At 36.6% G+C, this 60,703-nt stretch overlaps 11 protein-coding genes and 2 long non-coding RNA genes across 21 annotated transcripts; 5 read left to right on the top strand and 8 right to left on the bottom strand.

The window, feature by feature from the left end:
• The first annotated feature begins 9,859 nt into the window (after nucleotides 1–9,859).
• Nucleotides 9,860–12,255, top strand: LOC130995695 (LEAF RUST 10 DISEASE-RESISTANCE LOCUS RECEPTOR-LIKE PROTEIN KINASE-like 1.5). The gene has a single exon (XM_057921083.1). The coding sequence runs from the start codon at nucleotides 10,249–10,251 to the stop codon at nucleotides 12,160–12,162; it is 1,914 nt and encodes a 637-aa protein (XP_057777066.1). The 5' UTR covers nucleotides 9,860–10,248; the 3' UTR covers nucleotides 12,163–12,255.
• A 206-nt stretch (nucleotides 12,256–12,461) lies between these two features.
• On the bottom strand, nucleotides 12,462–17,458 carry LOC130995697 (uncharacterized). 3 transcript variants are annotated; one of them, XM_057921084.1, is made up of 14 exons: nucleotides 17,146–17,458; nucleotides 16,629–16,781; nucleotides 16,427–16,525; nucleotides 15,788–15,889; nucleotides 15,059–15,202; nucleotides 14,699–14,793; nucleotides 14,499–14,628; nucleotides 14,312–14,416; nucleotides 13,834–13,940; nucleotides 13,704–13,755; nucleotides 13,098–13,187; nucleotides 12,931–13,015; nucleotides 12,791–12,855; nucleotides 12,462–12,715 (listed from the first exon to the last, which is right to left on the bottom strand). In XM_057921084.1, exons 1-14 carry the CDS (start codon nucleotides 17,245–17,247, stop codon nucleotides 12,629–12,631), a joined length of 1,416 nt encoding a protein of 471 aa, XP_057777067.1. In that variant the 5' UTR covers nucleotides 17,248–17,458; the 3' UTR covers nucleotides 12,462–12,628. The 3 variants fall into 3 exon arrangements, 2 of the variants coding, with proteins under 2 accessions (XP_057777067.1, XP_057777068.1); XM_057921085.1 differs by having other exon boundaries at nucleotides 16,629–16,773; nucleotides 17,146–17,437; XR_009092245.1 differs by lacking the exon at nucleotides 12,462–12,715 and having other exon boundaries at nucleotides 13,098–13,180; nucleotides 17,146–17,449.
• Nucleotides 17,459–17,674: 216 nt separating this feature from the next.
• Nucleotides 17,675–19,304, bottom strand: LOC130995698 (glutathione S-transferase U17-like). 2 transcript variants are annotated; one of them, XM_057921088.1, is made up of 3 exons: nucleotides 19,166–19,304; nucleotides 18,291–18,696; nucleotides 17,675–18,208 (listed from the first exon to the last, which is right to left on the bottom strand). In XM_057921088.1, exons 2-3 carry the CDS (start codon nucleotides 18,624–18,626, stop codon nucleotides 17,828–17,830), a joined length of 717 nt encoding a protein of 238 aa, XP_057777071.1. In that variant the 5' UTR covers nucleotides 18,627–18,696; nucleotides 19,166–19,304; the 3' UTR covers nucleotides 17,675–17,827. The 2 variants fall into 2 exon arrangements, with proteins under 2 accessions (XP_057777071.1, XP_057777069.1); XM_057921086.1 differs by lacking the exon at nucleotides 19,166–19,304 and having other exon boundaries at nucleotides 18,291–18,947.
• On the bottom strand, nucleotides 19,087–20,483 carry LOC130995701 (glutathione S-transferase U17-like). The gene is made up of 2 exons (XM_057921092.1): nucleotides 19,677–20,483; nucleotides 19,087–19,587 (listed from the first exon to the last, which is right to left on the bottom strand). The coding sequence occupies exons 1-2, from the start codon at nucleotides 19,992–19,994 to the stop codon at nucleotides 19,216–19,218; spliced, it is 690 nt and encodes a 229-aa protein (XP_057777075.1). The 5' UTR covers nucleotides 19,995–20,483; the 3' UTR covers nucleotides 19,087–19,215.
• A 136-nt stretch (nucleotides 20,484–20,619) lies between these two features.
• LOC130995700 (glutathione S-transferase U17-like) lies at nucleotides 20,620–22,534 on the bottom strand. Of its 2 annotated transcripts, none has more exons than XM_057921090.1 (2): nucleotides 21,206–22,534; nucleotides 20,620–21,124 (listed from the first exon to the last, which is right to left on the bottom strand). In XM_057921090.1, exons 1-2 carry the CDS (start codon nucleotides 21,521–21,523, stop codon nucleotides 20,750–20,752), a joined length of 693 nt encoding a protein of 230 aa, XP_057777073.1. In that variant the 5' UTR covers nucleotides 21,524–22,534; the 3' UTR covers nucleotides 20,620–20,749. The 2 variants fall into 2 exon arrangements, with proteins under 2 accessions (XP_057777073.1, XP_057777074.1); XM_057921091.1 differs by having other exon boundaries at nucleotides 20,620–21,103; nucleotides 21,206–21,720.
• On the bottom strand, nucleotides 21,944–23,306 carry LOC130995699 (glutathione S-transferase U17-like). Its single transcript, XM_057921089.1, has 2 exons — nucleotides 22,598–23,306; nucleotides 21,944–22,534 (listed from the first exon to the last, which is right to left on the bottom strand). Exons 1-2 carry the CDS (start codon nucleotides 22,934–22,936, stop codon nucleotides 22,160–22,162), a joined length of 714 nt encoding a protein of 237 aa, XP_057777072.1. The 5' UTR covers nucleotides 22,937–23,306; the 3' UTR covers nucleotides 21,944–22,159.
• On the top strand, nucleotides 22,937–24,280 carry LOC130995705 (uncharacterized). The gene is made up of 2 exons (XR_009092246.1): nucleotides 22,937–23,079; nucleotides 23,715–24,280. It is a non-coding gene; the product is annotated as an uncharacterized LOC130995705 (long non-coding RNA).
• LOC130995702 (glutathione S-transferase U17-like) lies at nucleotides 23,422–24,900 on the bottom strand. The gene is made up of 2 exons (XM_057921093.1): nucleotides 24,032–24,900; nucleotides 23,422–23,963 (listed from the first exon to the last, which is right to left on the bottom strand). Exons 1-2 carry the CDS (start codon nucleotides 24,347–24,349, stop codon nucleotides 23,595–23,597), a joined length of 687 nt encoding a protein of 228 aa, XP_057777076.1. The 5' UTR covers nucleotides 24,350–24,900; the 3' UTR covers nucleotides 23,422–23,594.
• Nucleotides 24,901–25,038: 138 nt separating this feature from the next.
• Nucleotides 25,039–27,353, bottom strand: LOC130995704 (glutathione S-transferase U17-like). Of its 2 annotated transcripts, XM_057921097.1 has the most exons (3): nucleotides 27,080–27,227; nucleotides 25,714–26,024; nucleotides 25,039–25,594 (listed from the first exon to the last, which is right to left on the bottom strand). In XM_057921097.1, the coding sequence occupies exons 2-3, from the start codon at nucleotides 25,966–25,968 to the stop codon at nucleotides 25,235–25,237; spliced, it is 615 nt and encodes a 204-aa protein (XP_057777080.1). In that variant the 5' UTR covers nucleotides 25,969–26,024; nucleotides 27,080–27,227; the 3' UTR covers nucleotides 25,039–25,234. The 2 variants fall into 2 exon arrangements, with proteins under 2 accessions (XP_057777080.1, XP_057777079.1); XM_057921096.1 differs by having other exon boundaries at nucleotides 25,714–27,353.
• A 24-nt stretch (nucleotides 27,354–27,377) lies between these two features.
• Nucleotides 27,378–28,444, top strand: LOC130995703 (glutathione S-transferase U17-like). Its single transcript, XM_057921094.1, has 2 exons — nucleotides 27,378–27,880; nucleotides 27,969–28,444. The coding sequence occupies exons 1-2, from the start codon at nucleotides 27,557–27,559 to the stop codon at nucleotides 28,323–28,325; spliced, it is 681 nt and encodes a 226-aa protein (XP_057777077.1). The 5' UTR covers nucleotides 27,378–27,556; the 3' UTR covers nucleotides 28,326–28,444.
• A 10,401-nt stretch (nucleotides 28,445–38,845) lies between these two features.
• On the top strand, nucleotides 38,846–39,583 carry LOC130995694 (uncharacterized). Its single transcript, XM_057921082.1, has 3 exons — nucleotides 38,846–38,934; nucleotides 39,022–39,141; nucleotides 39,226–39,583. Exons 1-3 carry the CDS (start codon nucleotides 38,857–38,859, stop codon nucleotides 39,337–39,339), a joined length of 312 nt encoding a protein of 103 aa, XP_057777065.1. The 5' UTR covers nucleotides 38,846–38,856; the 3' UTR covers nucleotides 39,340–39,583.
• A 6,751-nt stretch (nucleotides 39,584–46,334) lies between these two features.
• Nucleotides 46,335–49,335, top strand: LOC130995693 (uncharacterized). Its single transcript, XR_009092244.1, has 2 exons — nucleotides 46,335–48,746; nucleotides 48,997–49,335. It is a non-coding gene; the product is annotated as an uncharacterized LOC130995693 (long non-coding RNA).
• Nucleotides 49,336–50,430: 1,095 nt separating this feature from the next.
• On the bottom strand, nucleotides 50,431–53,873 carry LOC130995692 (rust resistance kinase Lr10-like). Of its 4 annotated transcripts, XM_057921078.1 has the most exons (9): nucleotides 53,070–53,873; nucleotides 52,948–52,983; nucleotides 52,821–52,853; nucleotides 52,632–52,724; nucleotides 52,444–52,524; nucleotides 52,268–52,297; nucleotides 52,051–52,140; nucleotides 51,886–51,936; nucleotides 50,431–51,765 (listed from the first exon to the last, which is right to left on the bottom strand). In XM_057921078.1, the coding sequence occupies exons 1-9, from the start codon at nucleotides 53,734–53,736 to the stop codon at nucleotides 50,594–50,596; spliced, it is 2,253 nt and encodes a 750-aa protein (XP_057777061.1). In that variant the 5' UTR covers nucleotides 53,737–53,873; the 3' UTR covers nucleotides 50,431–50,593. The 4 variants fall into 4 exon arrangements, with proteins under 4 accessions (XP_057777061.1, XP_057777062.1, XP_057777063.1 ...); XM_057921079.1 differs by lacking the exon at nucleotides 52,948–52,983; XM_057921080.1 differs by lacking the exon at nucleotides 52,948–52,983 and having other exon boundaries at nucleotides 53,073–53,873.
• Between the last annotated feature and the right edge of the window lie 6,830 nt (nucleotides 53,874–60,703).

Below are 60,703 nucleotides of genomic sequence, written 5' to 3'. Positions count from 1 at the left end.
ACTGACATTCAGCCCAGTTGTCGGCGTGGCTGAGATAGCCTGAAATCCCGGTGGCACTGTGAAAGTAGGATTGCCCTGAAGGCCAGTGAACAACGAGGTAGGCACCTCAGTAGTGACAGCAGCGGAGTCAAACTCCTTCTCCAAGTTCCGGTGAGCATCAGAGGATCTGGTACCTGCATATAAACAGAGTGAGAGAAAAATCCCAGCGATGAAAGCATAAATCCTCCATTTACGAATTGAAGTCCCGATATAAGAAATCCAATAAGAAATCCCTGATACCGGTACAGAGACCGTTGAGAAATTCCCCTCAAGGTAACGCTTATGCACTGGGAAATAAACCCAGGGCATAAATCTAAAGAACAGAACCCGCGTAATGGAGTTTTTCCCCGGTGAAACCGCATTAAGATCCGACGGAAAAAATAGAGCACCAAGAAAACCAAAACAACCATCAAAAGGCTTGTCAGCGCAATTCGTTAGAAATGATAGATAAACAAGAGCTATGTAAGGAAACGAACATCATAACCCAAGATTCACACGATCATGTCCTATAATAATCACAAAGCCTATAAACAACAGGATTATCGCGGCAATCAACCCAATTAGCAGCATACGGCAGTATTCAATGCATAGGACGAAAGTTAGTCTAAGCAAGCACGAAGGACATCCGTAATTATTCTTTTTAAACGCAAATTATCCACCCATCAACGGCACAAACCCCATTACAATAACAACAAAGCATTAACCGACGTATTAATCGGTGCAAAACCCATGAATTAACAGCAAAAAGGTCCATGAAAGAAGAGACAAAGTGCTAAACAATCTTTCATCAGTGCGAAGCCCCTAATTAACAACAAAACCCCATATTCTCCCAAAAACAGAGTAATACTCAACAGCCCATAAGCATAATTCTAAGATTATCGGAGAAAACATGAAGATCATTCACAACTATCACGTTTATACGTAAAACACCCGTATACTAACAGCATAAACTCAAGATATCAAAGACAAAAGGTCAATCCACCATTCATCGATGCGAAACACTAGATCCGTAAGAAAAAAGCACCCAACATAATCAAAACAGAGCCTCACACCACAATTTTCCCCTATAAAACATTAGATCAGTGAAGAAAACATCAATTCTACAAGGAAACCCTTCGTCCGTAAACAACTAACCCAAACAAACGGTAAATAAACGTAGAATTCCCCGATTTATGACTTATGCCCGTCGCCACCTTTCCCCATGCACCAAAAACATAAATCAACGCAAATCATAGCAGATTAACAGCATATTAACCCGGAAGACGCAATTAACCGATCAAAAACAGCTGGGTGTCCGAATTATCGGCTCGATTGGTGCCAACGCCCGCAAATCTGATTGGAATTTCAGATCTGCGTACGCCGGCGACCGTGATCTTACATCCTAGCTCAGTAGCTTTCCCACAGACGGCGCCAGTTGGTGTTTAACGAAACCAACACCTAAACTATGAAGTGAAAAGCATAAACTATACCTAGTAAAGTTGATCGGAAGGAAAGAAGTGACGATCGGAGAATTGAGCAGGGGAGCAAAATATAACTGTTGTATTCAAAAACAAATGATAGCGTAGATACAATGCACGAGTATGAGGTCTATTTATAGAGTACAGGAAAGGGTAAAATGGTAAAATTGGTGTAAGCGCATGTATTTGGCGTGGTCGAAGGGTATATCCGGAATTTCATCTTCACATGGGAAGTCTTCCGCGTCTCTGGCGATACCTCTGATGGAGGTGATCTCTCTGGTGAGGATAACTTCTCTGGCGTGGACGACTTCTCTGGCGTGGAGGACTTCTCTGACGTGGATGACTTCTCTGGCATGGAGGACTCCTCTGTCGTGGAGGACCTCTCTGGCGTGGAGAACTTCTCTTGTGTGGATGACTTCTCTGATGAGGGTGACTTCTCTGGCAAGAGCCGTTCCTCTGGTGGGTGAGTTGTCTCTGATGGATGAAATCCCTCTGGTAAGAATGATTCTCCTGATCAGTATGATTCCTCTGATTTGTATCCTTTCTCTATTCTGCACATATTACTCCTCATCACGCCTCTACTCTATGGGCTGCTTTGATCTATTCTAATCGCTGCTCAGCGAGAAATAAGCCGCCTTTTGGCGTGCTACTGTCATCCATCGGTCTTCTCATGCGCTGGTTTTCTTACGCGCGGATTATCTATTGGTCTTCTCACGCGCTGGACTTCTTACGCGCTCAACAACAGGGTATATTGTTCAGACTCGACAAATATTTATGACGGATTTTCTCATATGATCAGAGTATCATATTTCTCAACTTCGACATGGGTCTTCCTATGTTATTCGGGTATTCTTGCAACGGTCTTCTGATTCATCCAACACAAAGCATTTATATTGCTTATCTATGCAAAGTATTCAATATGAGGTATTCTCAGCACTGGTCTTCTTATGCGCCCAAAGAAATGAAAATTATTTATCTTTGTCAACATTCAACAAATAAGAAGGAAATCTAACTTGAAACTACAATTCCAAAGTCAAGGGGAAAATGCTTATCTTTTCTTTCTTACAGTATTAAAACTCTCATGTCTTCATGATTTGCAGGGATTAAGGAAAACAGCACAGCGCTAGCTTTAACAACACTTCGCTGGCTGAACACGAAGAATACCCGGTTCAACCAGACTAGGGAGGAGTAGCTGATGAGGACTGAAATATGCACCAGCGCTGTGCTAAACAAGGCTACAGTATTTTTCTTTTATCTTTATTATTAATGCTATTATTATTAATATTTGGTTTAGTTGGACTTGACAGGGAATTACTACAGCAGCGCAACACGACTCTCGGTTCGATTAAGGAGCGAAGCTCATGCAATAGGGGCTTGGGGCCCAATTATTTAGGGCTAGTAGGTTAATGGGCCCTTACTTTCTCAATTTCCTATAAATAGCTCCTTTTAGCTCTCATTTAAGGGGATAGTCATTTTTTAGCCTACAACTTGTAAATTGTAAAATATTCTCTCAATTATAGTGGAAAACCCCCAAAACCCCGTGGACGTAGGTCTTCTCGACCGAACCACGTAAATACATGAACAATAGATAGTCAGATTTTGAACAAGTATAATACATAAAAAAAAACATGAACAAGAGATGGTCAGATCCTGTATATGTGTTATATTTTATATATTTTATGTGTTTATTCATGATTCTCAGTTCTCGGGAAAAAAATGTAATTCTCACTTGATCATTTATATGTGTGTGTGTGTGTGTGTGTGTGTGTGTGTGTGTGTGTGTGTGTGTAATGTAATACTATAAGCCCACGTTTGATTGGACGTTTTTACAGATTGGAAAGGGATTCAATTAATTGAAATTCATTACTTGTTGTTTGGTTTGGATAATGACTTAATCCCTTAGTTGAGGGTAACCCAATCATCCAATTTATTACCCCTCAAAATAAAGGGGAAACAAAAGAAAGGGAATCACTTACTAATGATTCATTTTCATTGTTAAACCAAATACTCAATAAAAATAATGGTTATTGTTATCATTCTATTTCTTTATTTGATTTCATTCCCTTTCCATTCCTCTACTTTAACCAAACGAGAACTAAGGGGGGTGTTTACTTTGGTGGATAAGCCTGGATTGTTAAAAATAGTAAGGTTAATCCATTGTTTACTTTCATGGATTGCAACTTTGGGATATCCCAAGGCCCTTAATTATTTTATCCTCCAAGCTAGTTTTGCTTGATTCTTATTCCATCAAAAGGGTGGGATTGGGTTAATCCTACTCTTGAGGATAAACATATTTAATCATCCATTTTATCAATCATGCCAAGTAAACGCCCCCTAAGAGCTTGATTAAATAATAAAAGAATTATGTATATATTGAAATTATATACAACGACGATAAAAAATATATAAATTTTATTATAGTTTCTTATATATTAAATTTTTAAATTTATATTTTACATGGCTAAGAATATCCACATTATATAGGAAATTGTGTGATACTTAATTTTTCTCTATATAAATTTTAAAATCTTAAGTTATAATTTATTATGAATTGATCATTTTTTAAATGCATAATGTTAACTTCAATTTTGCAAATTATATATAAATAAATTTATTACTCCACCCTTGTGCTGCAGGAAAATAAATAAATATGATTAATAATAATTAAAGTTTTGCATATTTATGTTAATGGTTACAGATTAATAGTTTAAATAAAAAAAAATGAAATACTAAAATGATTCTACAACCATTATGGGCTCGTTTGCTACGTGGGATAAGATAATGTGTGATATCTTTGACTGAAATGTCTATTAATTTATTAGATATCAATATCATATTTTTACTTGACACACACACACACACACACACACATATATATATATATATATATATATATATATATATATATATATATATATATGGACTTGATCAGTTATTAATAATCTGGGGCCATGTCCCATAATTTCGAAAAATTTATCCAAACCCAAGCATAAGATTCCATGTCTTCCTGGGATATCAAAGCAGCACCAAAGAACACATTTACCATGATTGTCCCTCCCAGTGAATAGTGTGAAAATCATTTTGTACCTTGAGCAATTCATATATGGAGTTAATAAATATGAAGCTATAAATGATATAATAACCCACTGCATCAACAATTGCATTGAACATAGGTACCTGTACATATGAACATCGGAAACAATACAAATGAACTTGATTGAATTTATACTAATGCATTACGAAACTCACATGTCAGAAAAATTTCTATACCTATTGGTATTATTTAGAATTGTAAGAAACAACCTCGCCAAGTTTTTTTTGAAGTTTTTTACGCCACATTAATCTGACCAAATCAATCGACGAAGCCTATCGTGTTCATCTACGTAGTGAAAGAATTTGAAGCCGTTTCCAAGATCTTGTTTGTTTCTAAATGCCTCTAAAAGCATACGAGCATTAGACCCAACATTGTAGACCTTCAAGTCTCTCACGAAGTTTTTGAAATCATTGCTAGTACATCCGACATCGTCATAACTGCCTACAATTTCTTTGAACATACTAAATGTACGCATTGGTCCAATATTTGCCTTGATACCAGAAATAATGAAATCCTGCTGAATTTCCCCAACTATCCTGTTACTTGGCAGAAGATGACGGGTCGGTCCAGGAACCATCAAATGCGTGTGGCCCTTGATGAACGTATGGAGCTTGTAAAATCCAAAATCAGATACTTGAAAAATGGCTCTAGCACAACAATTTGCCCTGCAAGATGTGGTCTTTCGTTTCTTTGCCTTTGGATTCTTTGAAGACGCGGGGGCTTCATCAACCTTGTCCTATATTTCTTCCCTATTGCATAGAACGTATGTGATCCGAATACTATACCATCATCGGCATATACGATGGTGCTCATACGAGGCTGGAAGCCACATGCAGTTGCATATTCCTTGTAAAATTTAACCCCTTCATTCAACGTATTGAACAGTTGGCCCTCATAAGGTCTTAATACATCAAGGCATGCAAGATAACATAGATCGGCATCTGAAGTGGTTGTATCTATATGGTTTGCAAACATAGAATACACCATATTTGTGATACATTCAAAAAATAACATTACACATTCAACGCAATTACAACAATTGTCATTACTCAAATATACACAACAAAACATGGTTTCTGTATAAACATTGAATACATACACTGTCATCACATTAAATCAAGAGACCCAAACCCAAGTACCAACTCACGCAAATGTTGTTTTTGTATAAACTGTAAATACATACACAACTTCTCCAGGGAGATTACTAAATCGTAGAACGACACTGTGATAACATTTATTCGTATGGGAGATTAATCTTGTTCGTCCGATTAAAGCAATCCAATGGGTGGAAATTGTTCTCACTGCTTTAAATATATGTCTTTCTCAATAGAGCTTTTCCTTATATATATATATATATATATATATATATATATATATATATATATACATAGGGTTAGCTTCTATGGAGACCACTCCCCTACATAGAGAACAAAGACCAAATCCTGTGCGTCGATCTTGCTTAATCTAACGGTTCATATAATTTCCTGATTTGATTTTTCATGTAATTAAATAGTGTTTGATTAAATCCACTGAAATCTGGGATCACGTTGAATAAATCCTGGAAATTCCGAAGCTTCCTGTTCTGGGACCTGATCCGTCAATGAACATAATATGCGAATATTATTATGTCATTTGTTTTCCTACGAAAATATCGACAAACATTAGTATGTTCATTTATTTTTTTACGAAAATATCGACGAACATTAGTATGTTCATTTATTTTTTACGAACATATCAACGAAAATTAGTATGTTCATTTGTTTTTTTACGAACATATCAACGAACATAAGCATGTTCATTAGTATATTCTACGAACACTAGGTTCTGTGGATGCATTATTCATGTAACAGACTCTTCATCAAATTAATATTCCATAAATAAAAGATTTGATTGCCTATATCTATGACAATTAACGAAATTATCAAATCTTCACCAGATGAATCATCACCCTTGGATATACCAAGATCGACGCACAGAATTTGGTCATCGTTCTTCGAATTTTTGATGGTCTCCGACTCTCCATAGAACTCTATCATATATATATATAATAAGAAATATATAATGATGAACAAGGCAGTATATACTGATAAATAATGAAATTTAAAAAATTGGTAATGAATATGACATATATACTGATGAACAAGGCAGTATATACTGATGAATAACGAAATTTAAAATATTTCGCTCCCTTCAGGATTCGAACCCTGAGAAAAAAATTCACCCTCTAAGTATAATATCAGACATATAATTGATAAAATAAACGCACGAGATCATGTCTAAAATCTCACTAAAAATAGGGGGTCTCATTGGAGCGCTCCCCTATATATATATATATATATAATTTATTTCAGAATTTTAAATGAATCACAATTAGTTCATTTCAAATCATTTATTATATATAATATATCAAATTAAAGATCTTGTGACGATCGTTAAATTAATATATATATATATATATATATATATATATATATATATATATATATGAGGTAATATATAGAAGTGTCTACTTTCATATTGTAAAATTTAAAATTAGCCTATCAAATAAAAAATTTAAAAATTGGCGAGTTTTTGTGTAAAAATACAAATTTACTCCTAACATAAAAACCTAAAAAATGACCACTTTTCTCTATCTCTCTCAAAGCTTCGACACACTTCTCACAGCTCTCTCTCTCTCTCTCTCTCTCTCTCCACCATGTTCTTCTTCGTTGTCCCGTCGCGCTGCCTCCTCCAGCTGTGAATCGCCGTCGCACACTGCCGCCGTCTCGTAAGATTTATGGTCGCCGCTGCAGGTCGTCGATGAATCTGACTGTGGTGCAACATCATCGTCAACAGCATGAGCTCATGTCGTCTAGTAGATTATTTTTCAACAACAATGGAGCCGCAATCACTCTGTCAGTATCGAAGCCAAAAAGAGGGTCTTAATCAATTGGTATTCATCTATGCCACGAACTAAAGAAAAATTAGGTGATTTGGTATCAAAAGAAATGAAATAATTAATGGTTGGCAAAAAAGCTGGTAATCAAGAAGTGCAAAAATCTGGTGGTCAATTGGCTTTTAATTCTCGATATTTGTTTATGAATATTCACGTTTCCAAATTCACTTATAATTATATTTATTTATATTAATATTTATATATTGATTAATGTTTTTTGAACCTGTTCCTTCTTCTCCAGAATTACGAGAACTGATTCCATGGTGTAGAAAGAAATTAAGTGGATGATTTACGAATTTTATTTGGGAGATTTAGTTGATTGAAAGAAAAAAAGAAATTTTGGATAATTGATTAATGATGTTGAATTCACAATTATGTCTATGGATTCACATTTTAATGTTCTTCAATTCACAACCAGATCTATGAAATCACAACTTAATATTCTCGAATTCACAATCAGATCTATGAATTCTCAACTTAATGTTCTTGAATTCACAATCAACTCGATGAATTCACAACTTAATATTCTTAAATTCATAACCAGATCTATGAATTCACAACTAAAACTCGAATTCACAACCAAAATAAATTCTAATTTTAGTTGTGAATTCAAACTTTAAAAACTCAAATTCGCAACTACTTGAATTCACAACCATATTTTGGTTGTGAATTCGACTGGTTGTGAATTCACAACCAAAAAATTATGGCTATGAATTAAATTCTGGTTGAGAATTCGATCAAAAAATTCTGATTGTGAATTCGACTGGTTGTGAAATGCGCGAATTTTTAAAGGGGTGATGTTTAAAGGGTAAAATGGTAAGTGTGGTCATTTTTAAAAAAAATTATTTTAATGGACAATTTTTAAATTTACTAAAACAAATAGGCTATTTTCAGAATCCACTTATATTTTCATTAATTGAATAATAGATATTTTTAAGAAAATAAAATCATAGGGAAAGAGAAATAAAAAAAGAGAAAAATAAAATATAGCATAAAAATAAATCTTCAATTTTATTCTAATAACATAATTGTCATTCCATTTTACAATTAATTTAAATTTAATGTATATTCCATTTTACAATTAATTTAAAATGAATGTATAACTAAAGATTTATATTTTAATATATAAGATCACCCGAAAAATTACCCCACTGTCCATTGTATTTTCAGAGTTGAAGAGACTTGTTCATTTAAATGTAAATGATGAAAAGGATAAAGCGATCAGAAATTAATATCCATATCGATTCAAAGAAGTGAAGAACCAAAAAGAACTTAATTACACGAAATTAAATTTTAAATTCTTTCAACGAAATAAGCAACAGCCTAATTAATTGTTTGTTCATCCATGCACGCTGCAGAAATGCTCATATCTAGTTAATGCAGTTATTGAGAAGGAATAATCTCAAACCACAAAAGCAAAGAGTCCATTGATCCGGAAAATTCGAAATTAGGCTAACCGCGTTCATTAAATTTCATAGCTCAACATGCAATCACCACGTAAAAAATAGAGGCGAATGTCATATAACCATTTGCTTAAGTAAAGGTTAATAATAGCCATATATAACAATAATTGAAAAGATTATATATATATAAAGTTGAGAATGATCTTGTAAGTGAGAAGTAAAATTATTGGATGTGTATATCAATCGAGCACAACATCTATATTATTTTACCTGCGTCACATATAAGTACCTTCTTCATGTATCCAAATATTACTAAGGAAGGAAACTTTGTTTATCTTTCTCCATTTCAAAATTTAATTTAAAGTATAGAGTATAGACGATGCTTAATTATGAAGAATACTTAGACCAGTCAATTTCGATCCCTGAGGAACAGGTTTGTTTTAGGCTAAAGAACAAGCTAATGCTATAGATTGATTTTCGGTCCGAATCGTTAAGCCTGAAAAATTTTATTTTTCAAAACTACTAAAAAAGATTGGCTCGATATAGCGCAGCTTGATGGGCCCGATCCAACCAATATACTGCACATATTATCATCATCTTACTATTTCAAAATAAAGCCCGACAATGCTTATTTACTAGAAACGTGCTTTAATTTTGTAATTTTTGCTTCATTTAATTTCCTGCATTCATTTGCTAACCAATATTTATTATGAAGCTTACGAATAGCATGTTTTGTGTAGATGTTCTTATACTTAAATATTTAATATTTTGGGCCTTTTGGCTATACAAAGTCGAAGTTGCAGTTCATTCTTACTTGGAAGTTGAGTCCGCATTCCCATTTGTTTGCCTTCCTTTTGTTATTCTCCCCCTGTTAGTTTTGCCATATAAATTACACAAAATGTATATTTTATTAAAATAATTGTTGGTGGAGTCAAAAGATTTTTATATATTTTATTCATAAAAATTCGGAACTATTCAAAGTGGACCACTGTTGACTAACGCACATCCCCAACTCCAACCCCAAACAAAAGTGGGGCATTAGCGTAGAAAGTAACCATACACGATTCTCTCTTTCAAAGTTTGGTCTCCAAATTTTCGAATTTCTACACCTCTTTGGTTTCCTCAGTTGTGACCTTTAACATCTCTTTTGATTTTATTTTTATTAAATTACTATTTTGTCTTGATCTCATTGGTTTCACGTGAGCCCTCTCCTCGAGACCCCCCTCTTCCTCCGAGTAGGGCCACCCAAAGTAGATCAAGATTTAGATCTTTACTCCACTCATTGATGACTACATTTACCATTTTGGCTCCACCACCATCATGCCATCACCTCCCTCCGCCGCCGCCGCCGCCGCATTCCTCTTTCTCCTCCCACTCTTGGCCACATTAGCATCCTCCCTCACCTGCTCGGCGGAGACCAAAACTCTCTGCCCGCCTTTGACCTCGGCGCCGGCGTTCCCCTTCTCGGTGTCCCCCGGCTGCGGCCACCCCTGGTTCCAAATCCGGTGCTCGCCCTCCGCCTCCGCCTCCATCTCCATCAACAACCTCACTTTCTCTCTCCTCCACTACGAACCCAACTCCACATCCCTGACCGTGTCGCTCACCACACCCCCACAACCCCACCGCAACTGCACCTCCTCCCTCAACAGACCCATTTCCTTTTCCGGGTCGCCGTTCCGGGTCTCGGATTCCTCCTGCTCCCGCCTCTCGGTTCTCAAACCCTGCCCGCCCCCAATTCTCCCCAATTGCAGCCGCTGCTCCTTCGAATGCAAGCTCATCAAGAACCCGCTCCACCTCATCCAAGAATGCGCCGCCCGCCACCGCGACGATTTCCAGCCGGAGTGCCAAGGCGACGTCCTCGGAGTCATCGACAACATTCTCAGAATAGGCTTTGAAGTGGAGTGGGATGAAGATCAAGACCCCTATTTCTCCAGCTGCAAATCTTGCAGAGCTAATAATGGATTTTGCGGCTTCAATTCCTCGGATTCCACCAAACCATTCCTTTGTTTCTCGCCCAAACCAATCATCCGACAACAAAGCCCTAACAAAATCGCGATTCTGGCCATTATTTCTCTGTTTGTATGCTTACTGATTGCGCTCTCCATCGCCTTCGTTGCGATTAGGTCAAAGCGAAAAACTTTGCTTGACGCGGAGGAAGATCCCACCATCATTTTCCTCCGCCGCCACCGCTCCGCCAGTCTACTGCCGCCGGTGTTCACCTACGAGGAGCTCGATGCATCCACCAATCATTTCGACCCCAAACGCAAAATCGGCGATGGCGGATTCGGTTCGGTGTTTCTAGGGCAGCTTTACGATGGCAGATTAGTAGCCGTCAAACATCTCCACAAACACAACTCCGGCGGAGAAAAGGGCTTTTCAAACAAGTCATTTTGCAACGAAATATTGATATTATCATCAATCAATCACCCGAATTTAGTGAAGCTCCATGGATATTGCAGTGATCCGAGAGGTTTGCTCTTGGTGTACGATTACGTGCCTAACGGCACTCTCGCCGATCACCTCCACGGCAAGCAGAGTTTGTACAGAAAAGGGGCCTTAACGTGGAGCACCAGAGTTGATATCGCGCTGCAAACAGCCATGGCCGTCGAGTACCTGCACTTCTCCGTCGTGCCGCCGGTTGTCCACAGAGACATCACATCCGCCAACATTTTCGCAGACAAAGATATGAAGGTGAAGGTAGGTGATTTCGGGCTGTCGAGGCTTCTTGTGTGCTCCGACGCCACAACAGCGTTGGGCAACGCCTCCGAAGGAGTCTGCACAGGGCCGCAGGGCACACCGGGGTACTTGGACCCCGACTACTACAGGTCATTCCGGTTGAACGAGAAGAGCGACATCTACAGCTTCGGAGTGGTGTTGCTCGAGCTGATCACCGGAATGAGAGCCGTCGATCAGAGCAGGGAGATGAGGGAGATGACGCTGGCCGATATGGTGGTGCCCAGGATTCAGATGGGGTTGCTGCACCAGGTGGTGGACCCTGTTTTGGTGGTGGATAAGGAGGCCATGGAAGGAGCCGCTGCCATGGCGGAGCTCGCCTTCCGCTGCGTTGCGGCTGACAAAGATGATCGGCCGGATGCGCGGGAGGTGGCGATGGAGCTGCGCAGGATTAAGGGCCGCGGGAAGACTGGTAGCGGCTTGTTGAGGAGTTCCAATTCAAGCAATGTGGTTGTTCCTGATGATCGGGTTGTGGTTGGAGTTGGAGGCCTAATGATTTGAATGGGGATTTTGGGTGAAATACTAATGTAAATTAGATTAGATGTAATGCTTTTGTATTTTTTTAACTTTACTAAGTGAATTTAACTTCCCTTTTTCCTTATGCGGGCTTGCAGACATTCCATTGTGAGGTTGCTTATCAAGTTAATTAATCATATACTACTAATTATGATTACACAAATACACTGACTTTGTTAAGAATACGTCTAATCTTCACCTAATTTGGGACATCCCAAACATTCATAAACCAAACCCCGACACTTATTAATGGATAAATCAAACTAATTATTGGACATAGCGGCTATCAAACAAATGAAATAGGATGTCAAGTGTTAGTTCTGCGCATCGCTCTTATTCTAACATTCTTATATTAGTATTACATTACATAATTCTCGCATAGATCGTATCGATCTTATTCTAACGTCTTGTATGTTACATTACACACAGATCATGCTCTCTGCAATTTTAGCTAAGTGAAGTATGCAGCTTCTAATTGTTTGGCTTTCTGACCATAACTTGCTGCTTCCTCCCTTCCTAATATCAGACATGCTTTCTCCTATATTGCAACAACTTGTATAAATAAAGTGACTCTGCACATGCACTAGCTGAAAACCTTGAATCGGACACGTACCAGGAGATACCACAGAAACGGCGCACCTTCCCGTTTGTTCAGCTGTTTCTCTATAGCTTGTATAGCTACAACGGCCCAGAGTCATTGTTATTATAACAATCCAAATCACTGCAGTCATCAGGGAAAAGTTGAGCAAATACCTGCGGATGCTTCTCCAGTTTCTAGCAGCAAGGTGATGTGCACTTCAGTGAATACATCGAGCTGTTCGTCAGATGCCCCAATTATCTAGCACAACATAGCAGCTCTTACGTTAGATCTACTTAGTATAAGTTGAAGCAGATGAATGATTAGATGCATTTCTCAGTACCTTGTAGTTAATGGCATCGAAGTTGTGCCCAAGAAGTTCCACGGCCTCCTTGTACTCTCCCTTCCCATATCTATAGAGAGCTTCTGCAAGCTAGAAGCATGAACATATATTATCAAGATTTTTATGGGCGTTGGTTTTAAGTAGTTCAACATACATGCACGTGTGTGTGTGTGAGCTTAAAATAACAAAATCATCTTCTACAGATGGTATTAAGTAGAAATAGACCATAAGAAGACATATGCTAGCTTAGATGATCATCTTTGTCCCATACATCGACATTTAGATTTGATTTCATCTCTAAATACTATAGTTCACATCAATGCAAAATTAGACAAGATGATTTCCTTGTGAAAATTAAATTAATGCCTTGTCATTAAACAATGAAGTTACACTAAAAAATAAATATAAAGAAACAGATTGAAATTCTATCGGAGTTCCTTGTTAAACTAAAAGTGGATATTTTTAGAGAAAATGGTTCCTTAGAATTCTAATATAGGTTTAGGTATCACAAATAACGTTAATAAACTTCTCAAACTAAAACACAAGAAAATATTGCAGAGGATATGAATATAGAAAAAAGTGTATAAGTGAATGTCAGAAACGAACAGTAAGTCCTCTGTGCATTTGTTGTTGTTTCGTCTTGCTCATCATTGAAACCCTGCAAAGAGAGAATGGGCATTGAAAGGAATTAACCGAAAACTATCAATCAGGTGATGAGGTTGCAGAGTCTCCACACCTGGAGTTCAAGCCCTTGAGTAAATCTTCTGCTTCATTAAATCTTCCAGTGCAAGATAAGGTCCATAATATCAAAATGTCAAAGTGCCACTCCAGAAACCAGAAGGCCTGAGCTATGCAGTTTTAAGTATGAATTGCCAAAACAAATTGAACATGATGACGCCAAACAAAGACACGAAGAAAAATGTGACCTTCCAAAGTTCATTTGAAGGAAATAAAGGTGCTCAATTAAGAGCAATGTGTAGGAGAAAGCTACAAAGACAACTGATTGAGCACATTTTCTACTATTTGTTAAAGCAGTCATTAAATAACAAACAGAAGCAATCAATTTCGTAATTGTATGCCACTTCATGTATTGCAACATCTAACTTGGTAGTACCAAGGGCCGGAATGAAAATCAACTTTCATGATTTATAAATAAAAGTAAATACTTTTACATTTATCTGAAACAATAAGGGTATTGCAAATTGGAGACTCACTTGATCTGTCACACAATTAGCTAATTCATTTAGACGATCCTTGAGAATATCATGTGCACCTCGCACAAACAGACGCAATAACAACCCAGCGGCATTTAAATATACCTGTATGCATAAGATAAAATTGCATAAGGCCTATTTGGCAGTACAATAGGTGTTCTAAGAGAAAAAAAGCATTGTGATAGACCTCGGGTGCGGTGGCATCACTTCTTTCCAATTCTTTCCAAATACGCTCATCATAAATATCTTGTACTTTAGTCATAGCAGCATGACCTTCCAAGTAACATAGAGCAATATGCCACCAATTGTGTGTATACCTAATAAAATAGTCTTCTTTAGCTAGCTAAAACATGAAAAGAGTAATTTCGTAGCTGTATATCCACACACATAAAAGATGACAAAGAACCCCATGATTGTGCACAATTAATCATGAACTCCACTGCTTCTTTGAAACGACACTCGTACTGGTAAACATGGCATAGCTGCACGTGTTAGAAAAGAATAAGAGCCATGTAAGTTATCCGTAGTAAGTCAATATTTGATGATATCACTATATTTGCAGATTTTTTTCTTTATAGTAATAATGATAGACCAATTATTCCTACATCGTTTGTTCAACTTTCCTTCTTAAGTGAATGTTTATATATAGACAGACTCAACCTGGCATTTGTGGTCTTTGTCGAGCTAGCACATCTTTTGCCTAAAGGCTTAAACTATGAGCAAAGGAAATGATAATCAGAAACTCACTGCATGCTGTGACCAGACATCATCTTTATTGAGTTCATATCCCTTTTTTCCTGCTTTTTCTGCATCATCCATTCGACCAAGCTCTAGTAATGCAAATGCAAGCATGCCATATATATAATCCTCATGCTCATTAATTGGCAGGACCTGTTGTTTATATGTTATTGGTTAAGTAAATCCAAAATGAAAGGATAATATTAATAGACTAATAGAGTGCATGCAAAAGTAGTTCTTCTATTATTTTCCAAAAAGATGGAAAGTGTAAAGTAAAAAGTGATTTTGTCAACAATGAAGTTGGAAATTTTCTTGGTTAAAATGAAAAAAAAAAAAACATTTTGTTTTTACTTATAATAATCACCTTCTCAATAAGATAGAAATCCATCTAATTTAGTAATTTAGGAAGGTGGAGATTTCATTCATCATGCACTAGAAATTTATTTTTCTATAATAAGATGCTTTTCAAATGAACTTCAAAAAAATTTCCTTATAATAATCTTAAAATATAGTATCTCAGTTATACCTTTCTTTTCTACTATTTAGTATTTACTACTTTATTTAATTAAAGGTTTATCCAGTTACTTGTTTGTCCTCAAAATCAACTTTTCAGTGTATTAACTTTCAAAAAACATCCACACTTCTAGGATATAGACATAGATAAAATAGACAGACAATAGATGATGGGCATGTTATTGAAAACCTAATAATTCCAATTTGCTTTTCAGAAATGAATACCTGTTCTACAATTCCCAGAAATAGATCTAATCGACCCATATAAAAGCATAGCACTTGGGCTCTCTTCAGTGATAGAAGATCTTTGGGGAACTCTTGTAAAAGCTGTAACCAAGTCAATACTCTGAAAGTTAGATTTTCCAGAATCTCTCCAAACCAACGGATGCACATAAATCATTTCAAGAAACACGGTCTACTCTATACTCCCAGATTCATTTAATGGTAATCATATTTTTATATGTTGATTATGTGATATTTAAAGAAAACCAATAAAAAGTAAATGGGATATCTAATTCTAATTATCTTAGCATCATGATGCAGGTATTATTTGAGATGTTTCTGGCTGTCTAAGCATGATAACCCATTGTACTGTCAAATCTGACTGAATAACATGATAATCTACCATTTAAAATTTCTTCTTCAAGACTTCAAGTACTGTAATTCTTATATAAGCTACCTAGATATGCGATATAATTATAAGCAGAAGTGTAACAACATTTCATGTGCTAAAAACTTGAAAACACACACCCTTCAGATGAAGTAGAAACAGATAAATGCGCCTTCTCTACAGAGAAAGAGATAGGGAGAGAGAGAGAAAGATACACATATAATGCTAAAAATCTTGAAGCTGGAAAAGACAACCTTGGAATGCAGCTGCACAGCTAGATCATCATCTCTATCTGAAGAAATTAAATATTGGATGACTTCAAACACTGCTTTCTCATATGAGGTAGCACATTCCTGCCCAGATTCCCAAAAGGAAAAAATGCCAGGACATGTTGAATTTCAAGAACCTCATTAAGACCCAAAATTATAAATTTACAATAACAAAATTGAATCATACAAGATGAGACTTGGCTGCATTGACGAATTCAGGGGTCCGGGATGGATCAGCTGAGCAGAGAAAGTGGGCAGCCAAAATGTTGCCTAGAACACACTCCGGATCACTTTTTGGAGCTTCTAATATGACTGCCCTTTTCCTTTCATAACTAAGCACCTAAAATGAAAAATTAGAAAGACAGTCTTTTCGTATCAAGAAATCAACAAACTTAGATAAACTAATTATTACGCATTTTCTAAGGACTCAGAAAAACTTGCAATACTGAATACCAGGTTTCCACAATGTTAACCTAAATTGCTCCAACAAATATATTTAACAAGAAGCCGAACAGTAACCCAGAGAAAAAAAAAATAGCAGAAGTAAGAATTAGTGCATATATACCGTAGAAGTAACTATAATTTCAAAAAAAATTCCGAGAAAGGTATAATACAATTCAACTATAAAATTAAAGCCTAGTAAAGTGGATGAATGGTATGAATTAGAGCAGCGAATTGAAAGGAGGCTAAAGATATTGGGTTACCTGGTGATAGTAAGAGTTGATAGCAGAAATGCAAGCATCGGAAGAAGTCCTAACTTGGTAGCCCCATCGGTCCAACTTCATCTCTGCTTCCATCTTCAACATACACCGAGTTTTCTCGCGTCAATAAAATAACTGCTTATTTAAGTTGATTATCTTCAACATACAGTTTTCGTCTGAGACTTGTGATGATGATGTGGCTCGCTCTCTCTCTCCATATTAAAATAGTACTACTAAAGTTTACTTTGGTAGTTTGGTTCCATCAGAAAAAAAAATAAAAATACAGTAACACTTTGGCCCATTTGTTTGCTCAAAAAGATAATAGTATTAAAAATAGGCTCATTTATGCTTGTCCTTTATATTGCACGTGTAAGAGATAGTGTTTTAGCATTATGATAAATATTCCTTCGATTCCCGGAAAAATATTTCCGCTCTTAAAATACACATATAAAAATAAATGGATAGTTTTATTTTATTTTATCCCTAATTATTGAATAAAAAAAAGATTTTATAGTGATTATAAGGGCAACAATAACATACGAAGTTTATTTTATCATAAAATTATGAAATAAGACAAGAAAATTCATTTCCAATGAGAATACTAATTATTTGAAGACAGGAAGGAGTATATAATTACTCACTTGACTGCCACATAAAGACACCAGATTCCTGAACTTTCAACTAATCAAACATCTATTGATTGAAGCTGCTTTTGTGAGTGTTGAACCATCATGTAAAACTCCAAAAGTTTGTGAGCATCTGGCAAAACATCCTTAGCTGCATCATCTAAAGAGAGCCTAGCAGCCCACCTTGCCAATCTAGGAGTCCTCATCTCCTCCAAAATCTTCAGACCAGTTGCAGATTCTGTCAACTCAATCCATCCCAAGTAGCTTCCCAACACAACATCAATGTAGCCAAGGCTGTCTCCACCAAAATAAGCCTTCGATCTGCTGCATTTCACAAAGGCCTCTTCCAACAACACTGCTCCTTCATGTATCCTCTCAACAATCGCCCCTCTAGCTTCGTCTCCCGATGCCTTCTCCAGCTCCTTGAATGCCGGAAACCACTGCAAAACCAACAATATCAAAAGGGATATATATAAATATCCTTGAAAGAATTGAGCAAAAGATGAGGTGAAAATTCTACACCTTTTCATCAACATATGCTGCCCAAAAACGTGCTATGGCGCGATCATAGGGGTCGGAGGGAAGAATGGGTGGACCATTGGAAGGCCAAGCTTCATCAATGTATTGAAGAATGATGAGGGACTCGGATATAGGCTTCTGATCATGGATCAGAACTGGGATTTTCTTGTGGATCGGATTGGCCTCAAGGAGGCGCGCGCTTTTGTTGCTAGTGTAGAATTTCTCTTCGATGAATTCATAAGGTATCGACTTGAGATTCAGAGCTATTTGCACTCTGATTGAGTATGGGCTTGCCCATGATCCAAGTAGCTCAACTCCACTCGTTGCTCTTCTCATCATTGATCAACAACCACCAAGTAGAAAATATTGTGTCTTGACTATGTAAGAGATATCTTATCTTGAGATGATACTGGTATATATAATGCAAATTGTGTAAGCTATGAAGATGTAGAGCTTTATAGAAAATAGCTAGCAGATTAGACTTTTGGGCTGCAAATGAATTATTTTTAGCATAATCTCAAGGCTAGCTACTACTAACTTTAACTAACATTCACCAGTCCTATGATAGCCTATAAATACAGATAAAACTGTTGAAATTGGAAAATAAAGTTTCAGCCATCTACAGATTGAAAAATCTGTAGTATTTGGATATATCCATCTTTTTTCGTCAGTTAATAACAGAACTATTTTATTCAACCTGATTAAAAGATTCAGTAGATAAAAGCTTGCTTCTGTTTTCTACTTCATGTAAACTGTAAAAGTATCCAATCTAGCAAGATAAGCAGCAGCTATATCAAGATTCAAAACTGAAAATTCCTAGCCTAAAAAGGCTCATTATTAAAATCAAACTCCATAGAAAGAAAGATGGAACAACCTACCCAATAACAACACTGATAAAACACAAAACCAATCAATGAAAGCAATCTTTTCAATCAGAATCAATTTTTGACATAGCCTGAATCTTCTTGTGAGCATCTAGAAGCTCCTGAGGATCCAGCATAACATCCTTAACAAGACTGTCGGAGTAAAGCCTCTCGGCCCATCCGACCAGATGAGGAGTCTTGGTTTGGTCGAGGATTTTAGTTCCATTCATCATCTCAGTCACCCTTATAGGTCCAACAAAACTCCCTAGAGCTATATCAAGGTAACCAACATCATCTCCACCAAAGAAAGCTTTGCCTTTGCTGCAGTTGATGAATGCCTCCTCCAACAACATAAGTGCTTCAAATGTTTTCTCGAAAACTAACATGCTAGCCTCCTCCCCACCGGCCGCCCAAATTTGCCCGAGTAATGGAACCAACTGAAACCATTTCAACTATGTCAAAGTTTCTTTTAACTGTGATTTGTGTGCTTTTTGGGAAGCTGAAAAAGTGAAGAGGAAAACTGTACCTTGTCATCAACAAAAGCAGCCCAGAATCGAGCTATGGCTCGGTCATGGGGACCCGTAGGAAGGATGGTAGGGCCATCATTCCATGCTTCATCAATATATTGAACAATGATGAGAGACTCACAGATTGGCCTCTCACCATGAAGAAGCACTGGGATTTTTCTGTGAACAGGATTGCTTTTGATTAGAAGCTCAGGTTTTTCGTGTCGATTCATTTCTACTAACTCATAATCGATGGATTTCATCTCAAGCGCCATCACAACCCTGTTAACAAATGGGCTCTGCCTTGCTCCTAAAAGCTTTAGACCACTTGTTGCCATGGATGAAGTGAAAATCTGCTACTATATAGACATAAGAAAACTCTTAAAACTTTTAAGGAACCAAGGTATGTTCTCTCTCTAAAATTAATATCACGATGGAGAAAAGGAGGATTAAACTAGATGTCATCACTCATAGAGATTAGAAGAAACCATTTTTTTCTAATACTGCTGTAGTTGTAATGAAGATAAAAACAAATCTGTTTGGAGTATGAAAAAGGTGCTTAATTTTCATTATCTTAAAGAAAAACAAAACTGTGGACTTCCCTAATCATTCCAAATGAATTAATTAATGCTGAAGTCATTTTCATGTTATTAGTAACTGCAGGCATGTGGTAGAAGCTGCAATTGGGAATCCCAAGATTTGAATCTTATCAAGACTAACAGATTATCTAGTCATTATAATTTCTAAATTACCTTACAAGTTATAAATTCTTCAAGTTTTTTATTTGCATTGGGAAGTAGATTTTGGTGGAAAAGCAAACAGTGTGTTGCTTGGATGAAGAAAAATATATAATGAGTAGATAGCAACTTACTTCTGTCAGTTTTATACTTCATATAAGCTGTAAAAGCATCTATTATTGCGCAATAAAAATCTATATCAAGATTCACAAGCTAACAAGGCTCATTGTCACAATCAAATTCACTAGAAAAAAGATAATCTGATAAGAATAAACGATAGGGGGCAATCCTTCCAACAACAACACTGATAAAACACAAAACCAAACAATGAAAAAAAAAAAAAAAAAAAAAATCTTTCAATCAGAAGCAGCTTCTGACATCATGGCCTGAAACCTCTTGAGTTGTTCTAGAAGCAATTGGGGGTCCATCAAAACATCCTTAAGAGAGCTGTCGGAGTAAAGCCTCTCGGCCCATCCGACCAGACGAGGAGTCTTGGTTTCGTCAAGGATTTTGATTCCATTCATCATCTCAGCCACCCTTATGTATACAACAAAACTCCCTACAACTATATCAAGGTAACCAACACTATCTCCACCAAAGAAAGCTTTGCCTTTGCTGCAGTTGATGAATGCCTCCTCCAACAACACAAATGCTTCAAATATTTTCTCCAAAACCAACTCTTTAGCATCTTCGCCTTCGGCCTCCCTAATCTGCCAGAGCAACGGAACGAACTGAGACCATTTCAAGTATGTCAGCACACTGCACTAAATTTTTCTTCATAGGAAGCTAAAAAAGAAGAGGAAAAACTGCACCTTGTCATCGAAAAAAGCAGCCCAGAATCGAGCTATGGCGCAGTCATAGGGATCGGTAGGAAGGATGGAAGGGCCATTAGTCCATGCTTCATCAATATATTGAACAATGATAAGAGACTCACATATTGGCCTATCACCATGAAGAAGCACTGGGATTTTCTTGTGAACTGGATTGGTTTTGATAAGAAGCTCAGGTTTTAGGTATGGATTCATTTCTACTAACTCATAATTGATGGATTTCATCAAAAGCGCCATCACAACCCTGTTCACAAATGGGCTCTGCCTTGCTCCTAAAAGCTTTACAGAACTTGTTGCCATGGATGATGTGAAAATTATCTGCTACAGTTGTAATCAAGATCAAAACAAATCTCTTTCGCTATGGACAAAGTGCTTAACTTTCATCATCCCAGCTCAAGGGGTAAAAAAGGGCAAAAAAAGAAGCTTGCATTATTGGACCAATAATTTAATGCCAAACCACCTACTTTAATTAGTCTTCTTTTGTGGACTTTTCTATTCATTCAAAAGAATTAATTAACGCTATAGTCATTTTCATGTTATCAGTATAACCTTGAGAAAAAGAAGGCAATCAAGCTGCACAAATTGGCCCACAAGTATAACCTCATTGATACCAATACACCATTGTTACATCTGTGCTAACAGTAGTAAATATGGATGAAAAATCTCTGCAGCATCATAATTAGTATGTACATCTTAATCTCATTGATATAAACATTTGAGTTTAGTAAACTAAATGAAAAGCTTATCAATAATTTTACAGATAGTACACTGATCTGTAAATGGAATCACCTCAACAACTTGTTAATATCCAAAGCTTGTAAGTTTAAAATGCTCATTATTCGAATCAAATTCAGTAGAAAAGAGCATCTGATGTGGAGGAAAGATGGAGAATCTTTCCAATAACAACAACGATGATAAAACAAAGAAAACGATGTTTCAATTAGAATCAGGTTTTGACATGGCATGGAACTTCTTGAGACGCTCTGCAAGTTCCTGAGGGTCAAGCATAACATCCTTAACAAGGCTGTCTGAGTAGAGCCTCTCAGCCCATGCGGCCAGACGAGGAGTCTTGGTCTCGTCGAGGACTTTATAAGCTGCATTCATCATCTCCATCGCCCTTAAATGTCCCACAAAACTCCCTAGAGCTATATCAAGGTAACCAACATTATCTCCACCAAAGAAAGCTTTGCCTTTACTGCAGTTGATGAATGCCTCCTCCAACAACAGAGATGCTTCAACTACTTTCTCAAAAACCAGCATTTTAGCCTCCTCCCCATCAGCCTCCCTCATTTGCCTGAGTAATGGAAAAAACTGACACCATTCTAACTATGTTAGCAGACTACACTACTGAAAAAGGGAAGAGGGAAAGTGTACCTTGTCATCAACAAAAGCAGCCCAGAATCGAGCTATGGCTCGGTCATAGGGATCAGTAGGAAGGATGGAAGGGCCATTAGTCCATGCTTCATCAATATACTGAACAATGATGAGAGACTCACAGATTGGCCTATCACCATGAACAAGCACCGGGATTTTCTTGTGGACGGGATTGATTTTGCTGAGAAGCTCGGGTTTTTGGTGTGGATACATTTCTACTAACTCGTACTCGACAGATTTCATCTCAAGCGCCATCACAACCCTGTTGACATATGGGCTCACCGGCCCTCCAAAAAGCTTTACACTGCCACCTGTTGCCATAGCTGATGCTACACTCATCTTATCTCTGCTATATATATATATATATAGACATATGAAAAGTCTCTCACTTTGAACTCATCAATTCCTCTTTTTTCACTACATGTACGAGGCGGAGCCGTTTGATTCTGCCAGCCAATGAAGATCAAAACAAATCTCTTAAAGTAAGTTGCATGATTAGACCAATAATTTCATACTAAACCACCTACTTCACTCGTCCTCTTTTGTGAACTTTTCTGTTCATTCAAAAGAATTGTTTAATGGTGAGATTCTTTTTCATTTTATTATTATCTTGAGATTAGTCCATAAGTGGCACATTCTTGATGCCAATACACTACAGGACGTACATTATTAAATCTGCACTATAGCATTTGGATTAGATGAAAATTATGTAACACTGCAGCATCATGATTCATAACTACATTTTACATTTTACATCATGAAATTGGTAAATTTAAATGAACCGCAGCAGCATATCAGTAAATTTTCGAACAACCTGGTATATATAAATTTAAGAAATAAAGGATTCTATTACTTGATTTCTGCTAGATCATATGATCTATGCCAACAATTTTACATTATTAGCCCAAGAGGCTCGTAATCCAGGAACACACATGAACTGAAAAAACCAGAATTAATAAGCCATCAATCACAACATTTAGAGCCTTTTTTGTTCTTTTCACTTAGCAGATTTAAGATAAGCTTGAATCAACTCATGAAGTTCCATGAGCCTGTCAATGTTTGGAAAGACGGCCTTAACCTTGTCGTCTGAGCATAATTTATCGGCCCATTTTGCCAGTTGAGGAGCCTTGGTCCGATCCATCAGTTCGACTTCAACAACTCTCTCTGTCACCCTCAGCCACGCCAAGCATGATCCGAGAATGATGTCAAGATAACCTATGCTATCTCCTCCAAAATAAGCCTTTCCTTTGCTACAACTGATAAATGCCTCTTCAAGTAAGATCAAACCTTCACACAATTTCTGAGTAAGCGCTACTCTTTCCTCTTCGTCTTGTGACTGCCGAAGCACTTTGATCAGTGGATACCACTGTAATAGTTGAAAGTTGATTAGAAGCTGTTTGTTGAGTAAATATGGCAGTCATTTTAAGTATGTACCTTGTCATCGATGTAGGCTGCCCAGAAACGGGCTAAGGCGCGACCATAGGCATCAGAAGGGAGGATGCACGGGCCGGTGGAAAAGGCATCAGCAATGTACTCCACAATGATGGATGACTCACAAACAGACTTATCTCCATGGATCAGAACTGGGATTTTCTTGTGAACAGGGTTGCATTTGAGCAGCATATCGCTTTTCTGTAGAGTATTTTCTTCGATGAACTCATAATCAATCGACTTTATGCACAACGCAAGCTGAACCCGGTTCACATACGGGCAAGCCCACGTCCCCAAAACTTTTACCTCACTAGCAGCCATAATCAAAATACAAGCTAGAATCTGTAGGATTGATGTGAAGTTTGAATTGAAGATAGAATTTATATAACCCTGGCCTAGGCCAAGTGATAGTATTTTCCGACAGCGGCTGCCTGCAAGTGCTAGCTAGAGACACAAAGAGATATACAAATAGTGTTTATTGAAACAGCAGATTGATCATCACAATACTCAAATATATTCAAGTAACGAAAATGCAGCAAAAATGAGAAATTCTAAGATACTGCCAAACACTACATTATAACTCAGGATCTAGACCTCAGCAAACACCATAAAAATCAAAATCATTGGACTTGACAAAGACATACATAAATATTTACACAAGAAAGCAATGTTGTAATACTATGTTCCAAATATTCGTATTGCTGCCCCTTCATGATACCTGTGTACGGCAAGGCACGCCGCAGAAGCTTGAGGTATGACAGACATAATAAATATCGACAAAACACCCAATATTCTATCCATTATTTTCTTGTAAATTGAGTTGGACATTATTCAATTAACATCACTTTCCTATTCATGCCTTTCATGTTGTAGTAATGTTTATTTCTCTTAGGGGTCATTTATTTTGCATGATTGATAAGATGTATGATTGAGTATTTTTATCCTCAAAAGTAGGATTTCTCCAATCTCACTCTTTCAATAGGATAAGAATCAAGCAAATCAAGTACTAATTTTCACAATACAAGTTTCTCCATTTATTTGAAGTTTATCGTAGAATTACAAGACTTATTACTGATTCTTTATCTCAGAAAAATACCACAAGATTGTATAAACAACAAAGAAGACAAAATGAAAGATCTTTGGCCAAGAATGCTACTCATTCATAGAAAGTGAGTATCCTTGCAATATGAATATGATGATCGATCCTTAAGCTTTTTGCTGTGCTCGTGCAGCAATAAAATCTATGAGCTTTTGTGTAGTGGGAATAACATCTTTGACAATGCTGTCTGCACACAACCTCTCAGCCCAAGCCACCAACCCGGGGCTCGTGTTCTTATCCAAGAACTTAACATCCATGACTATCTCTATTGCTCTCATCGATCCTACGAAGCAGCCTAGAACAATATCAACGTACCCAACCTCATCTCCACCGAAGAATCCTTTCCCTTCGCCACAGCTGACAAAAGCATCCTCCAACAAGATAAAATTTTCCGACATTTTCTTGATGATACCTTTTTTCGCATCCTTGTCCTTTTCCTCTTTCAGCTCCTTGAACAACGGCAGCAGCTGCAACAGTTTCAAGAATGTCAGGATTCATCAACAAGGCTCCACGCAAAAGTGAACTGATTCAATTCATTTATCCGATAAATTGAGGAATGATCAACAAAACAAAAAAGATACATTACCTTGTCATCAACATATGCTGCCCAAAAACGCGCTAGGGAGCGCTGGTAAGGATCAGAGGGAAGAATGGAGGGGCCATCGCCCCAGACATCATCAATGTACTGAATAATGACAAGGGACTCACAAACAGGCCTGTCTCCATGGATCAAAACTGGGATTTTTTTGTGAACGGGATTGGTTTTTAGAAGAAGTTCGTTCTTGTTGTAGGGGTCCGTCTCAACAAACTCGTATTCAACAGCCTTCAACTTAAGAGCCATCTGCACCCGAATCACAAAGGGACTTTGCCAAAATCCTAAAAGCTTCACATCACTAGCTGCCATATCCAATTCTCCAAGATAAGTAAATCTAACACCAGTTCAGTTCAGACAATGACTGAACTCATTAGTGATCATGTCTTAAGCAGTTCTAGTTGTCATAGTTATTCTCGACCTGCTGAGTAGTATAGTAATAAAAATCTTGGCTTTCATGCTTAGGAAGAAACAAAATGCAGTTTACATTGACAGCTGATCTCAGGGATATCCGCTAACGAGGTACTTAAGTTGGTCCTTTTTGGATTGGTAGTAACGAGTAAAGCCAAATTTCTAAACTCATTAATTGCAATAATCATGAGATAAATAATGCTTTAAGCATATCCAAAACAGAGGATTCAGACAAAGCAATATATATGAATACAAGATTCTTCCAGAAATGAATAGGGAAAGGAGAAGCCAACATCAAAATTCCACATATGAGTTGGAAAAGTCCAATTTTCATAGCGTTCTACTAATTTGGACACAAAATTCCACATGAGTTGGAAAAGTCCAATTTGAATAACATTCTACTAATGTGAACACTCAAAACTCTATGAAAAAGATCTAAACCTCCATATCCCCGAAAAGACAGTTCCAGATATTTCTAGCAATGTAACAGGCGACAAAATAAACACCATAAATAAACATAGATAAAGCAATAAGCATGAACACATTAGATGGTTACCCAGTTTGGTGTAATCACACCTACATCTAGGGTCCTAGACTAGGGGAAACTTTCCACTAATAAGTTAAAGAGGACTTACAAATAGACCAGAGCCTAAGTAACTTCCCAATTTTCCACCAACAATAAAAGCTAGCAGCGTATCCACAACGCACTACTTGGACACAAGCAAGGAAGATCACCACCCAACCCCAAACAATAAACAGAGAAACTCTAATAACCGCGATTACAGACTCAACTATCGAACAACAACAATGGGTAATCTAGCATTCACCAAACACTAGGATGCTGGTGAGAAGTAATAGTAAAAAGACTTAAAAAGGAGCCTTCACGCGAGACTTCAAAGACATATTCATAAGGATTGTTTAGTACAGGTGATTATGGTGCATAATATACCTATATGACAGCCTAATATCTTGTTTCGTACAAAATACACGACCCTTTATAAACCAAAAAATCCAAAAACATTATACAAATTTGTGTGATTTTATAATATAAACATAATTATAGCAATGATTAACTATATATAATCTAAATACATGAATTACCAAACGAGCTAGCCTATAGGGTATATGTCAAAATCTTCCCTGATAGATATTTTCTTGTCAGGAAATATAAAACAAGGGAAGAATATATGTGGAGATAAGATCCCCACGGCGTAGAGATGTTCAACAATCATATGTGGAGATAAGATCCCCACGGCGTAGAGATGTTCAACAATCTTGAAGACGACTCTTTCCATACCTACACAAACAAACACAACACGGAGAGTTTCCAAGTAACAACTTGGCTACTATCGCTGTCTACATAATTTTCAAACACAATTTTCCTATAAATTACACGGCTCGCTATGCACTAATCTACACTGAAATAATGAGTTTTAATGAAGTGAAACTCTTGGGTTCGTGGCAAAGCCCGTTTGCATTTCGGGTCCGAATCGCACTCAACATCAAATCTGTAGCATATGATTTTCAACAGGAAGACGTTTTAGTGGCTAAGAGCGATCTCCTTTTACAATCCAATCCGGTTCACAAAACAATCCCGGTTCTCATACATAACGGCAGGCCCATATGTGAATCACTCGTGATTGTACAGTATATCGACCAAGTTTGGGCTTCAGGGCCCGGATCAATCCTCCCTTCCGACCCCCATGATCGGGCCATGGCCCGTTTTTGGACCTCATACATCGACGATACGGTAAGTCCCACTCCCTAATTAAATTCTAATTGTGATTAACAAATTTGAACTATAAATTCTTTCATGAACCTAATTGAACATGTTGTAGTGGTTTAAGCACCTAAATGCGACCTTACTCTCCCAAGGAGAAGATGCAAGAAGAAAATCACACGACGAAACAAGCAAAGGACTGCTTGTGCTGGAGGCGGCGTTGGGCTGCCAAAATTTCTTTGGCGGCGACAGAATTGGATACGTGGACGTTGCGTTGGGATGTTTCCTGCCATTGATAAGCGTGATAGAGAAAGAGTGCCATATCAGATTGATTGATGAATTCAAGACTCCTAAATTGTTGAAATGGGCTCAACATTTTTCTGCAGATGCTGCTGTTAAAGATATATTGCCTGATACGGATGAGCTCTGCGAGTGCTACAGATCTCATGTTTCTGTAATCAAAGGCTGGGGCTAGCTTCTGCAACCAAAAAGGATCTTATAGTTCAAGAATCACAACTATCTTACTTGTCTTTTCTTGATTTGGAATTAGTTTGTGTTTTTCGAATTCAAGAATATAATTTTTTTATTATTGAACTCGAGAACAATAATAATAATATTATTATTATTATTATTATTGATGATGATGATATTGCACTCTTTCTATTAGACTGAGCTCAATTAGCTAATATCAAAATTAATAAGCCAAAATCCGAATAAAGTGGGATTTCACTAATTCTTGAAAGATACAAAAAAATTGATCATCGAAAATATAAGATCAATTCGATGTGTGCCGCTCCAGATTGAGGAATCGACGGAAGAACACTTGGTCCTCGTGCTTTATGAGAAACTACCGGACCATTTCTGCTTTGCATGTGGTAAGTTAGGTCACTATCTCCGGGAGTGTGATGGAGATGATGAACACAAATCGAATCCTAAGTTTGGAATGTGGCTCAAAGCGGGACGAGGGGTGGATTATAGACGTAATTCTCGTCCGCCTGTACCCACCCCTAGGGGAAACTTACCTGTGACTCCTCAGCAGAACCCTAACGGGCCGCGTCCACCACCGCGTGATCCCACGAATCGGGGGTTGCCTAGGGATAACGATGTAGAAATATCTCATGACATGGATGGGGTGTTGGTTGTGGAGAATATGGTTTCAGAGGAGAATACGAAGGTTGTTACTGATGCGTCGGAGATGAACGAGGACATGGTTCTCGAAATCATGGATGATGGAGATAAAGGCGAGAGCCTTGGGGAAGGACATGACTTTCATGAGTCTACTCAGATGGTTAAATGGACTGACGAGATTCTGCTGGATAAATGTCAGGGAGGGAAGAATCTCAGTGCGGCTGGCCAGCCAAATGATCCGAGTTCTAAAGGTTCAAAATCTAAACCTACTTTTCCAGGTGTTTCTCCAGCTAAGTCTCGGCTAAACCCTAGTGGGAAAGGGTGGAAACGGCTTGCTAGGACTCTATCACCTTCCTGTTCTAACATTGGGGGAGCGTTGGTTACTGGAAAAAAGAAACGTGGGAAAGAGGCAGAAAGTGGAGATCGGAAGAAACCTAAAACCTCTATAAGTGGCGACTTTGTACGTACTGATTCAACGGCGGAGGCTGCTGAGCAGCCCTGCCGATCATTATGAATGCGTTGGTATGGAACGCACGAGGGTTGGGGAGCTCTCGGGCGTTTCATGAGCTCCGTCGGCTTGTTGCCGATACCTCCCCAAATGTTCTTTTTATTTGCGAGTCTAAGATGGGTGCTAGAAAGTGTCAGTGGTGGCGTTCTATACTTGGTTTTGTGGGTCAATTTGTGGTTGATGCAAAGGGTGCCAGTGGTGGCCTTTTGCTGTTCTGGAAACATCCTTGTTCGGTTAGTATTAGTAGTTACTCTACTGGGCATATTGACTGTGTGATAAAATCTAATGAAATTACTTGGAGATTTACGGGTTTTTATGGAAATCCGATTACTCAGTATCGCTCTCACTCGTGGGAACTTCTTAAACGCCTTGCTTGTAGCGGTGATATCGATCTCCCGTGGATTGTTGGCGGTGATTTCAATGAAATCACCTGTATGAAAGAGAGTTGTCGCCGGGGTCGTCGATCGGGAGCTCAAATGGAGTCTTTTAACAGGGCTATTAAATTTTGTGGTTTGAAATCTATGGTTTGTGATACCACTTTTACATGGTATAACCAACGGAAGGGAGAAGAGGCTAGGTTTCTACAGCTAGACAGATTCTTGTATAATAGGGCGGCGGATGATATTTTTGATTTGCAGCGCTCTAGATCCTTATCTTTCGGATCATCTTCCTCTGTTGCTTAAGTTATCTCTCAGAGGCGAGGAGGTGATTTCGGGTTCGGGGAGAAGAGATTTTATTTTGAACAAAAGTGGTTATTGGATAAGACTTTTGCTGCTGATTTGATGATACAATGGAGCTCGTGGGGATATAAGGCGCTGCATGAAAGACTTGACAACTGCCAAAGCTTTCTGAAAGATTGGTCGAAGGACAAATTTCAGAGACCTGCGCGCCAGTTGGCAGATCTCAGAAAACGCTGATCTCAGCTGTTGAAAAATATCCGAAATGGTAAGGGAGCTGGTACAGAACTTGGGAAAGTTACGAAGGCCATTGAGAAACTTACTGAAGTTGAAGAGATTCATTGGAAGCAACGTTCTCGAGCTAATTGGTTAAGCCTGGGCGACCGAAACACTAAGTACTTTCATGCTTTTGCTAGTCACAGAAAGAAGAAAAATTCCATAAAAAGTCTGGTAAAGGAGGATGGCACGGTGGTAAAGGAGGAAGTAGAGATGGCTGGGGTGATCGATGATTATTTCTCCAGTCTTTTCGTTTCGAGTGTTCCTTCGCAGCTGGAGATCGAGGAAGTTGTTAATACCCTGTCTAATGTGTTTGGCGAGACTACTTGTGCTGATTTAGAGGCCCCGTTCACGGTTAAGGAGGTTAGGAAAGCGGTGTTTCAAATGCATCCCCATAAAGCTCCGGGGCCGGATGGTTATCCACCTTTCTTTTTCCAGAAATTTTGGGGTGAGATTGGTGATAGTGTTACGTCTGAGGTGCTGAATGTATTGAATGGGGGCAGTAGTATCAGACATTGGAATAAAACGTATATTGTTCTAATTCCTAAAGTGTCGAAACCAAAGGAGGTTAAAGATTTCCGCCCCATTAGTTTGTGTAATACGTCGTACAAGATTGTGGCTAAGGTTCTGGCGAATAGACTTCGCTTGGTGCTGAACTCGATCATTGATGAGTCACAAAGTGCTTTTATCCCGGGCCGTTTAATCTCAGATAATATCTTGTTGGGGTATGAGTGTATGCATTGGATTAGAAACAAGAAGTGTGGTGGAGAAGGCTATGCTGCGGCAAAGATTGATATGAGCAAGGCTTATGATCGGGTAGAGTGGCGGTTTTTGAAAATGATGATGATTACTATGCGTTTCCCTCTGGCTTTGGTTGATCTCGTTATGCAGTGTGTTAGTACGGTGGAGTTCTCATATGTGATTAATGGGCGAGTGTATGGCAGCTTGATGCCGACGCGTGGGCTAAGGCAAGGCTGCCCTCTATCGCCGTTCCTCTTTGTGATCTGTGCTCAGGGGTTGTCGTCCATTATTCGAAGCTATGAAAACCAAGGATTATTCAGTGGTATTACGATGGCTAGACACTGTCCATCTGTTACTAATCTATTCTTCGCAGATGACAGTTTGGTTTTCTTCAAAGCAACGAGACAGATAGCTGAAAATTTTGGTGATATTCTTGTTAAGTATGGTCGGGCATCTGGGCAGATTATCAATTTCGATAAATCTACTATTCTTTTCAGCCCCAACACAGCTCCTCGTCAAATTCAGGAAGTAACTGCTGCTCTTGGTATTCGAGAGACTAGTGGGCACTCCCTTTATTTGGGTCTGCCCACTTTTATTGTAAAGAAAAAGAGAATGCAGTTTAGCTATTTAAGGGACAAAGTGGTGAAGAAGATTTCTTCTTGGGATCGAAAATTGTTTTCTTCGGGAGGTAAGGAAGTTTTAATTAAATCAGTGTTGCAATCTATTCCTACTTACGCTATGTCTTGTTTTCGAATACCTGTGGGGATTTGTGTTGATATTGAGAAGTGTTGTAGTAATTTCTGGAGGGGGGATAGTGACGGAAAACGAAAGCTTCACTGGTCTAAATGGGATCGTTTATGCGAGCCTAAATCTCGCGGGGGTCTCGGATTTAGGCGGTTGATACCGTTTAATCAAGCTCTCCTTGCTAAACAAATTTGGCGCTTGATTCAATATCCAAATTCGTTGTTAGCAAGGGTCTTGAAGCAACGATATTTTAAGGACTGTGATATCATGGAGGCTTCCATTTCTTCTAACGCTTCCTATACTTGGAGATCGATTTGCTGGGGCAGAGAATTACTGGAGAAGGGTTTACGATGGAGGGTGGGAAATGGTTCGTCTATTAAGGCTTACCGTGACAAGTGGATTCCGGGCTTTGGCAGGTGGGATGCGATGGCTACGGATAGTGTTCGTGTGGCTGATTTTATTTCTACTGATCGCTCATGGGACGAGGATCTTGTTAAGTGCTGTTTTCCTGATATAGCAGCGTCGAGTATTTGCTCGATTTCTTTATCTCCAGTGGAACAAGTTGATAGGCGTTATTGGGGTTTTGATGAAAAAGGAAGATATTCGGTGAAATCAGGTTACTTGTGTGGAACGAATTTTTTTGAGCCGCATATCTCTTCTTCCACGTTTTCGGAGAGTTCTTGGTGGAAGAAATTCTGGACTCTTAATTTACCTCCTAAGGTTAAACACTTCGCTTGGAAAGCTCTTCACGATTTTATTGCGTCGAATGGGAACCTAGCTGCTCATCACGTTCCGACTATTGGTTTCTGTTTGTGGTGTAACAAAGATTGGGGTAGTACTACTCATACTCTTCTTTGGTGTGAAAAGATGAAGAGATCGTGGAAGCTGACTGGTTTTTGGGAATGGATTAGAAAGTCTAAACATTTGAATCTCTTGGATCTGAGTATGCTGGTTTCGAATAGAGGAGGAAAGGCGAGCCTGGAGGCATGGTTTCTCTTGCTTTGGAGGACTTGGAGGGTGTTATGTAAAGAGAAACATGGGGATCAGTTTGGGAAGGAAGAGATGGACGTGAATCTTTGCTATACCATGCTGGAAAGTTTTCAGAAGGCTAAGAAGCAAATGGTTATTGAGGAAAGGATCTTGCCGGCGGAGGGAGCTGTTTTTTGGTACCCGCCACCGAATGGTATTCTTCGGCTCGACGTCGATGTTGCGTTTCAGGAGGGAGGATGTCGGCTAGGTGTGGGGTTTATCTTTCGAGATTATAAAGGGGATATTGTCGCTGCTGGGACTCGACAGATTGGGTTTACAGAAACTGTTTTGCTTGGTGAATTACATGCTATGCTCATTGGGGTGGGTTTTTCTTTGGAGCATGATTTGGGTCCTGTGGTTCTCTTCTCGGATTCTCTCCTGGCGATTCATTTACTTCATGATTCTCATCATGGTTCGGATTCGTTGTGCGATGATTTATTTGAGGCTTTTAATCATGCTAGAAACACGGTGGTGGTGGAGTTCTGTCATGCTCGTCGTGAGGCTAATAGTGCTGCTCACGCACTTGCTAGTTTCGCTTTGTCTTCTTCTGATGTAATGATTTGGAAGTCGGGTTTTCCAACTTGGCTTTCGAATATTGCTCTTGCCGATTTGGCTTAATGAGAAGATCATCTTTACTCTCAAAAAAGAAAAAGAAAATATAAGATCAATCTTGGAGCGGGTAAAAGAAGTACCAATGAAGAAACATAGCCAAACATTGATGGCAATCAATGCTGGAGAGTCAATCTTCATTGTAGTGAATAAAGTAGTGAATGTCATACCGCGCTTATCAACCCTAAGCTGATCAATGCTAACATAAAACACAAAAGAATTCGTAAGCTTGAAGATACAGATCTAGCTGACATATCTTTTCAGCTCTATAAGCAAAAATGAATTAGCAGCCCTTGGAGTTAGGGCGTGTGCATGTTAGACCTAATAAGATGAAACTATCCATCCACATTCAAAATAATATTGGTATAGAGTTCAACTATGAAGCGTCTAGCCATCAGCCCATGCTTGATAATCCAAATGTTTTGAATGCTCAAAATGTAATCACCCTTGAAGAAGAAAGAAGTTGTTACGAAAATGGGTTCAGAGGAATTTGGGCTAACTTTGGAGGAAGGAATGGTTGGTGAGAAGACAGAAGTGTATGTTGGAGAAGTCAAAAGTGGCTGAAGAGTCCTGCTTTAGTTTTTGTCTTAGGCGTGTTTGGCTTATTTCATTATTAGCTATTTTCTTTTATGTTTAATTTTCAGGAAAGCTTTAGTATTTGTACCGAGTGGCTTGGAGAAGGGGGCAAGTAATGAAATCTGATTTCCTATCTTTTTTTCTCTCTCTATTCCCTTCCCTGTTCTTCTACTGTTCGATCAACAAAATACAAATAAGATACAACAATTAATTCATATACAAGTGGGTCTTGTGCCTATCACGCCTTAAACTCCCACGTTTGGCACGCGGGTGAGGAATGTTACTATTATTATGTCCGAGCAAATGTTAGCCATGTTCAACTTTATAATGATGTGATAACTGACGGTTGTTACAGTTCGAATTTATATATTTATTATTTTTTTTGAAATTATTTAAATTTCAAGCTATAAAGTTTTTGAAATATATTTTATAAGTCAAATTTATGTTAATCAAGTCCTGTTCCTAGTTAGAAGAATGACTTTGAAATAAGCAGTGAGTCTTTGAAAATAATATCTATATTGTTTTAGCTTAAATTTATTTTAAAATATCATAAAGCTAAATTGTATGTATATTTACTATATTAAATGTATATACGAATAATATATATTTATATATATAGGGAGCAGATCATATAAATTCATCCCCTTGTCATAGTATAATATAGATCCAAAATATGGGCCGCATAACACTACAAAAAAATGTGACTCTAACGACCGAATTTTTGGTCGTTAAAACCCCGAAAACGGTCGTTAATTGTGTTAATGACCGTTTTCGGTGGTCGTTGTTTGCATCGTCGTTCCGAGTCCCAACGACCTTTTTTCGGTCGTTAAATCTAACGACCGAATTTTTATTTTTAACGACCGAAAATTCTGTCGTTAAAAACAAAAAAGAAAAAGAAAACGGAAAAAATATATATTTTTTATTTTTTTTAATTAACGACCGATTCTTTTATTATTAACGTACGACCGAATTTTCGGTCTTTAAAAATAAATAAAAAATAATATTTTTTTTTCGAAAAAATGTTTTTTTTTTATCCCACAAGTATTTGGTATTTCTATTGTATTTTGATCTTAATTGCATACGATTTGACGAACTTCCTAGTGGGTCACCCATCTTACTAGTGCTCTAGGTCAAGCACGCTTAACCTTGAAGTTTTTTTTGAGTAATCACCAGTACAAAACACGTATTGATATAACTAACACCTATTAATTCATTTAAACTCTATTTCAATATACAATATTATTCATTCATAACCTTAGAATATATCGGGATGATATCTAAAACTTGTGGTGCCGGCGAAAGATTCACGGTAAATATACGATCAAATTTAGGGCAAAATGCATGAAAATACCCCACTTTATACCAAAATCTGGTTTTTTGACAATATTTTTTTTTGTTGCAAAAATTTTAACCACATTTCAATTTGTTGCAATTTACGGCCTGGTAAATTTTCCGGCCAACTTAAATTGGGGATTTTGCTTGCGTGTATTTAGTATCTGATTTGGCTATTGACGTGTAATTAAAATGAATTGTTGGATGAAACACGTGTAATTAACAAATACATTTCTTTAAAATTTGCCCAAACGACATCGTTTTGTGTTGAGGAGAGAAAGAGCAAAACGACGTCGTCTGGGAATGAGGGCTGTAAATTCATAGGACGCGATGAGATTCTTCATAATCTCAAGTCTTTGCTTCAATCGAAACCTTTGAATCCCATCTTTATTGTGAATTCTGAATAAAGTATAGCTCAAATCCCTACTTGAAGAATAGTTTAATCTGCAGCTGTTGTCTTTTTCGTCATAAACCCTTTGTGGAGGTGGTCCCAGCGTAGCACGAGGAGCACAGTAATTGCCAGAGAAATGAGGGACAGGTAGGGCTTTTCTGCTTTTTAAAATTGATTTTGTACTTGGGTTTTTATTGTGTGTAGTCGATCCTAGGGTTTTTTGTGATTTCTTCCTGTTGTTTGGGTTTTTTTTACAGTTCATTTGGAGTCTACATTCACCATGGTGGTAAATTCGTGCATTTCGATAAGAAAGATATTTATAATGCGGGGGAATGTGAGGGAACTTTTGAACATGATCCTGATAGATTTGGGTATTTTGATGTTGAAGATTTAGTTAAGAATCTTGGTTATGGCTCTTGGAAAAAATTGTGTTATCAAATTCCTAGAACCCAAAACTTTAGACTACTTCAAAATGATAAAGACTGCATGGATATGCTTGGTTGTCTTAATTCATCTTGTAGAGTCTTGCATGTTTTTGTTGATGGTGGGATTATATCGACCGAAGTTCCTTCTGACCAAAATCTTGCTGTTGAGAATATGGCTAAGGGTGTTGAGAATATGGCTAAGGGTGGTGAGAATGTGGCTAAGACTGGTGAGAGTAGCACTAAGGCTGGTGAGAGTGTGGCTAAGACTGGTGAGAGTAGCACTAAGGTTGGTGGTGAGGAGGCAGATGATGAAGATGAGGGTGAATTGACAGCTTATGATGATGAAACCATAGATTTGGGTGAGTGGGGATATGATGGAGAGTTAGTAGATAATGACTCTGATGACTCTGATTACAAACCCATAGATGGTGAATCATCTGATGATGATTTGGCTGATAATGAACTTGTGCCAGATGATGAAGAGTATGAGAACTCAAGAAAAAATGTTAAGGCTAAAAAAAATATATTTGATTTAGTTGATGAGGAGCCTGAGAAAGGGATGGGATTTAATCTTGTTTATGACCATGAGAATGCTGAGTCAGATTATGCAAGCTCTGGTGATCATGACTCTGCTTCCACAGATGAGGAGTTAGAGGGTAAGAGAAGTAGGAAGTTCAGATCTACCTATGACCCTAAGACTAAGCCGAAAAAGCTTGATCTGCAACTAGGCATGAGATTTGCAGATGGCTTTGAGTGTAGGGAAGCTCTTAGGGATAATGCTATAGCAAATGGTAAACACATCAGGTTTGGGAAGGTTACAAAGGCTAGTTGTAGAGCCACGTGCACACCACCTTGTAAATGGACTGTATTTGCATCTCTTGTGGAGGCTCATGATACTTTCATGATTAAGACTTATGTGCCCAATCACACTTGTACAAGGAAAACCAATAACAAGCTTGTCAGTTCTAGATGGATAGCAACCAAATACCAAAATGTTTTCAGGGTTCAGCCCAACTTGCCTATTAAACTGTTAGCTGAGGACATTAGGAATAGGCATAAGACAATTGTAACTAGGGATAGATTGTATAGGGCAAGGACTATTGCCCAAGAGATGATGAGAGGGTCAGTTGAAGGGCATTATGCCTTGTTGAGGAGGTATGTAGCTGAATTGATGAGGGTTGATAAGGAGGGGACTTATAGGTTGTTACTGGGAGAGGGTTCAGTCTTCAGAGGCTTGTATATTGGACATAGTGCACTGAGACATGGCTTCAAGAAGAGCTGTAGGCCTATTATAGGGCTGGATGGCTGCTTTCTAAAGACCTACTTAGGTGGAATTCTCTTGGCTGCGGTTGGAAAGGTAATTCTTTCTTATGTTGCATCTTAAATACAAACTGACCAAACATTTAATTTGTATATGAATCTAATATTTGTTTATGTATATGCTTAGGATGGGAACAATCAAATGTTCCCAATTGCATGGGCAGTGGTGGAGGTTGAGAATGAAAGATGTTGGACTTGGTTCTTAGAGATTCTTCTCCAAGATTTAGCTATAACAGATGGGAATGGATGGAGCTTTATCTCTGATCAACAAAAGGTGGACCATTTTTAATTTTTGTTTATTTCTTCTCACTCTCTGCTATCTCTCACCTCTCACACCTCTCACTCTCTGCTATCTCTCACTCTCTGCTATTTCTCATTGTTTGTGTTATCTAGGGTTTAATGAATGCTGTTAGCAAGTTAGCTCCCATGGCTGAGCACAGGAATTGTGCCAGACATGTCTATATGAATTGGAAAAAATCTCACAAAGGTTCGAGCTTGAAGAACATTTTTTGGAGCATTGTGAAGAGCACATATGTGCAAGAGTATAACATGAAGTTGGAGGAGTTGAAGGCAGAGAATGCAGCAGCTTATGAGGACTTTATATCAAGAGATGTGCAACGTTTCTGTAAGGCCTTTATTTCATTGCACCCATGTAGTGATATGATAGATAACAACATAGCTGAGACATTCAATGGATACATAATAGCAGCGAGGGGCATGCATCTCATACATATGTGTGAGCAGATAAGAAGAGATCTCATGGTAAGGCAGGTAGAAAAATTGAAAACGATGGCTGGGGTTAGTGATAGGGTGTGTCCAGCCATAATGAGGGCTCTTGAAAAAACTATGGCTAAGAGTGTGACAGCTTATGTTTTTCCTAACATGATAAAGAAATATGAGGTGAGTTATGAAGGAAGGGCTTTTGTTGTTGATGTGAATGCGAGAAGTTGCACATGTAGGGCATGGGATGTCACTGGAATACCATGTCTTCATGCATGTGCTGCCATTAACTTTGAGGGTGAGGAACCATCTGCATATGTGCATACATACTACACAGTTGAAAGGTATCTAGAAGCATATAAGTATGCTATAGAGCCTTTGGTGAGTGAGGAGATGTGGCCTACGGCCGAGGGACATCCTGTGAAGCCCCCCTTGATTAGGAAGCTGCCTGGTAGACACAAGAAAGTGAGGAGAAGGGACCCTGAAGAAGATCCTAAAAATCCACAAAATCGAAGAGGTTTGGGCTACGGATGACCTGTACAAACTGCCATAAAAAAGGACACAATATCAAGACCTGTAAGAATGAGAAGGCACCGCCTAAGCCCAAGGTAGTTGATGTATTATATAACTTCATTCCTGCTATTAGTTTAAACATGGGACATCAAATGACCACTATTACTTTATCATTGAACCAGGGCAAGAGAGGAAGGCCAAGAATTCATCCAATCCAACCTCCAAGACCAAAGAAAAGTAAGGGTGAGCAGACAACAACATCAAGTGAGCAAGTTCAAACAAGGCCGAGGACAGGATTTATTGTAAGCACTTTTCTTGTTATTTTAGCTTTCTCATTTCATAGATCAATTTTAGAGTAATAATACATGTCAAAACTCTTACTGTAGCCTCCTAGGAGTACAAGACTTCAGCAACAAAACCAAAGTTCTTCACAAAGCACAGTGACAGGAAGCAAAGAAGGCCCCTCAACCCAAGAAAGCACAAATCCAGCTGGGAATTAGATGATGCGTGTTTCACTAATAGTGGACATGGTTTTTTTGTAAACAAGTCATGGTTATTTTGTAAACAAGAAAGCACTCTTACTGTGGTTTTTTTGTAGACATGCATCCCCTTTTGATGTAACAGATAGGGCTTTTTAGACCCTTTTTAATGAAGTAATACATGTGTTTTGTGCCTAAATTGTTCATCTTAGTCTTACAATTCAATATCCAAATAATTTGCACATAAAGTATCTTGTATAGTGAAAACAACTGCCCCAATTTCATTGCACCGAAGTTGTGCTGCCATTACAGAGCAAAAATTACATAAAGATGCTACATAAATAGCCATCATCAACTACATCCTAAACCCAACCAACAAACACCAGTGCAACAACAAGTACAAACGCCATACACAACATCTTCATCCTTTTCTCCACACTATTAATTTGAATCCCAAGTTTCTTGAACTCATCTTTACCTTCTGAGAGGCCTATTTCTTCTGCAGACCCAATGGAGATGTTTTTGCCTTCCTTTCTTTCCCTCTGTCGGACTAGTTCTTCCAGGGCCAGGTCCCTCTCGAGCTTCATCTTGAGGAAGCAATCCTTGTAGTACGCCGATAGAATGGGATCAACCCATTCCCAATACTTGCAATCACCCCGATGACCACGGCGACGACAGTGGTAGTAGCGCCGCTCCGGATTCGCGGCACTATTTGAAGTCTGCAAGATGCAGGGCTCCGGTTCTTTGCACCTGCAGAACCTTTGAGGTAAGGGGAAATGGGATGAGCTCATTTGTCCAATTTCAGAAGAAGAATCCATTGATTAATAGATTTACGCTGCAAATGAGAAGTTCTTGAAGAACTATTCGAACTTAAAGAAATGAAATTTGGAATTGTTGAATCAAGCCCTAATCGATATATTTGGTTCAATTTGATTAAAACGACGTTGTTTTAAACTTTTACAGACGACGTCGTTTAGTTAGCCGCCAAGACTCGCCACCTCAGCTATACGGGAGTCCACATCAGCTTTAAGTTGGCCGGAAAATTTACCGGGCCGTAAATTGCAACAAATTGAAATGTGGTTAAAATTTTTGCAACAAAAAAAAAGATTGTCAAAAAACCAGATTTTGGTATAAAGTGGGGTATTTTCATGCATTTTGCCCTCAAATTTAAAATAATAAAAGATTAATATTATCCAAATTTTTTAAAAAAAGAAGAAAATATGAGTATGAAAAATAACAATCAAATATACAATCAAATAATAATCGTAATATACAATATTATCGTAATAAATTATTAGATTTATTTAGATTAATTAAATTATTAGATTTAAAATAATAAAATATTAAATAATCAAATAATCTATTATTTTAAAATAATAAAATATTTGAAAATAAATCAAATAAATTAAAATAAATAATTTATTATTTTAAAATAATAAAATTATTAATGTTTTGAAAATAATGAATATAAAAATTTAATAAATCTAATAATTTATTATTTTAAAATAATAAATCTATTAATTATTTGCTTCAGATTAAGATTTATTATTTTAAATATCAAGGGTTAATGGCATGTAAATTACCAAACTATACCCAATTTCTGGTCTGGGCAACTAACTTCAAAGTGTATTTTAAAAATTACTAAACTTTGGCATTGATCTGAATTGGTCTCTCCGGCCATTTTCCGGTAAGGGTATTTTTGGTAATACACACACGTGGCATGTTTTTGTTGCGCTGGAACTAACTTGGCACCACGCTGGCATCCGAATGGATTTAATTAAGATGAAACGTCGTCGTTAGGGTTTAGGGGGCAAAGACAACTGAAAAGTCGCGCCCTTTTCATTGTTTCAGCATATTTTCATTCCAGAATTTTTCTCTCGCTTCTGTGTGGTTATTCCTTGGTTTTTCTCTTGTATTTTGTAAGGTTATTGTATTTCTGAGACAAAAAAGTTGTCGTATTTTGGAGAGGAAACTAGGTCCCAGTGTTTTTTCTTGTTGGTGGGTTGTCTCTTTCGTGTGGAGTCGACATCGTGGGTTTCTGTTGGTTTGTGGTCCCCAAACACTAAACAATGGCGAAAAGGTAAAGTTTACTGACAAGCTCAATATTTACTGTTATTGAGGAAGAATTCGAATAGTATTATTTGTTTATACTTTCGTTTGTGCATTTATGTTGGAGTATTACTGTTGTAGGGTTTTGCATGTTCAAGTTTAGCCCATTTAACCAATTTACGTATTTGATAATGATTTGAATCTTGGTTGGTTGTGTGTATTGTTGATTTGAATTTCGTTGTCATATTTGCAGTGCCTCTGAATTTGGTTTACATATTTGTCATGGGGGTAGGTTCATTAACTATGAAGCTAAACAACATTACATAGGTGGGGTTTTTGACACTAAGATTGGGTTAGATCCTGATAGGTTCGGGTACTTTGATCTTCTTGATTATGTGAAAGAATTAGGCTATGTGTCCTGGGCTGGGTTGTATTATAGAATACCTAGAACTCAAACACATAAGGTAATAGTTAATGATCAAAGTGTAATGGAAATGTTGAGTCTAGTGGATAGGCACGCAGTAGTAACTGTATGTGTGGATGGGGGTAGGCTTGGTACATATATGGGTGAGGGAGGGAAGGTTTCTGAGGGAAAAGCTTGTGATAGCAAAGTCTCTGAGGCGGGGGACAAAGAGTCTGAATTACAAAGTGAGGGTTTAGTTGAGGAATATATTAGTGAAGCTGACGGGGAGAGTGGGTCTAGTTCTGAGGGAGATGATGAGAGTGTGGAGGATGGTGGTCTTCATGCTTTCTTTGCGGGTGAGAGAGGTTCTCAGGATGAAGGAGAGGAAAATTCTGAGGATGAAATGGAGGAATTGGTAAAGGAACCACCAGCAGGTGATGATGGTGAGGGTTTAGTTGAGACAGTTGTAGAGACTCATTTGGGTTTACATGATGATGGGGACTGAGGTCACCTAGATAATGCCACACATTCCGAGATTGATGATTTCATCAATAGGGAGTGTTTCTCAGATAGTAGTGAGGGTGAAGATTATGAACTTAGTGAGAGTGAGTTGTCAGATGTTAGTCTACGAAATCTGGACTATATATCTGATGAAGAGAACTTGCAAATGCGAAAGAAATTAAGAAAGGTTGATAGTGTTTTTAAACTGATGAATGAAAAAGATGGCTTCGAGGCCGATGTTGAACACACATACCAGTCTGATTACGAGAATGATGAAAAGGAATTTGTCTCGGATGAAACTGATTCTGACTTCGATCATAGGTTGAGGGTCAAGAGGGTAGTATATGATCCTAGATGTGACCACAGCAAAATGAAGCCAGTAATTGGCATGTATTTCCAGGATGGGATTCAATGTAGGGCTGTTTTGACAACATGGGCAATAGAAAACGGTAGATATATCCATTTTAAGGGAGTATCTAAGAAAAAATTGTTGGCAAAATGTACCCTACCTTGCACTTGGAAGCTATATGCTAGTTATGTCCAGGCTAATGGAATATTTATGATTAGATCTTGTAGTGGGGAGCATAGTTGTCCTAAGGCCATGTCTAATAAATTGCTGACTTCTCAGTGGATAGCCGGTAGATACTTGAATGTTTATAGGGTTAGATATAATCTGAAGGTTAAAGATTTGCATGCTGACATTCTCGAGAGGTTCAAAGTTAGAGTGCCTAAGGACCGACTCTATAAGGCTAGGAGAATGGCTCAGGAGATGGTCAGAGGGTCTGTGGACGAACACTATGCCATGATAAAGAATTATGTTGCTGAACTTCGTCGCGTGGATCCTGAAGGAAGGTTTGAACTTCTGCTACAACCCGATAACACTTTCAAAGCACTGTACATTGGTTTGAGTGCTTTGAGAAAGGGCTTCAAAGCCAGCTGCAGACCAGTCATTGGTATTGACGGTTGCTTTCTTAAAATGTACTTGGGAGGCCATCTTATCTGTGCCACTGGGAAAGACGAAAACAATGGGATGTTTCCCTTAGCATGGGCTGCGGTGGAGGCTGAAAATGAAGCCTGCTGGACATGGTTCTTGGAAACTTTGTTTGCGGATTTAGAGCTTGGTGATGGAAGTGGATGGACCTTCATCAGTGACCAACAAAAGGTAGCGAAATTCATTTTCTTTACATAAATCTTTTATTCTTAATATTCATATCATAGCCTGCTTTGTAATTCTGTGTCTTGTATTTCGTAGGGATTACAAAATGCGGTCGCTGCATTGGCACCTCAGGCGGAGCATATGAATTGTGCTCGTCATATCTACATGAACTGGAAAAAGGTCCACAAGGGTCAAAGCCTTAAAAACCTATTTTTCCGAGCGGTGTATGCAACCTATGAAGCTGACTTCAAAATCGCGGTTCAGGATATGAAAATAGAGTCACCGGCAGCCTTCGATGATTTCATGGCACGCGACACAACTAAATTCTGTAAGGCCTTCATCTCAACTTACCCCAAGAGTGATAGTGTGGATAATAACATACGTGAATGCTTTAATGGATATATACTAAATGCTCGGGGTAAACATGTTATTCACATGTTAGAAGAGATTAGGTCTTCTTTGATGGTTAGGCAGGTCCAAAAATTCAAAGCCATGAGTCTTGTCGCTGGTAAGATAACACCAAATATTGACAAGCTGTTGGAAAAGAATTTGAATGCTAGTGCATATTGTGTGGCACTCCCTGCAATGTATGATTCATTCCAAGTGCATTATGAAGGAGACACGTTCGTTGTTCATGTTAAAACTGGAAATAATGGACAGAATGGATGTTCTTGTAGAGAGTGGGATTTGACAGGTATCCCATGCAAGCACGCTGTTTCGGCAATCAAGTACATGGACCGTAAGCCCCTTGATTATGTTGCTGAATGTTTTTATGTTTCAACTTATTTGGCTGGTTATGAGCATGGCATCAAACCCATTCATGGCAAGAAGATGTGGCCCCAAATTGGTGGCGATGTAGTCAGACCGCCCCCGAAAACAAAGATGCCCGGCAGACCGAAGAAAAAACGAGTGAGAGCACCACAAGAGAAGGAAGGAAGAATGTCAAAGCATGGAGTTGTCATGACTTGCAGCAAGTGCAAGCAACAAGGCCACAACAAACGGAAGTGCACCAATGAGGAAGTGAAGGTACCAGAAACTGAGAAGGTAATAAAATCCTTAACTAAAGTCATTTTAGTGAAATCATTTCATATAGTTTTAAATACAATGTTTTGCTTGTTTTAAATGTGGACTAGAGGAGGGTTGGAAGGCCTTCAAAACCAGGAGGAGGCAAAAACAAGGGCAAAGACCAAGTTCCTGAACAAGGCACGTCTAGCAAACAATCAAGTGCAAAGAAGAAAGACAAATCAAGCCGATTCACAGGACGAGGGACTGCCCTAAGGGGTATGGGTGTTTATGTGCATGAAAAAACAGGCAACACATTCTACCATGTAAGTCTCTCATTATATTTATGTTATGCAACCAATGAGTTGGTATTAATACAGTTTTATATAGGGTTCTAGTACGAGTAAGAAGACAATGCAATTGCGCAAGTACAAGAAGCCAAGACGTAATGAAGAAGATGGTGGTTCCTCTTCAAGGAATGTTGTCGGTGGAGAGAATGATGTGCCAACAACACAGGAGAGTAGGCTTGATGGAGGGCCTACTCCGGATCTTTGAAAAAAAATGCAAACTTTATGTTTTTTTTGAAACAACATAACATGGCAAACTGTTATTCGTATCTCATGATTTTTGCCTTTAAACCTATTTCGTGTTTGGTATGAACATATGTTATTGTGAAACAATGTTAAGAAGCATATATGTACTGTATTTGAACATATTGAGCTTGCCTTTTTTGGTTTGTGTTCTAATGTGTTTGTTATGTTTTTTGGTTTGTGTTCTAATGTGTTCTAATGTTTGTTACGAATGTATACTCAAAGCTTACCAAGTATTAAACCAAAAATAGCCTTCACATTAATTCATTCATAAGATAGATAGATCTACTACAACTTCACCTAAGTCTATCTAATACAAAAGGAAGAGAATCTAGGTCCTCTTCAACCTAACCAACTCCATACATTACTTCAAGATCCACAGCATAGCAAACAATAGAGCCACCACGCAAACAACCCATTTTGTCATCCTCAGCTTTGCACACTGACCACCGACGATGCCTTCAAGAGCCTCGTTTTTCGCCTTCAGTAAATCCACTTCCACAGCCACTGAATGCCTATCACGGTCTCTGGTATCCATCACTTCACGCGTGAAAGCAGCATTCTTTATGGCTTCATCACGCTCCTCTACAGCAATACTCAATTGAAGCCTCAGCTTCGCAATCTGGTCTTTGTAGTGCTCATTTAGCTCCGGATCAAGCCATTCCCAAAGCTCACATGCTCCCCTTGACTAAATCAACACAATAAGTTCATATCCAATCGGTAGACTAAATCAAACCTATAAACTCAATTTTATCTCAATAACTTACCCCTCGAAGGCGACAACAGTAGAAACGACGATAAGGGTTTACGGGAGTGTTCGATGTCCGCAACGACGCAAATCCATGTCGGCAGAGTTTAGGCCGAGGAGCCAAGTTCCCGAGTGCCGCATTGTTGTGTGGGTTATACCCTCGGTCCGACGACCCTGAGCTCGAGAATGACTCTCCCGTTTCACTGTTCCAGTTCCACGACTTGCCCATGGAGGAATTCTTTCTACTGAGTGTGCAAATGAAGGTAGGAAAGAGTAATTTAGGGTTTTATGTGTAAAAGAAGATTATGTGAATTTCATCTCTAAACGACAACGTTTTATGAATACTAAACGGCTGCGTTTAGTCAGAGCTCCGGCCTTAACACGTAGGATTTCTGGAATGTCCATGTCATCAATTGTTCACCGGAAAATGACCAGAGTGACCAATTCAGATCAATGCCAAAGTTTAGTAATTTTTAAAATACACTTTGAAGTTAGTTGCCCAGACCAGAATTTGGGTATAGTTTTGTAATTTACATGCCATTAACCCTTAATTTTAAGGATCATCAAACAAAGCTTAATGAAGAAGCCTTTCTTTTCTACCTATACAGTCGCCATCTCTCACCCATCAATCTCTTTCTCTCCACACTCTCAAGAACTCACTTACCCACACACAGTGAAGACTACAATCAAGCCCTAGCTCCTCTTGTTTCTGGCGAAATAACGCCACTGCTCGAAGCTTGCTCGACGTGCCGCGACGTCTCATCTCTCCCGACGAAGCGAAAGCTGCCGCTGCTCTGGTTCGATGCCGCTGCGTCTTTCTTGGCCGGGAATCGACGCGCCACCGTTGCTCCCTCCTCGGTTCTTCTAGGCTGAGCCCTAGCTGCACCTCCTCGTTAATCGGCATCGCCGTTTTCTGGATTCCAACAGTGAAGGTTACGCCGCCGCTATTCCTGGCAATTCCCACCTTCTCGTCGCTCGGCGTCGATCCACAGCTCACACCGATGGAACAGGGACCGCTGCCTTTCCTTAATTACCTAAAAGCTAAGCCCTTTTCCTCTTTCTCTTCTATGGGGTAAATTCGAATGATGTTGTGGTGTACTAGTTAACCCTAGTGGAGTTGTGGTTCTCCTTGCTTGTTCATAAGTGATATGAAACATAGGGTTGTCAATTTCTTTAACAAAGTTTGCATATCCGAATTTCCTATAAATGAAGCTGTGTACTTAAGAGTTTTGTATAGATAATATGGATACATTAAGTATATATCCTCTGCATTTCTATGCGACTGGGCATGCATTAAGAAGTGTGGTAATCATAGTCTGTTGATTTTATAGGAAGTAAATCGATTATGCTATTTATCTCTTTATCCAGCATTTCTATATAACTGATCTTGTGTTCTGTTGGGTATATGAGGACGATGTATTTGGGTATTTATTCACAAGAAATCATGATTTTCTAATAGTTTAGAATAAGTGAATTTGGGCATTCTTGAGGTAAGATAGCTAAATATTTGATGCTTATGTAATTGAACTCTTGGGAGCGTGGAATGTGATTATATGATAGAAATTGGGCGATATTGAGCATGTTACTATGTGTTGGGCCAATTTTAGTTTAAGAATAAGGGAAGTACTACTTTTAATATTGATTGGAGAAGTTGTGGTGATTGATTGTGTTATAATTTGCTTGTTATATGTTGATGTGGTAAACGTGAGTGAAGTTTTAAGTTAAAGCATTCTAACATGTTGCAAGATGATGTAATTGGATCTCCACTCTTTTATGTGGCCAAAATATGAGATGTATGTTAAGTTGCAACAGAAAATGTGTTGCTGTCAGGTTTAGCTGGACGAACCAGTGTTTTGTGAGGGGTTTTCGGGAGTGTTCCTGTGGTCCAAATGATTTAAAATTTTTACTGTGATAACTTCATTATGAGTATTAGATCTCTGCAAAATTTCAGCTGAATCCGAGATCTCTAGATAGGTCAAACAATTTTCTTAAAAGTACTGCGCGAAGCAGCAAGGTTTTGTGGCAGATTCTGCCTTTTGTGAGATAATTTCATATACACTTGAGATATTGTATTTTTGTAACTTTCTAATAAATATAAACTTTAATAGCTTTCTAAAATGGTAAAGCTCGTATTTTTCCTTGAAGCGATTGATTTTATATGATTTTTCAAAGTTAGGATTCAAATGTGTGTGTTTCTTAAACTTGTGATTGGTAGTTAATTGAGATCCTAAACTACTAAACTCGAATTGAGGTTTTATTGTTCTAATTACCTATTGAGGATTATTGATTACTAAAGCTTGTTGATATGATAGTTGATGGACATAATTATACTTATATGATTAATTACTTCGGGATTTTGTGTTTTACATGTATAGTTAGTTGTAAACTGATCTCTATGGAATGGATTTGTTTACTTCTAAACTTTCTCAAGTAGAGGAATTCCTATAAGATAGAATAATAGTTTATACTTTCTTAAAGTTCATAGAGTTAGTTTACTGATTAGTCTAGTTGATGCAACCCTAGCTTTGCAAGAAATTAGAAGTTTAATTAGGTTGTTACTCCTATTTCTTCTTATCTAGTTATCCAATCTTATTTTAGAATCTTGCTATTATGAAGGTGACAGTGGAAACGTTAGATAAGTGAGCAAGGATTTCTACTTCATTAAGCGTATCATGTGGGCTTTCTAAACTCATAATTTGAAGTGCGCACTATTTAATTATGTTATTATATGAATGAAGTTATATTAAAGTTATTGACTTGCCAAATTATTTTATGAGCTTGTATGTTACCATCTACGAGAGATATACGATATCGGCCCTATGCTGAAGTGAGATGCCAGTAAGGGTTTGTGCACATAGTTGTGATCGTGAGTCATCGAGCAGGTTGGCCGGTCACTGTGATCGGGAGCCTTCGGGCCGATCACTGTGTTTGAGAAGGAGGCCTACTTCTTAACACAAGGTTACACGATGCGTAGTTATGGTACATACATGTTAATTGTCTGCAGACGTATATGATGTTATGATGATATATATATATATATATATATATATATATATATAGAAGTTTTACAGTTTTGGCGTGCACAGGTTGTTTATATAAAACTCCTGTGTGATGTTTGAGATGGCAAGTTCAATATATAGCTCTAAGAGCAAGCTTTCAAGTTATTTTGGCATGTGACCATTGAGTGCTTTTGAGTACTCAGCCCTGCATATGTTTTCTAAATGTGCAGGTTAAGCTGTGATGCTGATGGATGTCGGCAGAGCGAAACTTTGAAACATAAGCACTAAATTAGGCTCAGGATTTCATGTCTTCATACATGTAATCCACTTAAGTTACTCCGCTGCAACGCTTAGTGCGTTTTACTTTATTGATGTGTTGCAAAGATTTCAAACTAATAACTTACAAAATTATGTCACTTGGTACTTAGACAACTTGTCGTTATGTATTGTGAGTTGTCTGCTTTTGAGTTTTAGAAAAGATTGTTTATGATTACCAAATATTTTGGTAAATTATTGTTTAAGCCGGTTAGTAATTTTTATTGAGATCTATTTTCTATTTCATTTTCTTACTTTGTTTTCAGTCACACTTTTTCCCGATTTAACTATTCACTAGTTTAGGTCGGGCTGTGACATTTTTGTAATTCATCATTATAATACGAAACATATTACAACATAATAATTTTTAATCACATTCTTTGGAGAGTTCTCTATTCAATGATTTACTACAAAAATGTTAAGATTGATAAACCAACATAATATGAAAATATTAATGTTATAAAAATTAAATCTTTACATGCACCATATATTTAATAACGTCTAGTTCATAAAAATTGTCACGGTGTCCAATTTTCTTAAATATTAATTTATCGATGAATTAATAATTTATTAACGGGGTTATGGCCAAAAAATACGCAAACTTTGATAAAAAAAAATGTAATTTTCATCTTAACTTTAGTTGCAATTTTCACTTAAGTTTGACTTTCGGTGAAATTAGAGCTTGGTTGAAGTCGAAATTAAGTCAAATATAGTGTTATTTTTTGCCTTCTTAGACATCTGAGTTTCTAAATACTTCTCATCATCAGAAATTAGACCAACATTAGGTGAACTTCCAACTACCAACTACCAACTAAGCTCTAATTTTACTGGAAGTCAAACTCAAGTGAAAATTACAATTAAAATATAAATTTATGTATTTTTTGGGTTAATTAAAAGTTTAGGTGAAAATTGCAATTTTTTTCAAAGTTCGTGTATTTTTTTTTTGCTACAACCCATTTATTAATTTAGCGGTATATTAAGAAATTATCAGTTTATCGATAAAATTGTTAGGTCAATCCTGAAGTATTAATTTATTGAAGTTTTATTGTACTACTATTTAAGATATCTAGAGTGTATGCATTGTACATAATCCATGACTTTTGCATTAATAAATTAATTGTTAGAGTTGGATAATTGTAATAAATTTTATAATATATAGCAATTAATTGATATAAAAAAATGAAAAACTATTCTTTTAATAGTTAATATAAAACCGAAAATAGATTTTTAATTAATGTAGCAAAAATTAAGTAGTTTGATTCAATTGGATATTTATCTTAGCATTCTAAAAAGAAATCTAAAGCTATACCAATAAATTTTTTGATAAGGTAATGCAATTAATTAATATATTTTTATATCTAATGAATTAATATATTCATTTAAATATATAACATATAATTTACACAATTATCCTTAAAATAAAATATACAATATATTTTGTGCCCAAGACACATTTTCTATTAGTATATATATAGATTAAGCCCACAACTATTATTGTTGCACAAATTGTCACTACTGAACAGTGATCTCCAAAGAAGAGGCTACATCATCTTCACCATGTAGCAAGCCCACTGAATCAGTGGAACATGTGATCCAACTTTGATCCACGTTAACTACACTTTCTGCTGACTCAGATGGATAGTCTGGAACTCGTAGACGCTCAACATCAGCTTCCAACATTTCCAACACTTTATTCATTGATGGACGATCATCTGGCCTCATTTGTATGCACCACAACGCAACTATTATCATTTTTCGAGCAACTTTCCTCATATTATCATCTTGATCACTATCAGCGTTTCCAATTACAATATCTTTGCCTTGGTTGATGTGGTCATAAATCCAATATGGAAAGTATTGGTCGGAATCACAATTGTTTCCCATCAAATCTCTCTTTAAACTAACCATTTCCATCAACAACATTCCAAAACTATAAACATCAGCCTTGTAAGAAACTGCCCCAATACTTCTGTTGATGAGTTCAGGAGCGACATAGCCGATAGTTCCTCTAGCAGCAGTCATGGTCACTGAATCCTTGTCTGTGGAGAAAAATTTTGCCAACCCAAAATCAGATACTTTGGGAACAAAGTTGTCATCAAGAAGTATATTATGAGGTTTGATGTCAAAATGGAGGATTTGAACATCACACCCTCGATGCATGTACTCAATCCCACGAGCAACACCAACTGCAATCTCAAACTTTCTGTCCCAATTTAAGGAAGTCATCTTATCTCGATTGAACAGGTACTTCTCGAGGGAACCATTGGGCATGAAATCAAAGATGAGGGCACGTTTGGAGCCATGTGCACAATATCCAACTAGTTTCACCACATTGACATGGTGTATCCTTCCAATAGTTGCTATTTCATTCATAAAGTCTTGCCCAGTTCCTCCGGATTTTCCGAGCAGTTTAACTGCTACATGATGCCCGCTTCGAAGCTTTCCTTTGTAAACAGAACCATAGCCACCTTCACCAAGTTTATCTTGAAAACCTTTAGTTATCTTTTTTAGATCTGAATAGGAGTACCTAATCGGCGCAAGGTTGTTGTCGCTTTGTAGGTAACATTCTATTGCGTCAAATGCGGAAAAACGCCTTCTTCGGAATTTGTAAATCAAAAACCACACTGCCAAAGGACAAATGATGATCCTTGGTGCACAAATAACCATGCTTGATGAGATGACGCCTGAGATGAAAAATGGACAAAATTAAAAAGATCAATTTCTCTAAATGTTGAAATGAACGAAAAACCGTATGTTGCAAACTATAATTGGAAATGGTACTTGGACATAATATTAAAGCGCACCAGTGAATGTGAAGTTAGGTAGGAAATGACCCATTCTCAATGAGTAGGACACTGCAAGAACGCCAGATACGTGATTAACATAAACGAATATTTGATTAAGAGCTAAAGAGTGAAGAGAGAGAAATTGATGATACTAAAAAGACAAATGAATGTGAAGTTTCTTACAGTTTTCCATCAAAATAAATGAGAGTACCAAAGCACCGGCGAGTCCCACAGTAATTCCCACAAGGATGTTTACTGCTGCAGTTAAACAAACTGGAGTATTTTTCACAAAGTTAGCTAGAATCATAGCAATCTTATCCATTCTACTTTTTATCAAGAGTTGATGTCTGAAGATTGATTAACAAGACAAAATTATTAAATGTGTAAATTAAATGCGCACCTACAATGGCGAGAGAAATCACGAAAAGCGCTGCAATATTCATAAATTTTTAAATTAAAATATAATCAAATGGAGTAAGCCAACTTCTGGCCCAAATAAGGTGGGATCGGCCAATCCAGATGAAAATTAATTAGAATTTGAAATAGTACAACAGCATAAATTTAGAGCTTAATTACCAATCATTAAGAAATTAGATCCCAATCCAACTCCACGACCAACTCCATCAGGGAATAAATAGTAAGCGAATGTCTGGGGCCCTACAGGTACACAAATACAAGACCAAAAAAAGAAAAAAAATCTTTTGAGAAACAATAGTAGAAAGATAGATAGTGATATTATAAAGATAAACTGAGAAGATTCTTACAGTTCTCCTGTAAGGAAGTAAATGAGAGTAGTAATACACCGGTAATTCCGATGATGATCGCCACAGGGATGCTCACCCCTGCAATTAAAAAAACTGGAATTGTTTTGACAAAATTAGAATCCTATAGATATATCCACTCATTGATGTCAGAAAATTGATAAAAAGAAGACTTAGTTCTTAAGTAGGCACCTAGAATGGCCAGCGGAATCAGGAGAAGAAGCCCTGCAGTACATAAGTGATAACACAATTCAAGCAGCGAGGATATATATATAATATATATTAAGAAGATGCTTTTCAATATACACAGAAATGGTACCAGCTTTATTTCCTAATAAGAGATTTTTGAATTTGTCTGCATTTTCCAGAATACATACAATCAGCAGCATATACAAAGAAATTAGGATAAATTAAATTCTAAGTAATGATGAAAATCCATACCACCCCAGTTTGAGGTTGTTCTTCTACACCCAATCCGCCACGAATCACATGTGCGGAGCTCAAATCCATATAAAAGAGACTGGTGGATTTCTGAAAGGCTGTAATATTCCCTAAATTCCATCCACGACGTGAACGCTACCACATCTACACTGCAGCTGTGTGGTATCTCTGAGGGTGCCATGAGGCCGACGTTGATATAATTGTATGTAGGAGTAGGAAGGGATGAATTAGAAGTAGAAGCACAATCTGTAACAACTGTAAAGAGGGAAGAATTATTGCTCAACGGATTTGGGCAGCTCATGAAATATATAGGCCGGCGCCTGGGTGTTGCCCAGGTGTCATATAAGTATGGATCGATAATGAAAGTATAAGTGGGGAAAGAGCAGATGCTGCCGTTGTTTATGGAAGCATCGACCACCCTGATACGGTTGATCTCTCCTTCATAGTAGTTGATCTTTTTCACATAGTATTTGTGAGAGTTTTGATAGAAGAAGGTGACGTTGTCTTCGCAGGCTAATTCATATCTGCGATCGCCGCAGTGCTTGGGATCGCCCTTGAGGCGGAAAGGGGAGCTGATGTTGGGGATAATGCCGCACGCAGATGGGCTGCACTTTGCATCACCAGTTTCAAACAACAGGAGACACACAATCCAAATAATTGTGATCATGGTTACACTTAATTGCAGCTCATCATCCAAATCGAATTAATCATCACTTGGTTTACAAAACTAGTTGCTTTATGATAACAAAAAGCAGAGACGCCAAACAAGACTATTGAAGAACTGATGTTGAGTGGATGACTTGTGACTCGCGAGTCCACAATAATATATACATCATTTTTTGTGACGTTTAATATCGGCCACATGTATATTGATTTTTCAAATAAAAGTCAAGTCGTACAAATTTTACATATTATTCCTTTATTTATACTAGCAGAAACATGTATATTGATTTTTCAAATAAAAGTCAAGTCGTACAAATTTTACATACTATTCCTTTATTTATACTAGCAGAGGAAACGTGCGTTGCACGTATTTGCAAATGATGAATTGCTTGATGTAATACTATGTCAAAAATTATCTTAATTTATAGACGATGTGTAATTATTGTTGATCCTAGAATTAATCTCAACATCAAAATAAATAAAAACAGAAAATAACACCAAGAATTTACGTAGTTCGATCATAAAGATCTACGCCCATGAAGATCACCGTAGAAATTTCACTATTAATTACCCAATTTTACAATTACAAGGTTGAGTCATGTCATAAGAATGAAAAAAGCCTCTCTTCAATCTACATATGATAATCATATTTATAAGTTATAAAGTAAACTTAGCTCTAAAGCCCATTACTGAAGTCAATTGGGTCCAAATTTAGTTATAATAATCTTTGTTTTGAGGCTGAACTGTCAAGGGGTGGTGCGACGCTGGATTGTCAAGGTTGAGCTAAGTTGCAAAACCGAGCTCCAAAGCTGATCGAGACAAAGCTAAGCTCCAAAGTTGTCAAAACTGAGTTATCAAGGCTGGGCCTTATGCCCGTGAGACCAGTGCCCAGTGACCGTCAGTGTTGCGTAAAATAATAATAATAATAATAATAATAATAATAATAATAATAATAATAATAATAATAATAATAATAATAATAATAATAATAATAATAATAATAATAATAATAATAATAATAATAATAAGTTTTAGACCTATCTCCATATAGCGCTGATACGTATTTTACCCCTCATCAACCATATTCAGTGCAATACTAAAAATATTATTGAGAAAATTATTGTGAATAAAGTTTCTTAAAATACGTATTAAATTTACGAAAAGTCAAATATTGCTAGTAAATAAAAGATTAAAAACTAAAAGAAACTACGTCAACTATTAATTAGTCTAAACTATTGAATGTGAATTTATATTCACATCAATAGAATTTTTTGGATTCTTCATGCATTTCATGTTTTTTCACTAATTCAAATAACTTAGAAATTTTTTCTTCATAAGGAAGTTCAGCACACAAATTTGTCAATTTCGTTTGTGGTATTTATCTTATTTTCATACTTAAAAAATATCAACATATGGACATGTGGTAACCCTCATTTTGAAAATCCAATTTCATGATATGTGGTAAACTCCCATTCTTGAATAATTGAGTTTTTTGACTAACATATAATTTTTCTTGTATTTCCTTATGTTCTGGGTTGCATGTCATTGTGATAAATGAATTTGATTTTTCAAATCTTTGTACCAATGTCAATGCATCAAGATATCTACGCTTCATATCTAATGTTGGACCTCCAATAAATATTGCTAGAAAAATAATTTGTTTGCCAACTTCATTTGCTCTCAATTCTTCTTTGAAAAATATTCTCAGAAAAAAATCTCATTTGAAAATATTATCAACAATTCTTTGATACAAGTATGCTCTCATACTTGATTGGTTGAGGCGATAGAAAAATAGTCTTTTCGTCTCCAATTATATATATTATATATATATATATATATATATATATATATATATATATATATCAATAATAAATTGTTGTACATACCAATCTTCCTGCTAATAAAAGTATGGATTCCTTTGTATTTATGATATGTACCTTATAGCAAATATAGTCTCGACATGATACATTTTTATAACATGACACCAGTGAAATTGAAAGAATACATCACAAACAATAATTGAAATAAAAAAGAGTTGAAAATAGAAAGACAATGTCTGGGAGATCAAAGGAAATTAAAGACTTCAGTTTTCAAGGTTCTCATATATGTGGAGCATCGAGATTTATAGTCAATATTTAGTTGTTGGTTTGGATCAATTGATTCAAAATAGTAACAAATTTCTATAATTTTCTTTCAATTATTCTTATCTTTTAATTATTTGCCCATGTTTTTATTGTGTAATACTTAAATACAGGGGCAGATCAAGGATGTATCATTGGGGAGGGGGGGGGAGGGATTATGGCGTGTCAAAATATTTGCACGATGGTTCAGGGTCGGGAGCCCCGAACCAATTTCTTTTTAGCATTCCGTACAGTTCATTTTAATGCATTTTTTTAACAGTTACTTAATATAATAAATAGTTGTTCGCAAATTCAATTAATTTAATGACAATACATTGAAATCATATAAAGACCTGCTTCTATACATTTTTCTAAAAAAGATGTTTCACCTTCTAAATAAATAAACTAATTTTCATTATTAATATTTCATAGTTTTACTTTAACTTGAGGATTGACTATAATTAATTCAGCATTAAAAATTTAACTAAGAAGGAAATAGGATAAAAATAACATAATCTTAACAAATTAATGTAAAATGTTAAGCAATTAACAATGAATACTATAATTATTAAAAAAATATATTATAATTTTCATTATTACTATAATTGACAATATATATATATATATATATATATATATATATATATAATCTCAAATATTGGGAGGGGGCTTCAGCCCCCTAGAGCCGCCCCTGCTTAACTAAATAAACACATAAACATTTATATTATTAAAAGTTAATACTCCAATATCTATTTTAAGCTAGAAATGAGGTCATAATTTACAATTTTCGTCCGTCCATAAAAATATGTGGTAACCCTTTTTTTGTCATTCATGTATCCATTTTTTTAGGGCCTTTTCTCTCACTAACTCTCTCCACTTGTTTTAATTTGTGTGACCCTTTCTTTATTCATTAAATAAACAACTAACTTTTCTTAAAACCTGTGTCGCCCTCCCTTAAGACCTCTTTTTGTGGACGCGGGGACTAATGATTTAAAATTATTTTCAACTTTTCAGTGTAGCAATTAATTAAGTTTAATTATGTTTCAACTATTAACATCAATGCTAAGTTTTATTTTATAATAAATCCATATAATAATTTTCATAACTTAATACTTAAATAAGCGCTAGCAATTGAAAATAACGTTAACATGAGACTAATATATAAAGTTGAACAAACATACATACTTAGTTCTTCTCTGGAGATGATATCTTTGCAATCATACTTGTTTATAGTGATGTAGTATCAAGATTTTTGTATAAACTAAAGATGTTGTGGCAATTATCTTTTTGATGTTTTGATGCCAACCTATTTTGCCTCTTAGCAAAATGAGTGGACACTACATAGGATCATAACATCCATAGCAATGCTTTATTCTATGTCTATCACCAGAATAAATCATGATGTCTTGCTCAAATGGTATGTTGTCATTATTACCTTCTACCCTTATAGTTGCAACTTGATTTGCATGTGGAGAATTATATACCCGTTGATCTAAGTTCACATCTTTGGAAATATGAAGTTCAACGCTATCTATTGACAAACCTCCCTTTTTCTATATATTACAATTTCTAGATTGTTATATGATGCTTTTTGAAATTTCCATATATAGAAGAATAAGCTTTCAATCTTTAAAAAAAAGTACATATGGATTGACCTCTAAAAATTTTGTGACCTTCTTAACTTCAGGGTATATTTTGTTCATTGTGTTCTCTACTTCGCTTTGTTTCATAAACATAATTGGAATAAGCCAGGAGTTGAATCTTATGGGATCAATCCTGAAAGATCATGATAAATCGTTCCTTATGCAAAAAATAGTAAAATTCCCCGTCTTGCAAATGCAAGCTTTTTATCTAACTTCTCACCAAATGGAATATACAATTGTATGAGCGGATATTTCTTAGAAAATCCATAACTTATTGTGATTAAGATGTAAACAATTCATACAATTCTTCGAAAATTTCAAAAAATGGAAGTATAATTTTTTCATTGCCACAATAAAAGTAGGAGCCTCATGTGAAATTTTGCAGCACCACAATAAGTGTAATTAGACATACCTTTTTTAATTTATGTAGCATAGAATCTACAAGTATAAACAATAGATTTAAATATAATAAAATATTATTTATTGTATATCTATAAATAATTACTACTCCCTCCGTCGACTAATTCAAGGCCTTCTTTTCTTTTTGGGACGTCCACCAACTCAAGGCCTATCTATTTTTAGTAAACTTTTATTCATATTTTAATCCAAAAAGTCAAATGTGGGTCCCTTTCTCCACTCAACTAATTAATATGTGGGTCTCTTTTTTCACTCAACTAATAAAAAATATATTTTTTCCCCCACTCAACTAATAAAAATGCATTTTTTCTTAAAACTCGTGTTTTGCCTCTTAGGTCTTGAATTAGTGGACGGAGGGAGTATTATTCTAAAAACATTAATATTGTAGTACTTACTATTTTAAGTTAGAACTTCTCTTTTTCATTTGTGAAAGTCTTTTTTTGTATGAGGATATATCTATGCGGCTGAAATATTACATATAACATTAACAAAAGATTAAGAAAAAAAAATTCAGCTCATGCATAGCCAGATGGTTTGGGCTAGACCTCTTTGTAGAAAAATAAAATTCACGTTTTAATTCTACTGCATTATTATAATAGTTAATCTTATTATCTTTTTTAAAACTAATTTCTATTTTGGCATCATATATATTTTTTTGGTATTGTTGAAGAATTTTTTTTAGCTAAATGTGAATCAAGAATTGAGAGTACTCATACTTTAGAATCAAGAAGAAAAATAATACTCACAAAACTTGCATAAATATGCTCAAATTAATAATAATTCAAAATTAACATACAAACTTATTTATGCGAAAAGAGTTTAAAATTCACTAACTTATATATGATAAAAAGGAAAACGAAAGAGGGATGAAAGAAGAAATTAAGTTGTAGTAATTTTGAAGAATTTGAACTTATTTAGAATTATGATTAGTGTAGGACTCTTGTATGTTTATGTTTATAATAATAATAATAATAATAATATGATATTACATCATTGCCCTTAAAATAGATTTTAAAATAAGGACATAATAGGCAAACCAAATTTTGTAAAACAAGGCTATTTTATAATAGGTATAGATAGATAAGTAGCATTTTTGATAAACGACTAATTCATTCACGCTAGCTGATTGCACAGAAAATTGGAAAGGCTAACTCAAATAGTTATTCTTATATTTTTGTTTTATTTGAAATAGTTATTCGCATATTATTATTTATTTTTCGTGTGTTTTCTTAAGTTTTTTATATATATACTTCGAGACTGAAATTATCAAAATATTGATGTTATTTGCTCCATTCAATTTACTGGGGGTGTTTGCTTTGTATGATTAGTCTTGATAGATAAAACATAGTAAGGCTCTCATATATTTATTTTGTTGGATTGAAACTTTGGGATATCCCAAAATCCTTGATTATTTTTATCATTCACTTTAGTTTTGTTTGATTCTTATCCTATGTAAGGGTGGACTGAAGATATTATACTCTTGAGGATAAAAATACTCAATCATGTATATAATCAATCATGCAAAGTAAACGCCTCTTTGTAGGATTACATTTTTTATTTCCTGATTTGTCCCTTCATGGAGCGGCGTTAGGCTTTACTTTGTAATATGATGAGCCATGTGCTCATTTTTGTGTTTGTTTTTAGGTCTAAATAGATTTTTTATTTTATTTTAGTTGAGTCTTGTGCGTGGAAGAGCATTATTTGGAGGAAGAGTTTCTTTTGGACGTGTTGTGTCCAAAAATATCACCTATAACAGAAAACAACAAGAACACGAGAATGATGCGAAAATAAAGGAACTTTAGTGTTGTAACACCCCGATAATTTAGATTTATTTTATAAGTTTAATTAATAGTATTTTCTTGTATAGCTTATTTTTTTTTTATAATTAATTACATGATACATATAGATATGCACCATTAATTTTATCTAGACTATTATTATTATTATTATTATTATTATTATTATTATTATTATTATTATTATTATTATTATTTTGTTTCCTATTAGAACTAGAACTCTTTAAAGACTAGTATAAATATGAGATCAATTTTTCAAACCCTAAAAACACACACACGCAGAATTTAAAGCTAGCCGTAAAGTTGAAATCGGTACATACCTTCTTCTTTTTCTTACACAATGAATTTCTAATCTTGCAATGAATAGTCAATGAATTTCTTACGCAATGAATAGTCAAGCCCTTTGAAAGCAATCTAGTAATTAGATTTCATGCTTTTATTTCTCTTTCTTCTGTAATGCTTTTCGTAAAAAGGAAAATTTTAATCTATTTTTTTATATAGTTTAATTAGTGCTTGTTTTTATCTAATTTTCCTTTGGCAAAGATGATGTCAGCTTAAATCACATATATTTACTCAAGTATATTAAGTTTCTTATTAAGTTTGATTAGTACTAACATATGTCGTCTGGAGGTAGTTTTAAAGTGAAGAAGTATTTTCTTTATTTATTTTTAATTAATAAAGGTTTCTTTTAACAAGTTATAATTCCTTTTCTATATATACGATTTTTATTATATTAGATTTGATATAAGATTTTAGTTTAAGTTAGGATTTATAACAAGACGTTTTATCTATTTAATTAGGTGTGGTGCAATTAGGATCTTCATTCCGGATTTGATTGAATAAGTTTCGACATTAAGTTGAGGGATTATATGCTTGTGGTTATATTCATGTATGTTTTTATATGCTCTTATTTCACGTTTGATTATACTTGCTCAGCCATGTAGAAATACATGTTCAGAATATCAGCCATGTAGAAATACATATTCAGAACTTTA

Source organism: Salvia miltiorrhiza, chromosome 7 (assembly GCF_028751815.1).
Source record: "Salvia miltiorrhiza cultivar Shanhuang (shh) chromosome 7, IMPLAD_Smil_shh, whole genome shotgun sequence".
Lineage (NCBI taxonomy): Eukaryota > Viridiplantae > Streptophyta > Magnoliopsida > Lamiales > Lamiaceae > Salvia > Salvia miltiorrhiza.
The sequence above is the reverse complement of the archived record's forward strand: the minus strand, read 5'-3'. Positions and strand labels throughout refer to the sequence as shown.

Excerpts from the sequence above, each read along its gene's own strand:
- LOC130995698 (XM_057921088.1), bottom strand. The coding sequence starts at position 18,626 with ATGATGAGAAGAGCAACGAGTGGAGTTGAGCTACTTGGATCATGGGCA. Across the intron at positions 18,209-18,290 it reads CAGCATATGTTGATGAAAAG|TGGTTTCCGGCATTCAAGGA; the intron begins GTGTAGAATTTT and ends TTGGTTTTGCAG.
- LOC130995703 (XM_057921094.1), top strand. The coding sequence starts at position 27,557 with ATGAGTTTTAATGAAGTGAAACTCTTGGGTTCGTGGCAAAGCCCGTTT. Across the intron at positions 27,881-27,968 it reads CCTCATACATCGACGATACG|TGGTTTAAGCACCTAAATGC; the intron begins GTAAGTCCCACT and ends AACATGTTGTAG.
- LOC130995702 (XM_057921093.1), bottom strand. The coding sequence starts at position 24,349 with ATGGCTGCTAGTGAGGTAAAAGTTTTGGGGACGTGGGCTTGCCCGTAT. Across the intron at positions 23,964-24,031 it reads CAGCCTACATCGATGACAAG|TGGTATCCACTGATCAAAGT; the intron begins GTACATACTTAA and ends CAACTATTACAG.
- LOC130995697 (XM_057921084.1), bottom strand. The coding sequence starts at position 17,247 with ATGTTGAAGATGGAAGCAGAGATGAAGTTGGACCGATGGGGCTACCAA. Across the intron at positions 15,890-16,426 it reads CTGTGCAGCTGCATTCCAAG|CTTTTACAAGAGTTCCCCAA; the intron begins GTTGTCTTTTCC and ends ACTTGGTTACAG. Across the intron at positions 14,629-14,698 it reads GGTTCTTTGTCATCTTTTAT|GTATACACACAATTGGTGGC; the intron begins GTGTGTGGATAT and ends CTATTTTATTAG.
- LOC130995701 (XM_057921092.1), bottom strand. The coding sequence starts at position 19,994 with ATGGCAACAAGTGGTCTAAAGCTTTTAGGAGCAAGGCAGAGCCCATTT. Across the intron at positions 19,588-19,676 it reads CTGCTTTTGTTGATGACAAG|TTGGTTCCATTACTCGGGCA; the intron begins GTACAGTTTTCC and ends AAATGGTTTCAG.
- LOC130995692 (XM_057921078.1), bottom strand. The coding sequence starts at position 53,736 with ATGATCACAATTATTTGGATTGTGTGTCTCCTGTTGTTTGAAACTGGT. Across the intron at positions 52,984-53,069 it reads AACAACCTCAAACTGGGGTG|ACAAATTCAAAAATCTCTTA; the intron begins GTATGGATTTTC and ends TGGAAAATGCAG. Across the intron at positions 51,766-51,885 it reads ACCTAACTTCACATTCACTG|GCGTCATCTCATCAAGCATG; the intron begins GTGCGCTTTAAT and ends TTTTCATCTCAG.
- LOC130995694 (XM_057921082.1), top strand. The coding sequence starts at position 38,857 with ATGACCTGTACAAACTGCCATAAAAAAGGACACAATATCAAGACCTGT. Across the intron at positions 38,935-39,021 it reads AGGCACCGCCTAAGCCCAAG|GGCAAGAGAGGAAGGCCAAG; the intron begins GTAGTTGATGTA and ends TCATTGAACCAG. Across the intron at positions 39,142-39,225 it reads GGCCGAGGACAGGATTTATT|CCTCCTAGGAGTACAAGACT; the intron begins GTAAGCACTTTT and ends CTCTTACTGTAG.
- LOC130995695 (XM_057921083.1), top strand. The coding sequence starts at position 10,249 with ATGCCATCACCTCCCTCCGCCGCCGCCGCCGCCGCATTCCTCTTTCTC.
- LOC130995700 (XM_057921090.1), bottom strand. The coding sequence starts at position 21,523 with ATGGCAACAAGTTCTGTAAAGCTTTTAGGAGCAAGGCAGAGCCCATTT. Across the intron at positions 21,125-21,205 it reads CTGCTTTTTTCGATGACAAG|TTCGTTCCGTTGCTCTGGCA; the intron begins GTGCAGTTTTTC and ends AAATGGTCTCAG.
- LOC130995704 (XM_057921096.1), bottom strand. The coding sequence starts at position 26,031 with ATGGCAGCTAGTGATGTGAAGCTTTTAGGATTTTGGCAAAGTCCCTTT. Across the intron at positions 25,595-25,713 it reads CAGCATATGTTGATGACAAG|CTGCTGCCGTTGTTCAAGGA; the intron begins GTAATGTATCTT and ends AAACTGTTGCAG.
- LOC130995699 (XM_057921089.1), bottom strand. The coding sequence starts at position 22,936 with ATGAGTGTAGCATCAGCTATGGCAACAGGTGGCAGTGTAAAGCTTTTT. Across the intron at positions 22,535-22,597 it reads CTGCTTTTGTTGATGACAAG|TTTTTTCCATTACTCAGGCA; the intron begins GTACACTTTCCC and ends GAATGGTGTCAG.